At 39.3% G+C, this 72,089-nt stretch overlaps 1 protein-coding gene across 2 annotated transcripts; it reads right to left on the reverse strand.

The window, feature by feature from the left end:
• Positions 1 to 21,261: 21,261 nt before the first annotated feature.
• On the reverse strand, positions 21,262 to 46,307 carry LOC129726966 (alpha-tocopherol transfer protein-like). Of its 2 annotated transcripts, XM_055684290.1 has the most exons (4): positions 46,007 to 46,307; positions 44,997 to 45,135; positions 22,094 to 22,398; positions 21,262 to 22,028 (listed from the first exon to the last, which is right to left on the reverse strand). In XM_055684290.1, exons 2-4 carry the CDS (start codon positions 45,051 to 45,053, stop codon positions 21,407 to 21,409), a joined length of 984 nt encoding a protein of 327 aa, XP_055540265.1. In that variant the 5' UTR covers positions 45,054 to 45,135; positions 46,007 to 46,307; the 3' UTR covers positions 21,262 to 21,406. The 2 variants fall into 2 exon arrangements, with proteins under 2 accessions (XP_055540265.1, XP_055540266.1); XM_055684291.1 differs by lacking the exon at positions 44,997 to 45,135.
• Positions 46,308 to 72,089: the final 25,782 nt, after the last annotated feature.

Genomic DNA, 72,089 nt, shown 5'->3' on the forward strand with positions numbered 1-72,089 from the left:
AATAATATGGATGGGCAAAAATCTATATGTGGTGAAATGATTGACTTATAAAGACTAGTTTTACTACTAACAGTCAATTCATTTTTCAAACGGCACAGAATACCGTATTTTTTGCCATTTTCTTGATGACATTGTCAATGTGAGCCTTAAAAGTTAATTTGTCATCAATAATCACTCCAAGATACTTTATTTCGTTTACGCGATCAATCGTCTCACCATCAATTGCAATATTTACGTCTGGTCTGGGGTTGGCAGAAGAAATGATCAAGTACTTTGTTTGCTGATATTTAATTTAAGCTGTTTAAATTTCAACCAATTCGCCAGATAATGTAAATCTTGATTTAAAAGTGCCACAACGTCATTAGGATTCTTAGCCGCAATGAACAGAACAGTATCATCAGCAAATAAGTTGATATCGCAAAACCGTAAAACTCGCTTCATGTCATTAATATAAATAATGAACAAAATGGGCCCTAAAACACTTCCTTGCGGTACACCAAGTGTATTAGCAATGGAATCCGATTCAGAATCATCAAAACGAGTCTTCTGAGTTCTAGCACACAAATAGCTCTCAAACCATTTGTATGCTGTCCCTACGATACCAAAGCGCTCTAATGTTTGTAACAATAAGGGCCTAGAAATTGTTTCAAAAGCGCGTTATAGATCCAAAAACACCGCAAAAATAGTTTCTTTAGCCTCGATTTTTTCTTTCCATTTTGCTAACACCAGATTTAAAGAAGACTCACAAGAGTGACCCTCTCGATAACCTGATTGCTCTGGGATTAGCAAATCATTACTATTTAAATAATCCATCAGCTGGCCTTTCACAACTAGTTCTAAAATTTTCTCTAATGTGTGCAACATATTAATGGGGCGGAACTCTTCGGCTTTATCCGTCCCATTAATCTTGGGGATAGGAACCACAAGTGATTCCTTCCAAACCTGAGGCACGTGCCCTGTTTGCAGTGATTCATTGATAAGTTCCAGCAGATCGTGTCCAATGACATGGAAGCAATCTTGTATTACTTTTGCGTTGACAGTTGACAGCCGATCTCTCAAGAGAAAAACAAATATCTTTCAACTGTGCAAAAGTAATAGGATGAAAACCAGAAAAATTACAGTTATTATGGACCGGCTGTATTATTTCGAGAGGTTCGTTGACCAATTCAATACTCTGATTGATCGATTGAACACTATCAACGAAATAACTGTTGAATTTACTTGCAATCACTCGCGCCGAATGTTCTTATAAGCCATTAAAAGTTATGGTTTGCGGGCGACTATCTTTACTTTTTATTAATGATTTTAAAATTTTCCATAACTCTTTGCTATTATTTTGATGTTGATCAATCTTCCGTTGTATATATTCACATCGTGCCTTTTTCAAGGTGCGTGAGTATATATTCCGCGCAGCGGTGTACCTATTCCAATCATTGCTATCATTACTTCTGCAAAATTTTTTGTACTTTTTATCTCTTTTACGTTTTAAACGCAAAAGTTCTAAAGAGTACCAGCTGTTCGAATTATGCAATTCAACACACTTTTCGGAAACTAGGCTATTGGTACACTCTTTTAGCGTGTTAGTTAGAACAGCTGCTTTATTGTCGAAATTCCCTGTTATTGGCTGAAAATTCAGGCTTCTCGAAACAAGCTGAGACATTGCTTGCTTCGAGTATCTATTCCAACACTTAATTTTTACTATATTATCACGGTTTTGATCATTCTCAAGTACAACACAAATTGTCTCATGATCTGTGATTTTATAATCGGCCTCAGTGAAAGAATGAACATTATCAAAATTTGAAAACACGTGATCAATTAATGTACGAGAGTGTCTGGAAATTCTTGTAACTTGAAAAACCGTTTGTTGTAAATTGAAAAAATCTGCTAATTGCCTCAATTGGTTCGAATTTGGTATATTAAGCCAATCGATATTAAAATCGCCAGCAATAACATTTAATTTACTCAAGTCAATAAAATTATCCCACCACTTTTCTAAAGTTTCTAAAAAACGCTGGTTACTTGTACTGGGGGAGTGGTACACAATTCCAAAATTTCCTACTGTCATGCCTCTTTCAACTGATATTCCTAGGAACCAATTATTTTCAAAAGATTCGTTTAATCGAATATTTAATTTGATTGATTCCTTGGCGTAAATAGCAACCCCACCAGTATGTCTGGAATGTGAAAGGCAAAAAGCAACTTTGTAACCCGGAATGCTATACTGATCAAATGCATCAGCTTCCACTATATGAGTTTCCGCTAGCAATACTAACATTGGACGTGTTGTTTCCACAAGATGCCGTAAAGCAACATAATTTGGTAGATAAACCAGCAATATTCAAATAAATCATTTCTAATTTCCTTTCACATTGCGTTTTCTTCAGCTGCTATTTACTTAACAACATGTTGCTCTTTCTTTTCTCAAACAGTCTCCGAAATACTGGACACTGTGTACTATATGCTGGATGTTTAGCGTCCAAATTTAAATTGAAGTCTTTATTAGATTTTAAATAATTTACGCAGTTAAAATCAATTGATGAGCATTCCGATGTCTTGTGCTGTGCACTACACTTAGAGCATGTTTCGGAAATAACACTCTCTGTGCTTTTATGACCAAATTCTCCACATTTGAAGCAACGTAGAACATTAATGGCCTCTTGAACAGAACACCTATCCCACCCAATGCTTACTTTACCAGCAGACATCAGGCGGTCGAATGTGTCCCTATCAACTTCAACAATTGTATTATATTTATCGATTTGAAGCGTAAATTTTCAAATTGCGCAATAACTTTGACTTCATTGATTCCGATGCCATCATTTTGACTTTTCAATAAGTCAATGAAGACTTCGGGGGAATATTGATCACTCATTCCCACAATTTTCAATTTTGGCTTAGCGTTTGTAGGAATAGCAGCATTGTACCTTTCACCTAAATTGCTTTCAATGTTTTTTTTCACGTCTTCAATATTATCCCCTATTGCACACTCAGCAATTATCGAGCCAGCTTTCCCGTTCCTAAAGTTTCTAATTTTGTGTACTTTCGGATCCAAATTTTCTTTCAAAAAAATTCTAGTGTCTTCACTAGATTGAGAAGACTCGACTGGTTTAATCACAATGACCGGCCGAGTCTTACGGCTTTCAGCGCGCTTTAATTTATTTACCGTATTCCCAATCGATCCCGCTAAAACATTCGCGTATGTCGGAGATTTTTGAGAAAAAACCTCGTTATCTTGCATAATCGCGTCTTCAATCGGTTCATCATATTTATTCGAAATAATTTTTTTCTAATTGGGAATAGAGTCCAGTTTAGAGTGAACCGTTCTCTCAGTTCTAGATCTCTTTCTATTCATTGGCACACTTTTCTCTCGATTAACATTTTCGATTACTTCTATTTTGAAATCTTCAAGCTTTTTGGCAACATTGCCTTCAATGCATGCCATGCTCTCACGAAGAGAATTACTGATCGATTTCAAAATACAACGGTGGCGAACTAGACCGACGAAAATAAGCGAGAATGAAAAAAAAAACAAAAATAATTTCGATATTAATTAAGATATATCATTTATATCACTGACATGATTATTGACTGATAATTGACACGGGTGACACTCGATATTAGTTTGAAGAAAGTGAGAGTGAAACTGCTGTTGTATCACCTTCATTTTTCTGTGTCGAAATTTCGCAACACTGCTACATACCCACAAAGTTTCATCAAGTTTTTAAAGAGTAATGCCAACTTTCTTTTCAAAGTTGCGTGGCATTGAGTATTCGTAATATGAAAGTCAACGAAAAGGACTCTCTTTCCAATGCACTGTAAGATTCATTAAATCAAAAAGCGAGTGGTCAGAAGTTCGAATCTTGCTAGAAGCAGACCGTTATGTCAGAGGGATTGTTTATGTATGGGTTTATTCTCAGGCTTCTTAATATCTCCCTACTTAACCTTTTCTTCACTCCTAATTCCAGAAAAACTACCACACAGTTGAATGGATACCTTTTAAGGAAGTTACAATTACCGATGCTTGGCAAGGTAACTAGCGAGACTCGGTAAATAAGAGCAGGAGAGGCTATATACCAGATAATACTAAGGATCTGAGCGGATGTACAAATGCCGAACGACTGGTTGGAAGACCTCATATGCCCTATCTATGAGAAGGGTCATCGACTGGATTGTTGCAACTATCGAGGCATTACGTTGCTCAAATCCGCATATAAAGTGCTCTCCCGTATCCTGTTCTACAGATTGAGACCGTTAACGTTGTTGGTGAATACCAGGCTGGTTTTCGACAGCGGCGTTCAACGACGAATCAAATCTTCACCCTGCAACAGATTCTAGATAAGTTTCAACTTACCGACTCACCATCTGTTTGTCAAGGCGTTAGTTGTTGGGGCTGAGATGGAGATAGATGGGAAACGATTTGAAGTGGTTGACGAAATCGTTTTTCTGGGTACGCTTGTGACATGTGACAACGATATGAGCCGTGAAGTGAAACGACGAATTGCAGCTGCAAACAGGGCCTTCTACGGACTACGTAACCGGACGGACATGAATCATGGACGCTGAAAGAAGCTGATCGACGAGTGTTCCGAGTTTTTGAGCGCAAAGTTATGCGATCGATACTTGGCGGTAAATTGGAAGATGGAGTGTGGCGCAGACGCATGAATCACGAGTTGTACCAGGTATACAAACATGCTAATATAGTAAAGGTAATACAGCGGGGCAAGCTTCAGTGGGCTGGACATGTAGCCAGAATGCTTGACGAGAGAGCCGTCAAAACTATCTTCAGTAGAGAACCAGGAGGAGGCCGTCGACTCCATGGTAGGCCTCGCACGCGGTGGAAGAAGATGCACGATCTGCTGGTGTACGAGGAGACTGGAGAACGGCTGCCAAAGACAAAAGAAGCTGGACATTTATGATTCGTGCGGCCCTAGAACGGTCTGTTAGCCAACAAAGTAAATAAGTAAGTAAGCAAGCAAGCAAGCAAGTAAGTAAGTAAGTAAGTAAGTAAGTAAGTAAGTAAGTAAGTAAGTAAGTAAGTAAGTAAGTAAGTAAGTAAGTAAGTAAGTAAGTAAGTAAGTAAGTAAGTAAGTAAGTAAGTAAGTAAGTAAGTAAGTAAGTAAGTAAGTAAGTAAGTAAGTAAGTAAGTAAGTAAGTAAGTAAGTAAGTAAGTAAGTAAGTAAGTAAGTAAGTAAGTAAGTAAGTAAGTAAGTAAGTAAGTAAGTAAGTAAGTAAGTAAGTAAGTAAGTAAGTAAGTAAGTAAGTAAGTAAGTAAGTAAGTAAGTAAGTAAGTAAGTAAGTAAGTAAGTAAGTAAGTAAGTAAGTAAGTAAGTAAGTAAGTAAGTAAGTAAGTAAGTAAGTAAGTAAGTAAGTAAGTAAGTAAGTAAGTAAGTAAGTAAGTAAGTAAGTAAGTAAGTAAGTAAGTAAGTAAGTAAGTAAGTAAGTAAGTAAGTAAGTAGTAAGTAAGTAAGTAAGTAAGTAAGTAAGTAAGTAAGTAAGTAAGTAAGTAAGCAAGTAAGTAAGTAAGTAAGTTAGTAAGTAAGTAAGTAAGTAAGTAACTAAGTAAGTAAGTAAGTAACTAAGTAAGTAAGTAAGCAATTAAGTAAGTAAGTAAGTAAGTTAATAAGTAAGTGAGTAAGTGAGTAAGTAAGTAAGTTAGTAAGTAAGTAAGTAAGTAAGTAAGTAAGCAAGTATCCTTCCTATGAACGCAAAAACCGGACGGGAGGAATTCTTTCGTTACGTTCTTGATAGAGAAAGCCTTTACTCTAGCATCAATGACAATGGTTTGAGGCTAGTAAACTTTGTCGAAGCTAGAAAAATGACCATTTGCACGTTTAAACATTTGAAAGCACACCTAGAGGCATCCTAATGAAAAAACCTATTCATAGATCGACCGCATGCTGATCGACCGACGGCTCTTTTGATCTTATACGGCAACAACATAGGAGAGACATAGAAGAGTTGTTGTGGGGAAAATGAGGGAAATTGGGGAGGATACCCAAGCCGTGGAACCGCCAAACTAGTACGAGGCGAAGAAAACTTGCAAATGGCTACCAAGCCAAAGAGGGGGAGGGCGCGGATGTGTTAACTAGATTATCCTGAGGGTATGGTCTGAAGAAAAACTACCTACGGACTGGTTTGAAGGATTTATTTGTCTTTTTTATTAGAAGACATATAGACTTGATTGTAGCATCCTCAATTCCGCATATAGTTTTCTCTCCCGCATCCTGTTTCACAGATTAAGGCTTTTGCATGAAGCCTTTGTTGGTAAATACCAGTGAGATATAAGAGCGGGACGATCAACATCGGACCAGATGATCACCTGGAGACAGATCCTCGATAAGCTTCGAGAATACAACTTGCAAATACATCATCTGTCTATTTGTCAAATAAATGTTGTCTTCAAGGTGGCGTACGATTCAGAAAAACGCAACGAGCTGGGGTAGATTATGTTGAACATGGTTTCCCAACAAAACCGGTTAAGCTGAGTCGTGCGATTTTTGACGGTTCCACATCATGCGTCTGAATAGCGGGTGAGCTTTTGGACGATGGTCTGATGTAAGGGGACGGGCTCTCGAACTTGCTGTTCGACCTTGCATTGAAGGTGTTATACGGAATGCAGGTGTAGAGAGGAGCGGCACCATCATCAAGAATTCTCACATCCATCTAGGCTTCAGTGGTAATCGTAAATCCTTTTAAAAGCTTCTCTTTGAACTCATCATAATTGAATTGGACTTATCATAAACATTGGCTAAACGAAGTACAGGGTGGCATCAAAAAGCGTGATAGTCTTACTAGAGTTGCTTTCGAAGTGGTTGAAGAACTTGTTTATCATGGTATACTCGTAACATGTGACATTTTGGTGAAGAGACGTAGACGCGGCAGTGAAAAGGACTTAATACGGATTGCGTAGCCAGTTCAACTCGTAGCTTACAGATCTGTACGAAATTTGCGTTCTCCAGAACGTTGATCATCCCGACGACGCGCACCTGTACGAAGTATTCGTACACGCTGATATTGTCAAGCTGATGAAACACGGCAGGTTACTAGGTAGCGACTAGCAAAAATAGCACTGATAAACACAAGGTTTCACTATAGCTTAAACTGGAAAAAATGAAAGATCATAGAAAACTATTTAACCATTTCTGTGAATTTTGGCGCCTTTATCAAGGGTAACTTTTCTAATAACTTGAATGAGTTTTCACGTAAGCCAACGAAGAAGCGACGAACCCGTCGAGCACTTACTTTAAGGCACTTTCACGCACTCCGGCATATACTAGGGCAGCGGTTCCTAGATCGTTTGCTCGGCGGAGCACTCTTTGCGTTCAATACTTGGCAACAAACTGTAGACCAAGATGCTTGAACCACGAGGTGTATCAAGCATACCAATACGCGGATATCATCAAGCTGATAAAATACGGCAAGCTCCAGTGAGCATAGGTAACATTCACCAAAGAGCTCGACAGAGGTTGGCGGCTCCGTGGTGGACTCCGTACTCGTTGAATATGTGGTGTGGATGAGGACGCCCAATCAACGGGTCTTGGGGACGATTGGAGAAGACTAACACAAGAACGAGCAATGTATTTTGAATTTGACAGTGGGTCGTTAACGACCTGTTATCATAAAAATAAAGTAAAATTTTTTTCCATCAGAAACGCCTCGGAGCACGATTTGGGAGCCCCTGCACTGCGGGCGCTAAGCTTCAAAGGGATTGTTGAAAATCTATAATCATTATAGGGCAACTATTTTAAGCTTTAGGGTAACATTTTTTTTTCGGTGTTGTAGACTAATGTAATATTCAGTAGAGAGCCGGATAAAGGACGATGACTCCGAGGTAGACCCCGCACGCGATGGATGAGTGCTGCCGACGAAGATGCCAGTGCTGTGGGTCTAAAGGGCGATCCGCAGAAACCCGAAACCGGATTCGGCATAGGATCTCTACGATCTGCTGCTATAAGCGTAAGTAAATGTTATTAATTGTCTACCACCACTGCAAGTTTAAAACAAACGTTGTTTAATAGAGCTTTTGGATTGTTTCTGTCGTTCCAAATCATGTGTTTTCGGTTAAAATATTGAAACAGCAAGAACTCTTCCAGAGATTTACTATTTTTTTTAAATAGTTTCCAAAATTCTTTGTGTTCAATGTTCCAAAAAAAAGCCCGCAGAAAAATTTTATACAAAACCCGTTCGTACAAGTTCGATTGATTTCAATTTTCACTTCCAATGATCGCAGCACTCTTTCAGATACACTAGATTTTCGTCCTAGTAACGTGCTGTTATACTCAGATGAAATACATCGTGCGCATCGTTCACGGTTACGAAATAAAATTTAACGACAAATCCAACCAAATGATCTTCACTTCAAAGCGAAAAATAAATAGTAGGAGGGTGGTATTCAAGACACGACCGCATGACGTTGACTACCGTATTCTTATATTCCATTAAAATAAATAGTAGAGGGAATTGCAACGCTTCCATTACAAAACTTCGAGGCACCAAAAGGCACCAGTTGCCGATTATTCTTGTTTACTGGTTAGTCCGTCCAGAATTCCAGACATTTCAGTATTTTGCAGTAGCCATGTACTACTAACAGCCACCAGCATTACGGGTGAAATCGGCCCGAGATGACCGGTACTATTTGTCTTTCCTCCTTTCAGTTGCAACAGTAACACCTAGCGTCCGTATTGAACCGGTACGGTTTAGTAATTAAACTGATGGGGTTTGATTGATTGATTTCTTTTGAAGGGACTTTGACCCCAAACGGTCATTCGTCCCTCTGCTTTGCTTGAGGAGAAACAGTCTCTTTTATAGCCCAAAGACATACGCTGGATGATGGTGGCTTCTCCACACGCCACACGCAGTGATGCCACATTTTCATCTGTATTTTGGAGCTCAAAAAATCTTATCACCTTGGTCAAATTTGAAAAAATCTGTAAATCTGTAAAACAAAATCTGCATATGTACTGGACATATGCTTCTCGAAAAAAAAAAACGCAATATAGCTTGTTTAACATTTTTTCCGAGATTCATTCATGCACACGTATAGGCGTAGCATATGAATATAATAAAACCTCCGACACGCTCCACCGCATTTGAGTTAATTTATGTTTTGACGTGGGACTACGTCTTTGTTTTCTATACTGAGATGCATTCTGTAAAATTGGAAATGTAACTGGCAAAAGTTGCGTCAGATTTGAAACGATAATAACAGCATAACCATATGATGGATGACGATAATCAATATGTTGTTGGATAGATAAAATGTTGAACAATTTACTAATCCGCTAGTTATCATCATTATTTCATTGCTATGCGATAAAAATTAATAAAAAGTTTCAGGGACAAATTTCCGTGAACAACGAACCAATCACATGCAAGCATTCCTAGCACAGACGACGTGAATGGACACCAACCATTCTCTGTGATATTCTCTGTATCAATATCAAAAAAAAAAAAAAAGTTGACAAGTCTCCCCGCCCCAATAGGTCAATTTATGTTTGCTTCTATGAACTTAGACTAATTTGATGTTTTGAAAGTAAGGGTTTTTCGAAAAGTTTGAAACAAACCTTCTTGTTGAACAATTTCTAAACCTGCTGACACAGCGTAATAAAAACTGATGTCTTGAGAGGAAACATGCTGGTAAGAGCATCAATACCGTACAGTAAAGAGCAGAGCAGAGCGCCGCAGGTTTCTCATCATCTAGTGTTGCTGCGGTACACTTCTTTTCGTACATATCAGCGGTACGCTTCTATTCGTACAGCCGCGGTACTATTCGTATCGCAACGGTACTATTCGCATTGCAGCGGTACACTTATGTTTGTACATTCCTTTTAGTATGCAATCAAGAAAAAAAAGTAGGAGGGTGGTATTCAAGACACGACCGCATGACGTTGGACTACGGTATTCTTATATTCCATTAAAACAAATAATAGAGAGAATTGCAACTCTAGTATTTGCTGCAATTTTATCTAACAGTGCATTTCTGGTTGCTGAGACGTTAAAACGTTATACATAATAATATATACTAAAAGAATGGATATCTTTTATTTAATCGCTGTCATTTCATACATATTCGAATCAACCCTTTGTTTGCTGCACTACCAAGACAATCATTTAATTGAGCGAATTGGTAAAATTTTCCTATCTAAGCAAAAAGCAAACTTTACGAAACTATCTGAAATTGCAGCCCAGAACGATTCAACCGAAAATTTTAAATTTGAAAATTGTTTGACATATAATCGATAAAACTCATGCTAGGTTAGTTCCAGCCCAGCATATAACTTCATGTATTTGAAAAAAAAAAACGTTTGGTTCAATAACTTAATATAGCAAGAGCTCCATCACACGTTTTTCGGTAGTTGTTATCAAGGTTTGGGCGAGTGACAGGAAAATATCTTAACTTCTTCAGTTGTGATTTAGAGCATTTCTAATTGTTTTGTTATTTTTCACGATAGCGACAAGTTTGCTTCTTTCTCTGTGTGCGAGAAACAAAATCAAAACCGCGCACCGAGAAACAAAAACGAAAATTTAATGAATGCTCATTGAGAAAACTTGCAACTCTTTTTACCAATAACTTATGATACTCAAAAGAACCCGTTTTGATCTAAATCAAATTTCTAGTAAATAAGTGTTGATCATTCATAGGTAGTAATTTTTCCTCGATGAATAAAGACTGGCTGAAGAAGTTAAAATCGCTGCTGTAAAATCAAATTCACAACTGTGTTCGTTAAGACGTTTTAATATTTTCAATGACAATAATAATCTTCGATAAACACCCGCTATAGTTATTAACACACATGCTATAACTATCTAAACACGCGTTAAAACTATTCATACACACGCTGTAGCTATAGCTATCCATACACACGCTATTCCTTTCCATACATCCGATACAACTATCTATACACACGCATAAGCTATCCAACCATGTGCTATTACTATCCATACATACGCTATAACTAATCATTACACACGCAGCAGCTATCCAAACACAAGCTATAACTATCCGTACACACGCTGAAGATATACACGCAATAGCCATAATATGCTACACATGCTAGTGTCTTACACACGCTATAGCTAGCCATATACACGCAACAGCACCATCCCTATCATCGCAAATGTCATAGCAATACAGATGCACATACGCTATATGTGCACACTGCACACACACCCAACGTTTTCACCCAACGATATCTGAATTGGATTACCGCTGGTGGGGTCCAACTCAGATCGAAGGAGCACCGAACTGAATGAAGAAATGCAGCTTCCCACTACCTCCGCCGCTGCTGCCTGATACCACCGCTCTGGTTCTGCTGCAGCTCAGTTTGGCCGCTGGAATCAGCCACCGCTGCTGATTATACAAGACCGGCCTGGTGGCCTTTCACTTGTTAACTGATGACTGCTATGAGACGACACAGGCTATTATATAGCCCAAAGCAAAAATCCATCCGCGAGCAAACAAGAAGCGAGCTTGTGATTGGTTGAATGTGCACGACTTTTAACACAACTTTTAACTAGTTTAGTATCGAAAACATATTTAAATTATTATATGACAATCTTGCGCAATATTTCCCCTATCAATCAAGCCATTGGTGTTTAGAATCTGTTTAGTGGTAATGATAAAAGAAGCATTTTAAAACGGTGTTGAAACACCTGTTGCAGCTACCGAAAGCGAGCTCGTTATTGGTTGAAAGCTGTGAGACTATTTACAAAGTCAGATCGGTTGTATCCGTTAGTGTCGACTGTGCTTGTGAAGAGAGGTGGTGATTGGTTGCTCGGTATGATTTAGACAATCGATGTGATTTAACAATTTTTCAATAGTGTATCTCGAACAATAGGTTATTTTTGTTACATAAATTCAACCGTAAAAGAATTTCTGATCGGTTGATGCCAAAACCTCGAAATTCTGAAAAGAAATGACTGATATATAAGCGCTCAAAACCTGACCACTTTTCCCTGGTTTTCCCCGGTTGAATTACTAGATTTTCAAATTCAGGTGCCTAACTTCGATATAGACGTTAGTCCAACGTCAAAAATGCAATGCTGCTAATGATGGTGATCATAAGTTTATCTCATGTATATGATTACCATAAATAACTCAACAAGTATTGCACATTTTTGCTACGGTTCTGAGTAACGTTATTTTTATTTCATTTTATCTTCGACACTCACTGAATAATCGTGACCGGCATAATATCGAAAGAGTAAATTCCGAGTGGAACTGTCGATTGCCAAGTGTCAACGATATCCTTTCGAGGGTTTGGTAAAGGTATTTCCGAGAAAAAATGGAAGGCTGAGAATGAAAATACGTAAGTCTCTGTACAAATGAAATGAACATGTCTGCGGATTTTGAAGCCTTTGTAACAAAACATCTCTCTAATTACAGTGTTCAGTCCCACGTCACTGTTTCATACAACCCTAGGGTTGTATACCTTGTAGTATTTCAACTATATAAAGAAGTTTAATTTACGACCCCATGAAAACCAAAAAAATCTGTATAAATCTGTATTATTTCCAGAAAATCTATAATCTGTACATGCAGATATCCGTATGAAAATACGCAAAAAATCTGTATAAATGCAGATAAAGCTGTCTATGTGGCATCACTGGCTACACGCGCTATAAACATGCACACACGCGCTACAGACATGCATACACGCCATAAACATACACACACGCTATATAGCAAGCCACACACCTTATATGTTAGGGACACACGCTACAGATATTCACATACGTTATGTGCACACACCCTATATATACATACGCTGGATGATGGTAGCATCTCAAACCACCTGGCGGTGCGAGTCTCTTTCAGTTTCGGGTTGTATTCACCCAACGATATCTGAACCGGATCACCGCTGGTGGGGTCCAACTCAGATCGGAGGGAAGCCGAACTGAAAGAGGTTAGAGCTGCAGCTAACCACTACCACCGCCGCTGTTGCCCGCTGCTGATCCACTTCGCCTACTGCCATCGGTGTTGATGTCCGCTGCTGCTGCCTGCTGCTAGTAAACTGATGGGGTGAAATGTTCTAACGGTACCTTTATACCAAGGCTTCGTCAATTAGTTAGAAAGAAGGAGGGGCTAAGTGACAAGGAACGTAAATAAGCATCGGAAACAGAAAGTGACAACAACAATAACAACAAAGTCAGATCGATTGTATCCGTTAGTGTCGACTGTGCTTGGGAAGAGAAGTAGTAATTGGCTGCGCGGTATGATTTAGACAATCGATATTAATTACCAATTTTTCAATAGTGTATCTCAAACAATAGTTTGTTTTTGTTACATAAATTAAACCGTCAAAGAATTTCTGATCGATTGATGCCAAACCTCGAAAACCTGATTATAAATCACTGTAAAATAAGCGCTCAAAACCTGACCACTTTTCCCTAGTTTTCCCTGGTTGAATTACTAGATTTTCAAATTCAGGTGCCTAACTTCGATATAGACGTTAGTCAACGTCAAAACAAACAGTCCACTCAACCAAAATGAACCTCACCGAAACATTTTTTCACTGACACTGACCGATGCCTTGACAATCTTCGTTAACTGATAAACTGATTTTGTTGTCTTGCTTCCATCGCATGAAATATAATGAGGTGTTTTGACAGTTCACTTCCATGCAAAAAGCGGGAAAGGAGAACTCTGAAAGGATTGTAAAAAAATAACGTATATGGATGGTTTTTTTCACCTTCACTCAAAAGTGTCAACAAATATCAACCCTGGTTCTAATAAAAAATGATCGATAATGTGTACTGTTTTTTTTTTTATATAGTAAAAAACTCTTGACTTCCACAAATAGTCCTTCTTAAACAAAGTAACAGGATAACGAATCAAAAATAAAACAAAAAACACTTTTCAATCGTTGAGTCCAAAATACAACAAGATACCTTGTACAGTTACGATCGCAGAGTAACGCATCTAAGATAGTCTAAATTTAGGCAATTTTCACATATGCTACCCAAACTAGTGTGACAAAGGGATAAAACAGAAAAAAAAATAATTTTGAAATAAGCTATGATGATGAATAGCGTTGGAGCTGATCGATTTATGAGCATTAGATAACATTAACCCATTCCCGGTGGGTGATGCCACATGGCATCACCTGATATTCAAACTTTAATTTAAGTTTCACAATTATACTTGAAAATTTACACCATGAAACTTTTGAGTATCGTCAGAGAACAGATTGATCTTCAATATTCAATGCAGTTTGTGTCAATTTTACATATAGTTGATTAGTAGAAAGACATTAGAGTTCATTTTCAGAGGTAAAAACAGATTTCTCTTCGCCGGGAATGGGTTAAGACATACAGTGAGTGGCAGCTATCTTACAAACAAACGATCTGATAGCTGACATTCGAAATTGTAGGTTCCGATTAGTAATACAATATTAAATACGATCCGTAAATATGTACAGAACTTTTGTAACCTGAAAATTATCTGAAATTGGTTATGAATTAAAGTTAAAGGTTTGAGAGCTCTTGAATTAGCTTCAGATAACAATCTAGAACTATGAATGATTGTACAGTTCTATCGTCCACAAAGAGATCCACATAACGAAGTCCACTATCAAACCCATGCCTTTCAGCCTCAACTTTTTAAATTAGATCGTAAATAGTACAAGGGTGGTAACCAAGACACGACCGCATAGTTGACGTAGGACTACAATAATTTCATAATTTTATTTTGAAGCCATGTTTGATTTGAGCTCGTTTTACTTTTGTAGTTTGCTTGATTAATTTCAACCAATTTAAGCTCAACATCTTCCAAAAGGAAGGTGTTTTGGTTCCGGTGGTAATATCAAGTATCTAGGTCGTCAGCCCAAATTCATCAAGCGACACCTCAAACGACTTGGAACTAAAACTAGTTCATTGGTGGCCATTTCTACTGTTAAGGTCGTCTTTGACCATTTAAAAAGTCAAAAAAGTCATGAAAAAAAACCGTTCATTATTGGCATGGTTCGATTTTGGCAACAGAAAAAATTCTGAGGTGTTGCCAAAATCGAACGGGGTCTGTATTTTGATTATTTTTTTGCAGCACTCTATCTTAGAAGAAAAAATATGCTCCATCCAGAAACCAAATTTAGGAGAAAATTTGGGTCTAGAGCTCTATAGCAATGTTTTAGAAAAAAAACTTTATTTTACAAAGTTACTTCAAATTATTGGAGCTATAAAATTGTAAAACAATTGTTCTATCTACAACAGTAAAAAAGTTAGATACTTGATTTTCCCCTAAATTTGGTTTCTGGACCATTGATGAATACCTTTCATTCTAATACAGCGAATTTTCTTTAATGCGCGAAAAGGCAACCTTCTATAAAATATTTAATTGAGTACGATTTAGTAGCAAATAAACTTCCTTCTATATCTATTTGTCTTGTTGAAGTTGGCTCACTCACCGATCATAAAGCGGCAAAGATGTCACATAAATTTTTTTCCTGTAATTACTAGCTCGTGGAAAAAATATCGATAACGAATTACAGTTTTAGTAGAAAATGTATATTCACAGAAAATTCGAAATTGACATAGAATTTTATGAACATGTTAACATTCAATTCAGGTCAATTTAAACATTTTATCAGTATACAGAATCAATCAGAAAAAAATTTGATCAGTTTCAAGATACCAAAGAACAACGAAGATACCATATTTGAAAGTTATATGTCCGTTATCTTCGAAAATAAACTGGGCTAGAGTGATGCACAACATTAGCCTCAGCAATTAATGTTTGCATAGCGTTGTTCAATTACAAGTAAGGTTATGGAAAGTAATATTTTCTTGCAAATGCTAATTCAAAAAAATTTCAATTGAAAAATATAAACACTAACGTCGGAACTCTAATATCAAGATGAAATGAATTTGGTTTTTCTCTAAACCGCCACCGCGTGATGCAACTAGTATTGTCATATTGGACTAAATTCATTTGGCTAGTAAAATATAATCATCAGTACAGCTCGTTTAACTACATATTCAAAGATCTGTACGGAGCATTTTGGTTTTCTATTGTCTTTTAAATACCTTATATTTAGTTATTTAAATAAATCTAAAAAAAGGCAGAGTGTAGAGTTCAAAAATAAACAACGCATTATGTTGTCCCCGGCGACGCAGCCTATTTTGCGACATCCGAAAAATCATATTGAATTCTGATATTTGCTGCTATACGAAACAAGAAGAAGAAGAAAACAATTCAAACGGCAATTCGATTGTGTTCCACGCCCCACTGTGCGTCAACAGTGGCAATGTAGTTTTCACTTGGCTTGACTGCACAAAAATGAATATCAAGTTTTCCTGTACTGATAGACGACGAGTAACCAGCGCTCTGTTCATACATTACTTGGTGCAGTACTGTTGCCTGTGCCATCATATTCTCCTTCAAGGCATCAGTTTTATTAACATTAACATATTTGTTAACAGCAGAACGTAAAACTGTCTGGTAGTGGAGGTGGTTACGAACTTTCCGAAAAAGCTTTACCTTCAAGACATCAATTTAGTCTAGGCTGATGGAAGCTAACATTAGTTGACCTATTGGGACGGGGAGATTCTGTCAAATTTTTTTTTGCCACTGCTATACAGGATATCACTGCAGGCAGTTGGTGTCTATTCATGAAGTCTGTGCTAGGCGTGCTCGCATATGATTGGTACATTGTTGGTGAACATTCGACCTTGAAACTTTTATTCAATTTTCACTGTTTAACAATGAAGTGATAATGAAAATTGAAGAATCACAAAATTGTCCATCATTTTATCAATCCAACGACATATCGATTATTGTGGTCCATCATGTGGTTACATCAGTATAACCGTTTGAAATCTTTCATTCCGTCGTTACATCTTGGTTTTAGTTTTCGCGGAATGTATCTCGGTATAGTGCGGTTAGACGTAGTCCTACGTCAAAACTGATAAATATCGAAAACCTTTAATACTTAGAAAATATTGCATAATAATTCCAGAGAAGATCCAATAAAAAAAAAATGCACTTGATATAGGAAATCACACCAAAAACCTGCCAAACCTGGTATTTACCAAAATATTAATTGTGAATCCATGTATTAAAAAAAGTAGGAGGTTGTATCCAAGACACGACCTCATAAATGACGTAGAACTACGTACACTATTAACAAATGCATTGAGTGTTTCATTACCCTAGTAACAAAACTGGTTTTATCAAAGGTTTATAGCGCTTTTTTGGCTGTATTGAGCGGCATAAAACTTTGATAAAACCAATATTTTTACTTGGGTAATGAGTTATAATGTCTACTAATGAAGGGTTGTGAATTTCGTGAACCGGATTCAGCAGTTAGCAGAACGTGCCGAGTTAAAAACCATACACAGCACAAACACACAAATCATACCATATCATAGACACACACACATCATACCATATCATACAAACACATACACATCATACCATATCATACAGACACACACACACACATTATATCATATCATACACACACACACACACACATACCCACACACATACACATCATACCATATCATCATACCATACACACATCATATCATATCATACACACATACACACATCATACCATATCATACACACATCATACCGTATCATACACACACAGCAAGCAAGCGACCAATCAGAGGACGTTATTTTTATTTCAACAAGGCTTGACAATTTTCAATAGTGCAATAGTTCTTAGATTCAAACAACATTTTTCTGCATTTGGGCAGATGCGTGTATAACTTTCCAATCGATTGCTGCAAGCATGAAGAAAATCGGTTGAAAACCAACCGACCTATAACCATTTGAAAAGGGACAAATTTCGTTCCAGTTTTTCAGATTCCATCCCTGTGTGGTATGCTAAAATAAAACGTAGTTCTACGTCAAAAAGGCATTTTACTGTTCAGAATCGGTTGCTGATCGCAACCTTTGTACCCCAACAGTGGGGGAGTTAAGATACACGGACAACATGCACTGTGGAAACTATTTCACCTTCTGTAAATTAGACGGCCGCGACAGATGTAACTGCTAGAATCCGCACAGAATGCTTGCTTACGTTGTCAAAAATTATTAACTTTCAATTACTTGTTTATTTGCCTTTTTTTTTTTTTATTCTCGCTTATTTTCCGTCGGTCTATTTCCGCCACTGTTGTGGCCAATTACCGACGCCCAGGGAGGCGACTCCACACCCAGGTCCCTAACTCACGACCCGTTTATTAACGGACCGGCGCCAACGGCTTTACTTCCTCATGCGATGGAAGGCGTGATCCCAGAGATTTTTCGCCTAAGAAAATCTCCCGGTGTCGGCTAGGATTGAATCTAGACCAGTTGGGTTGGTTGTGAGTGGATCACGCCACCCCACAACCATCGACACCTATGTCGGCGGTGGGATTCGAACCCAGGCGTCGAGCGTGCTTGGCGGAGACGTTACCAACCACACTAGGCCCCCGCTTGTTTATTTGCCTTGAAGAAAGGCATTTTGCTGTTCAAAATTGGATTTGGTGATGACGATCTTTATGCTGCCCCAACAGTGGGGGAATAATGGCAGTCTGGCGAGGCACGCTGAGAAGAACCGCGCTGCTACTGAGACATGGTGACCAACCACAGCGCATGTGGTTTATTTAATTTGACGGCAGCCACAGGCGCAACACGCTGTTACTTCTGAGTGCTGTATCTGCTTCTACTGCTGTCAACGTTGTGGACGGTCCATCCAGCTCACCTTCCGACTAATGAATGTAGCTAGTTTTCCCAGAAACACTCTTTTATAGCCGAAGGGTGCTACGTAATAGGCCACGCCCTTCTGTTCAGTTGTCTAATTCTCTAATATTGTTTAGACGAATTATTCCACAATTCGCATTCGATATTTGTTTCCGGCGAATAAACACCGATGGTGCTCTCACACACGCAACGGTTTTAACTCGTATTTTATTGCGGTTTGTAACATCAAGCGATTTCGTTTGCTCGTTGTTGCGTGTTGCATTATGTTACAACTTGGCAGCTGGGAGACGACGAAATTCTGTTCATGCTGATTGATTGAATCGACTTCATATCAGTACTGCATATTCGAGTTCACTGCCTTTGTGAATGCGTTCTAACAGGGCAGTTTGTTATTCAAAATCGGTTATGTTGATCGCAGCCTTTGTGCTGTTCCAACAGTGGGAGTATTAACTAAATAAACTACAACAGAATTTGATTGCTAGGATCCCGCGAAGAATGTTTATTGTTTATTTGCCTTGAAAAAAGGCATTTTACTGTTCAAAATCGGTTGCTGATCGCAACCTTTGTGCTGCCCCAACGGTGGGGGAGTTTAGATACACGGACAACATGCACTGTGGAAGCTATTTCACCTTCTGTAAATTAGACGGCCGCGACAGATGTAACTGCTAGAATCCGCACAGAATGCTTGCTTACTTTATCAAAAATTATTAACTTTCAATGACTTGTCTATTTGCCTTGAAAAAAGGCATTTTGCTGTTCAAAATTGGATTTGGTGATGACGATCTTCATGCTGCCCTAACACGGGGGAATAATGGCAGTCTGGCGAGGCACGCTGAGAAGAACCGCGCTGCTCCTGAGACGTGGTGACCAACCAGAGGGCTAGTGCTGCTGCTGCGGGAGGACGACTGCTGTTGTCGCTGTCTAGAACTATTATGAGCGGCTTCGGCAGAAATAGGCTCTTATATAGGCCAAATAGTATGTTTTCAATTGCAAGGTATATGATTCTGTCGACCGTGCTTGGGAAGCAAGCATATAACGACCAATCAGAGGACGTAATTTTTGTTTAAACAAGGCTTGACAATTATCAATAGTACAATAGTTTGCATAATCAATCAACAATTTTCTACATTTGGGTGGATGCGTGTATAATTTTCCAAACAATTGCTGCAAAAATGAAGGAAATCGGTTGAGAACAAACCGATTTATAAGCATTTTCAAAAGGGACACATTTCGTCCCCTTTTCGGTAATAGTTTTCCTATTTGCATCCCTATGTGGTAGGCTAAAGAAAAACGTAGTTCTACGTCAAAAATCAAAAGTTAAAAAGCTTCGACGAAAATCGTTGAACTTCTGAATTACAACGATTATTTCACTTTATAGTCAGTAAGATTGTCCATAAGTTTCAGTAATTATCTTTTTTCTTTTGTGTTTCACTTAACAAATAGGTTTTGAATTTTTCTACATTTACAATTACCTAACAGTGAATCTGTTAATATAAAAAAAATATTAGATGTATAGAAAACTGTTGATTTGTTAATGAACGTTTTACTTGTCTAGGCCTCAACTTGAAAAAGTGAAGTTTTATTATCATTATTTGATCAATCCAATTTGGTTAAGTCAATCAATCTAAAAACTCAAAGGTTTCCCATCAAGTATCTGACGTCTCTGAAAACGTTGGTTAGTTAGTTAGTCTGAAATTTCTAATCGAATTGCCCTTTTCAACTGAAAATCCCCGGAACTAATTATTTTCCACAGTGCACATTAATCAGAACCTAAAAAGTTTTACTCGTCTTTTATTTGTGAACAGCCGAACCAAAAATGTGGTTGTTGTATCGACGGTCCTGAACCCTCATTAGTGGTTTGCAATTCATTCCCGTTGCGGGTAGTAATGACGGTACATTTTTGTTTCAACTTCCAACAACTGAAACTGTAGAACGATTGAGGATCTTTTCAGTTGCTTGTATTGATTTATCGTACGAGGACTGTTTCTTTCTACTAAGCCACACATAATAAATAAAACTCCAGATTTTTAGTTCCTTTTAAACAAGAAAGTCTTTAATAGCAAATACGTTCAAAATATAAAACGAACAAAAAATATTACAACAAAAACTGACTGCTCTTAGTGATTTTTTTCTTTCTCTGTTTCCGATGAATCTAAAATCTCATTTCTGAATATCGAACCGGAATTTTGTTCTCATGACAATTTTCCGAACCTTGGGATGCTGTCGATGGTGACACGGAATGGTTGTTGGGTGGTAAGAAAAGCAGTTGAACTGGGCACACTACACAACAAGTAAACAGATCAAAATAAGCACTATGAGCTACATTCAGTTGATATCCGCGACCACAGGGGGATATACGTTCCCGGGTGAAGTTGAAATCTAGTGTCCTGAAATCTGCCGTGTTCGCACTAAATGGATGGGAATTATGTTCATTATTCTGTACTAACTATTCTGAACAACAGTTCCGTAATAATAAATGACAAGAATTTCGATTCCAATAAAAGGAATTTTCCGGTGTTCTTTTATATGTTGAGCAATTCGGCTATTTGGACAGATGAAGAATGGTAAAATATTGATAGATGAGATTGATTATTATTTGGATATTCGCTAATAATGGTTACTGGATTGTTTCTTTTTTTTGGGGTTGAATGGGAATCTTGGGAGTGGGAATAAGCGGCGTTCGGTGGATGAACTTGATGGACAGCATGACCTTATTTAGTCGATGGTTAGTTGCTTGAAGGTACCGTCCATACCAAACAGCTCATCGGCGGTCTTCGGGGCACCCGGGCGGAGCGATTCATTGGCCTTGCTGGCCTCCTGTTCCTTGAACCAGCCGGTGTACTCTCCCAGCTTGGAACGCCACTGCTCGTTCAGGTCTTTGATCGATCCACAATCACCGCCGTATTCGGATGGCAGCATCGACTTCGGTACGAACTTGTACAGATCGTCCATGCTGCTGTGAATGTGGATACGTTCGCGAATCTTTTCCTTCAAGAAGGGCTTGACAAAGTTGACGATGGTATCGACGATCGGAGAAACGTTAACCACGTGAACTTCCTTCAGTTTAACTGGATAGGCCTCCTGAACGCAGATGAGGAACTTCTTAACCAGTGTGGGAGTGAATTTTGCGAAATGCGTTGGGGTTGCCACGCTTGCGTCCAAAATATAAACGTCACCAGCAACACCGACTGCTTCTTCAGCCAATCGAACATCACCGATCATCAAGGTTAGCTTCATAGATTCGATCACGTTTGGGGTGGTAATGTCCTTATCGGTTCCGCGCAGCATCACCACACGGCAACCGGCTGGGGTCAGTCCTGGTAGTGGCGGCATGTGGCTGTAAAAAAGATTGGTAACTCAATTCGATTTGTCAAGGGATGATAAGATTCTAAGACTACTCACACCACGTTCAAGATCTCTGCCATTTCTGGGCGGTTGACGTCGCGATTGGTGAAGAACTCCGGCACGGCATTACGCATGGTGTAGTACATATCCAACTTCTGCTTGACGCGTTCGATGCTGAACTTGCAGCCACGCAGGAAGGTGCGCAGACGGGCATCGTCCATGTCCTTTGGCAGATGGGGCTGGGTGTCAAGCCACTGGCGGATGATTCCGATGTCGCGTTCAATGTCGGCGGGGTTTGCTGGCTCGCGCAACTCCTCCTTGATCTTAGCGCTAAGCTCTCCGGATGGCTGGACGAGAGTCATCTGTGCGAAAAGAAGTTACAGTTTGATGAATTTTTTTACTCATAAATAACATAATGATTAGTTTTGATTGTTAAAGTTGCTACCATGCTATTAACGAACTACTAAACGCACCCTACCGAAACCGCAAGCCATCCGAATGCTACCTAACCTAACGGCTCTAGCTGTGCATGAGCGAATTGGCTGGTTGATGTGAATCGAAAGTCTAACAGCACCGGCCGCGGACTCGGTGTTACTTGATTCAATGAAACATTTCGTAACAGTACTTCTCGCTTTGTGGCGGCATCGCGGTGTGTCGAAATGTTTTGCTCTTCTGGTGTTTCTTACCAGCGCAGCGCAGTGGCGTCCTTCATCAATCGTGAAATCTTAGCTATTCGGAGGGGCAACAACCACAGCGGTGCTAGTGGAGGAGCGATGCCAACGAGAAAGAGAAGATCTTTATCGACCGAGTGCTGCTGCAAGTCCTTGGAATCATTTGGCGTTGTTCATGCTGTATGAGAATTTGCCTTCAAATGTATAGTGCCATTTAAGTTTTGATTCAAGCTATTGTGGCAGAAAGGCGGGAAACCATGAATGATTTAATTTTTACTGTATAGTCAAAATGAATTCTAAGCCATGATTTTCAAAAAATTGTAAAGTTACTCGAGTTGGCATAATTTAGCATCGCCAAACAAGTTATTTTTTCAGGTTTCTCAGGTCCGATAATTCTATCTGAACTGTTTGCATATTCTAATATTCACTCATTTGTGTTGGGTGCGTATGATTTTGTCATCGCAAGACAAGAGGCAAAAAACGTTCAAAGCAAAGCTGATGCTCGCACCAGAATCTAATGAATCTATTATTTTAGTATTCTCATCTTCATTATTTAGTGTTTCGTCAGCACAAAACAGTGTGGATTTGTTGTTAACGAACAGTGAAGTTGGCGCAAGTGCTGATTAGGGTTGGAACCCGGATAACGAATGTATCTTAGCTATGACGTAGCTCTTGTCAAACATATCGTCGAGTTTTTTTCCTATTTACCGATGTTCTGGCCAACAAACACGAATACAATAGAGATTTCTACGCCAGATCACACCAATATAGGCATGGTCGTGTTTGTTCCAGAGGAAAAACAGATGAAATAAAACTCAAACCTGGCTAACATCTTGAATAAAAGTTCGCAAGAAGTCATTCTTTGTTACCCACCAGCGTCTTGTTTATTTGCAACCAACAAAAAACATGTATTAGTGAAACCATTGTCCATTGTACATTGTCTCATACTTGTTTAAACTTATATTGATAAGAAATTTCGAGGAACTGTCTTACCTGCTTCAAGCTAGAGAAATGTATCAGCTTTAACTATTAAGTTTAGCTTTTCGTACAGTTCTTGTATGAGATCAGATCATAACGAGTACGAATTGTGCATTCTCCCAATCCTATTGATTAATTAATAGTTGATGAAAGGTTGATATTTGCGTGTTGCCACGACCTTCGTGTGTGGCAAAAACTAATAGTTCGAATCAACAAAATTGTATCTGAGAACAAGTTATGATCATTTTCAAAATAATGATCGCCATAAATGGAGCATTATGACTGAAAAAGCATAAAAAATTTGGTAATAAAAATTTACAATCGTTAAATTTTGCTTAGGTGAATTTTAATAATCGAAAATAAATGCATTTGGGAAGTATATTTGACGAATATATTTAAAGAGCTGTCAGAATTAAAAGGTAAGGCTTTTTTAATTTTTTTTTAATTGCGGTGTTTACTAGTTTTGACATTCGGTAGTAATTTCTGCATCAAAAGAAAATGAAAATTTTGCAACTTTTGAGCAACTTTTTATTATTTTTTCGTCTTATGATCGCGCATTAGACAATTACGCGTACAGGGTGTTCAACAAACAATATCGCACGCTAGCCTGGGAGCTAATGCGGTCTCGATCAACTAGATTAGTTGAGAAAATTCGTTATCGATATTGTTTTTGGCACATTTTCCATGTGTAGGATAAGTACAACGATACACCGTGCCCCAGTGCTGAGTCGAGAAAATTTCCAGCTCGAAAAGATCCTCGACTCGATCGGGAATCGAACCCGATATCACAACTGTGTGGGAGAGCTAGCCGACCGACATCGCTAACCACAGAGCCACGGGGACCACGTAAAACACGTAAGAGTATGGAATTGATATCACCTAAAAAGCTATCAACTCACCAAGTTGCCCAGATTATTGTCAAATTGAAAAATATTGGGCGATATTCAAGAGCAAGTTGAAAAAAAATGGCAGAACGGTAAAAAAACTAGCGTCGAGTAAACAGTTCCACTGGGCAGAAAATGATGAGCGGTATTAAACGAATAGTGCGTGAATTCATCCGAAGCTCAGACGAATAATTCTGAATTTTTTCTTTAAGGTGAAACCTCATTGAATCCAAAAATTACCGATTTCGAGTCACCACTTCGAATTTTCGAAAGCACAAGACTCGGAAATAGTTAATGCGTTCCCTGTGAAAATGCTATTTTATATTTGCTGTGGTGAAGCAAACATAAAATATAATTTTCATAGGGAACGCAATGAGTATTTCCGAATCTTGTGCTTTTGAAAATTTGAAATGATGACTCGAAGTTGGCCATTTTTGGATTCAATGAGGTTTCACCTTAAAGGTATATTGGTTGCTGCTGCTGAGATTCTTCTACATGTTCTACATGGATCAAGCTTCAAACCAATTAAACAAGCTCCAAGATCAGGGATGGACCAGGTACGTGCCACGTACGTTTCTTTTGAGTAACGTTTCAAGCTCGTCATACAGCACAACAACGAGGGTGCTCTCAGCCGCGACAAGGCGCGACAGCTGATCATCGTCACATGCAACCATTTGCGACCAGGCTGCTGATTGGCTGAATCCGATAACGCAATCGTCACGTAGAAAATACAGCGAGGTTACTTTTCACTTTAACGCAGTGTTGCTGTAGAGTCATAGTTTAGGCATTATAATTGTTCATAAATGATGATGCAAAAGTATGCAAGGTACATGATATCATCGAGTAATGTATTTCACTGTTCTAACTTTAAAAATGCATTGATTAATTGTTTTTTACTTTTTCGGTTGAAGTCAGGGGGTACCAAGAAACTTAGGAAGAAAAAAATTGATAATAGAACTATGCTTTATTGAACATAAAATAATAAATAAAAATTGCGTATTATTCGCCGATGTATATTACATTTTGAATTTGTTTTATTTTAATTGACCTGAAAAGTTGTTAAATATAATCATTCTGGCATCAACGGTGTATAACGTTAAAAAAAATTCCAACGGGGATGACGGCCGTTACGAAAAGAAAAATAAGAAGCCAGCTGTCACGTCTTGTCTTAGCTCTCAGCTAGTATGTGTAAAAGTTCTCAATAAAAATAGGCACAGAAACGAATATCTTGATTTTTTTTAACACATTTTTCAAGTGTATTCGAACTTATTGAGCACCCTGTATGTGTTCCTGCGGGGGAACATACAATCAAGCGTTGCAATAAATGTGTTAGCCAGACGACACCCGGTGCATTTGAATTGGTGCAACGTCAGGTTCATTTCAGTACCCTTCACACACTTCATACACAGAATCTCTTCCGTAGCATTCCAGTCTAGAATGTCTATTTTGGAACCGCTAGTATTTTGGTCATTAGCCTACCTCACTGAATACTGATTGACATAAGCGCTAACTTAGGAAGAGGAGAAGCAAGGGGAAAGGGCCCTTGAAAAAGGCCACCAAAACGGCCGAAACGTCGAGCAATTTTGCTAGATTGTCGTGTATTTTCTTCATAAAGACTGAGAATGCCAAAAAACAGACTAACCTTTGCAAATGATTTTCAATTGAAATCGAAGTTTAACAGCGCCTTCACAGAGAACAGACGTTTATCTTATTTTCAAAAAAAACATGTAAAACATGCAATGGGACACCCGAAACAATGTTCAATTCTAAGAGATGGCGCTGCAGTGGTAGTGGTAGTAAAATCGAAATTTCAACGAGCATTTTGCTTAATGATCAGAAAAACTGCTATTAGTTACTCTGTTTTTATATTACAGTAAGGTCGCTTTTTACGCGGTTTTTTTACGCGGATTGCTTTCCTCCATTACTCAAAAACGGTACAAGATATCGACCTCATTTTAATCACGTTTTCCGTTTCAGGCCATGAGTGATCATATATCAGTTTTCAAAAAGCTTTACAATTTTTGGTGTAAGTACTCAAAATTTGAAATACAGGTCGGACTCGATTATCCGGAGTTTTGAAAAACATTTCGCTCCGGATAATCGAATCCTCCGGATAATCGAGCCATTTTTAATTTTTTAATATCTCTCATTTAGAACAGTGAGTTTTCTATTATAGTATGTTGTACACAATACTTGTGCCGACGAAATAAATTAAAAATTGTCTTTAGACTGTTTGTCGGCGTTTGTTATACATATATACGTAATAATAAATTATGTTATATTGATTATCTCGAAGATGTAAAAACCAAATAAAATAAAGCAAAACTACCATTAGAAAGACAGCTTTTGCTTCGAGAGATTAAAGAAAATATTTTTCAGAAAATATAATAGAATTTGATTTGATTTAGGTATTTATCTGTTTTATTATCTTAAATATCGAGAATAATTTAGGTGTTACATATACCGACCCTGTTTTATTTTCACAACACTCATGATTTTTCATTCTGTTTCCTAAGTAACCTATAACGACCTAGACGCTCGACATGACCATTACTGGGCCACTTTGCGGATTTCAAATCGTTATTGATTTCGCTTGATGAGTTTTGGCTCAATAATCCAGGAGTATCCGGAACACCACCGAGACAGGCCACTTTGTGGTTCTAAGTACTGCATTGATCGTGGCCTTTATATTACAGAAATATGTTCCGGCCATAAATTGGAAACCGGTTGACCAATAGTGGTTGTCCTCATCGGCAACTAAAAACCATAAAACCTTGCTTTTGGAGGTTGTTGAGTAAGAATTGGTTGAAGGAACGAAAAGAAAACTGCCTAAAACGAACTACCTAAACAGAACGGGGCATTGTTGATACAATTTTGTACAACCCCGAAACTCCCAATGATCCGAAAGGCAAAAGTACATTATAGAAATACAGAAGAAAAAAAATACTCCGGATAATCGAGCCATTTTCTCCGGATAATCGAGCCCCGGATAATCGGGCCCCCGGATAATCGAGTCTCCGGATAATCGAGTCCGACCTGTATTGATTTTTGAATTCTAGATTGGCCACCATCATATTCAAACGAGGTTTTAACGTTTTAGGACGGTTTTCTTTGTTATATTTGCAACTAGAAAAAGTCTTTTTTTTACGCGGGCCCATACAAATTTGGAACACATCCCCCGCGTAAAAAACGACCTTAGTGTATTTTAACTTTCTAGTACTTACTTTTACTATATTCAATCTATTTTTATCAAACAACTTAATTTTGCTGTACTACTATATTGAGTCAACGGAGTTGTATGAAAAAATGGATGGCATATAGTAAAAGTAACTACTAGAAAGTTAGAATTATATAGAAACAAGGTAACTAATAGCAGTTTTTCCGGTCAATAAGCAAAATGCTCGTGGAAATTTCGATTTTACTACCACTACCACTACAGCGCCATCTCTTAGAATTTAACATTGTTTCGGGTGCCCCATTGTCATTTCACCGTAAGTGGTAATGGTCCTGCTGTGCGGCGCTCGCGTCAATGATAAACCAAGCAGTGATACTGGGCACCACAAGACAGATGTCGTTAGTGAATTTTCGTATTTTAATTGAAGTTTTTACACACAATTTCCAAATTTTTTTATATGAACATAAATGTCTGTTCTCTGTGGCGCCACTATCGACTGACGATTTTAAATTGAAAATAAAGTGACACTAAAAAACACTACGTAAGCGCTCGGAAGGTGTCATCCAATGGAGTGATTGGGTGAAAGTAATGATTCATACATTGCGTTAATCATTTCGTCAAATGAAACAGCAATCAGAATCAAACAAACCGATGAACACCAGACAGATAAAACTCGCAATAAAACTTGACGTTTGATAACGAAAATATTCATCGTGATTGGATGATAGAAAGAAATGAATAGAAAATTTTAATTGATTGCGCGAAATGTTCAGTTTTTTTCTACGCTTAAAAACGTGACGCAAGGGATGTGTGGTTTACATTAATTGATATTGATCAAGCTGATAACTAATTGATCATGAATATTTCAAGTTTAAATATATAATATCTACAGTACCTAACTCCAAGTTTGAAGGACGTTGTTGTTTAAGTACAGCTAAAAATATTCGTATCCCAACCCAGAAATCAGATTAAGTTTCAATCTTTATGAACTTTGTTACCAACATTCATGACCTCAGTTCCAGTCAGTTTGGTGCTATCGTTCGGTAATTTTAAAACCATGTTCAAAGAGCAGAAATCCGATGCTAATAGTGACCTAAACCGAACCCAGTGTTGCTCTTCGACCGTCAAACTAGCAAGGTGCAGGTAATTAAACTAGCATGAGCTTTACTTCCAAGCGAGAGCGGAATCAAGTCATTCCGGCAGCCGGAATAGTCTGGTATGGAGTGGCTTACCATAGAAACTAGGGTACATAATGCATTTCTGCTCGGCTTGGGAATATGTTAGACTGCACCGTAAACGTACACTCGATGAAATGATGAAAACCAATCGCTGTAGTTATTATGTTCGAACGTGGCTGCACGCCTCTTGATCGGCCTAAAACACCTGCCTTTACCTTGTGGAAATAGATATACCGAGCGTCGAAAGCAATCATGGTCCAATTATTTGAGCTATCGTGCTGTGTACGGACCGTCAAAAGTAGTGGCAAAAATTGTGGCAACCAGACAGGGATCAGCTACAACAGTACTGTGCTCATTCTCAGTTTGGAAGGGCGCATTTCTGCGCGATTGCCGTTGATGCTTTTTTTTAATGATAGAGTGCGGTGATTGCTTGGGAGTCATTATAGACCACCGCCGTCAGCTAGTGCGCGATCGATCGGTGGAAAGCCTGGAGCAGTGATTGATGGAATGGAGGTAGAAGAGGAGAGTAAGCTTGAGCGCAAATCGGTGAGGAACAGGTGAAGGCCAGTAGGCCAAATCAGCCGCGCTGTCTCTACCAATTGTTAAATCCATTTGAAGTTGCGTAACTTGGTCATTGTTTTTGATGTCAGATTTAAGTGAGACGTGATGGATTACTTCTGATATAAGTTCTGCGAGCAATATTTCAACCACGTTCCAACGTCTCCTGACAAGCGTGTATATTCTAAAGGGTTTAGCTTCACATCGAACGTAAGCTCAATCTACCTGTGGGTATGTTTCCTCGCATTAAAAAGCGTCAGGTCGTAATATTTTAACGATGCGTTTTAACGACTTTGCTGAATCGTGACACTCGACATAGCTCAGTGGGATGGAAACAGTTAACAGATATTGCAATCGCACTACCTTTAATTTCGTTTTTGAAACGAAAGAAGTAACAACCGAAATGTCTCTTCAACAAGTTGAGTGCTGTGCTAGAAAACAATCATCAACGTGCAAAAACATAAAAAACTCTACACTCATTAAGCAAATTATAAAAACAAAAACTTTCAACTTTACGATGTTCAAATTGCTGTTGACTTTTGAGCAACAATACAAAAATTAGCACGAGCACGTTTGTACATCGTTTTTGTTATTGCAGCATTTAAATTTTTGTCGGCGGTCTCACTAACCTAGTGTTCCGGTGACTAGTCTTTTATATAGAGTAAGTCAACACCCGAGGACTAACTCATTTGAACCGCTGGACCTAGCATATGCTTGAAGTTTCCGAAATGTATGGAAGTGATGATACTTCTGTGGTCTTTGTTTTTTTTTTTGCACAACGAGGAAGAAAGGAAAACACCGAAAAAAATGAGCCAAATAAAAAGGTTCGTCTGCTTCGCGGATGAGCATTTCATGAATAATTGATGAGCTCCGGTCGGTCGGAGTGATGAAAGCCAACAAGCCAACCGGAGAGCATGAAAGATGTTTTTCTTCGAAAAGCTCAACGGCAGAAAGGAATTTTCCCTGGCGGAAATGCTGCACATCCGATGCTCAGCCACCTTTTAGGTTGAAAATGGTCATGAATAGTGCTTGCGAGCTCTTTTTTGTTTTTTTTTTTCTTATGAACATTGAATCCAAATTGCAAAGTTTTCTATCGATTCAACTTGGTGGAAGTTTTTACCATCCATATTGACATTCAGATAGAATTCATTAATAAATCACGGACACTTGTTAAGCTCATTGAAAAGAAAATGTAAAATATTCTTACAAACTTCAGAACCGACTGATTTTTCTTTCAAAAGATTTTCTTGAAAGAAGACGAAACTTCCGCTATTTAATACCGTTTTTCACTGGAATGCAGTATGTTAAAACCACTTCTGCCTATTTTACCTTTCTGACACTCAATGCAAAAACGATTTTTCTCCTTTTCATGTCTAGAGTATTATCCGACGTATCAGTACAAAGAACATAGCGTTATGCCATTGAAGGTGCGAAAGTTTCGCAGACATTGTGTGCAGTTAGAATAGGAAAAGTTTCGACAGTGTGGCATTGATAGTGTTTACCAGCTCGGCGCACACGTGAAAAACTCGATTGTGTGCGAATAATATTTACCAACCAACCGTGCAGTTGCAGTTCGGCTGGCTTGGGAGCTACAATATGAACATATAATCTGGAGCAAGCATCCGGTCTGTTATGGTCATAGACTGACTAGCCCCCCGAAGCAATCCTGGTGGCCGGAACAGTTTGGCTTGCTGTCAGAAAATGTCGGAACTCAGCAGTTTCTTCTGTGCTAACTTTTGCTGCTTATGATTCCGTTCATCATTTCAAAGAAAGTTTTGACGTCTTTTTGATCATATTGCTGATGCTTTTAAAGTGGCACTTCATAATCTGTTTTTAAATTACTTTGCCAATTTCACAATTTTATGCTCAATGTGCTTACAGCATATTGTTGAGAGCGTTCAACTGGAATTGAGTGGAATAATTGGTTCGAGAGATAGTGCTTCGAAGATAGATACTATAAATCCATGGTTACAAGATATGGCTCCTTTTTTGAAATAAGAATTTTTACAGCTCGAATTTAACAATGAGAAACATCAAAGTTGGATTGCTAAAGTTAAATGTAGCAAAAAGGATGAAGCGATTTTTAAAATGTTTAACCTCACTTTACAAATGCATGTATGTTGATTTTGATGAATATAGAAGGGTATTGGGTGTCACAGCTTAGTGACACTGAGTGTTACTAACGACGTTTGAATGATTGTTCGAACTCAAACTTGTAATTTTTAAGTTGTGAGTGGAGAAAACTCACAGACCCTTGGATTCGCAGAGTCGAGTCAGAGGTCGGGTCGATGATCTACAGTATATTTGTACCCAGAGCCGGATTTGCGGGAGGTCCAGGGGTCCGGGCCTCCACGTTCGGGAGGCCTACCTTGTAAAATGATGTTTTCAAAATTTCTGTCCAAAATTCCTGCCGAATGTTCTTAAATTCCCAATGATAAATAAAGGTTTTGAGTACGTACGGCCAAAAAAAAAACCTTTTTTTACTTGGGTTCCCACACAAGACTCGGGCCCCGGGCCCCGGGCCCTAGGGCCGTAAATTCGTCTTTTTTTGTACCCGTGGAGGGATATCCTCTGAGGATTAGGATTAGTGAACACCCGACTGGAATCGGCTTTTCAGCAGCAAACACCCCCTCTGGATCACTACCTAAACGCACACCGAGTGCATATCGGTGTACCGACAGAGACAGTCCCAATTACAGAATTAAATACCAACTCAAAGACACTTACATCCACCCACACAGCGTTGTAGAAATTTAGGGATATTAAATATTAATATTTTAACCAATAGCTTGTCAACCAAGCAAACTACCCGAGAGCCGACCTTGAGAGAAAGAATCTCACGCCCAAATCGGTCTCCAGTGAAGCAACCAGGGACCGGAGGTTTAAAAAAGTAGACTCTTCTGCTCTAATAGTAACATTTTAGAAACCGGAATTCGTCATTTGGAATTTCAAAATGGCATGTGGAGTCAATTCCTGGCCCCAGGGCGAAATTCTGGCTCCGGCAATTCGGCCATCTTGTCTGTTTATCAGGAACCGGAAGTCACCACTTAGAATTCAAGAGTAGCCAAACTATCATAGAACATATCGTCGGTTTCGTGCAACACTGGCACAACTCAAAAAACATAGTTTCGAGAAAAACGCGTTTGAAAATTTACGTCGAAAATTTAATTTTTAATTTTCAAGAAAAATTTAAAGTTTAAGATTTCCAATCTTTATCTAACACTTTTGGGTCTCTTATGCAGATATTTTGAACACGTTGTTAAAGTTAAAATTTTATTTTTACTAACTTTATAGAGAAATTTCGTTTTGTGCAGCAAAGGCACTTTTTCTCATAACTCTGGATTTTTTGAGAATTTTCAAACGGGATTTCGTGGGAAGAAACTTAACAATATTTTGCATCGTTTGCCATCAAAAACTCAAAAATGCAAAATTTTCAGTGCAAAATTTTGAGTTGTGCCAGTGTTGCACGAAACCGACGATATCTTGCCCTCAAAAACCTCTACATGCCAAATTTGGTTCCATTTGCAGAAATTAATGTTTTGTAGAAATAAATGTTTCGTTTGTATGAGAGCCGTCTCGTCCAAAAGAGGGAGGGTGGCGATTTATTTTAATCACCTTTTTTTTATTCTCGCTTATTTTCCGTCGGTCTAGCTCCGCCATTGTTGTTGTGCCAATCACCGACGCCCAGGGAGGCGACTCCACCCAGGACCCTAACTCACGACCCGTTAATTAACGGACCAGCGCCAACGGCTTTACTTCCTCATGCGATGGAAGGCGTGATCCCAAAGATTTTTCGCCTCAGAAAATCTCCCGGCGTCGGCTAGGATTGAATCTAGACCAGTCACCTTTCACCTTCAATCACCTTTCTCGGCCCTAGAAACCCACACATACAAATTTTCACGCCGATCGGCTCAGTAGTTTCCAAGTGAACCAGCGGGACAGACAGACAGAACTGCATTTTCATATGTTCAGATTGTTGGGGTCTTCTCGTAGCCTTCAAACCACAATAATTCCAGCAAAAGAAAATAAAGATAAGGCATGACTGTTTGGAGTTTTCAGTGCCATATTTCACTACTCATTTAGAAATTTTGGATTTCAAAATGGCGTCTGCGATCGAATTTCGACCTCTACGTACCACCTCGGTTTTGGAAGTATTTACGTTGGAAGTTGTTTGACCATTTTAGATGGTATTTAGACACCGGAAATCGCCTTCTTGGATACCAGAATTGCATCTGGAGATGAGTTTCGGATTCTGTGAATCATGTTGATTCCGGAAAGATTATTTTTCGTTATTTAGGATTTCAAATGGCCGATTTTCAGTCTTTTGATAACGAAAATGGGCATATTCATAAGTGTTCGGCCACTTTAAGTTTGTTTTCAGAAACCAGTTGCCACCTTTTTTTAATCCTAAATAGTATCGGAGATAACATCCGACAGCCGGGATCCATCTCGAATCCTAGGCTGAGCTCTACAAACCATAAGTCGCCATCTTAGATTTAAAATGTCGTCTGTAGTCATAATATTATCCCGTGTTTGATCATTATAGGCTGTTTCCCGGAATTCGCCATTTTGGATTTCAAATTATCGCCTGGAGTTGATTTTCGGCCTTTGGGCACTATCCCGATTCCGAAACTGGAAGTACTGCATTCTGCTACAGTCAAATACATCTCAAAAACGGAGAGAATAACTTCAGTACGATCAACTGCGAATTCGGCATTTATGTACAGGGTGTTCAAAAAGTTCGAATACAACTTTTCTTCGTATATGAAAATACGAATGTGCAACTATGTGCTTTGGCGTTGTACTCAAACTACGTAACGCTTAAAATCCAGATTTTAGACCCCCTCTTCGCCTATGTAACGATAAGTAACGTTCAATATGACTCCCCCCCTAAAATTACGTAACGCCAAGCTTTAAACAAATTTCGATTTTGGAGGAAAATCACAGTTACGTAACTGTTCCAACTACCCCTAATAACAATAACAATAAGTGACGCAAACTAAACGCAAATCTCATACAAAATGTTCATTTCTTCAAGTGCGTGAAAAATGCAACCTGTAAAGATTTCACTTCACTTGAAACTGTAAACAAATTCGATCTAAGATCTTTTTCACTTATGCTTACTTTTTTCACGCATGCACTCACTCGTGAAAAAAAAGCCTCTAGTGAAAACTTGACATTTCAGTACGTTTATATTCTGTCAGTTCCTGCCAATTTTCACTTCACTCGTAGTGTAAACTCGTGAATTTCGCTTCGTGTGAACTGTAAACTGCAGGTTTGTAAAATATTTGTGTGTTCTACAACTGGATTTCCACGACAGATTTCGCTAGCGAAAAAGTAAGCTTTTTCACTTATCAAATTTTTCACTTTGCTTGGAACTGTAAACTATGCTTTAAGCCCTAAATTTCATTTAAATTTCATTTCACTTGGAACTGTGAACAAATTCGATCCAGCGAAATTGAAGGTTGTGGATCTTATCTTTTTCACTTGGGTTTACTATTTTCACGCATGCAAACGCTAGTGAAAAATGCAGCAGCGAGCAAAAACTTGCGTGCGTTTATATTCTGTCAGTTGCAGCCAATTTCCGCTTCGCTCGGAGTGTAAACTTATGACTTTCGCTTCACTTAAATTGTAAACTGCAGGCTGGTGAAATACCTGCGTGTTCCACAAATGGGTTTTGACGACAGATTTCGCTATCGAAAATTTACGCCTTCTCACTTGTCAAATTTTTCACTTCGCTTGGAACTGTAAACTTTGCTTTAGGCGTTTTGATTCTGGAATTTATACCTATTTTCTGTTCATTTGTTCTGCCTACTCTAATCAAATCATAGTAAACATTTTCGCTGGGAAACGAGTTTTAAAACTTACTTTCTATCCTGTCTGGAGTTCATCGGTTTCTTTCAAATAAACCTGATGCCTGTTTCAATTGACGCAATAAATGACGAAAAATATGATCCAGTACAAGCCACAACAACGATAAACCGGAGACGGAGCGTCCAAAGTCATTTTTAACAGGAAATCGTCTGGCGATAGCGGTACTGTTAAGGTTAACCTTCGCTTTGAAAATCATTTCGTTCGTTTCCGAGCACTTCAGCTGTCAAAATCGAAACACACATGAAAATTACTCGAATGATCTTGCATTGTTTCGGACAGCAGAAGTGCTCGAAAAAGAAACAAACAATTTTCAATAGATTTCTCTATCTGTGCTAATATCAGTTGTTGATTTCACTCATACAAGTTCTTTAGTGGTTGTAAATAAACAACACGCTGCTGGGTAACAAAAAAATCCACCGAACTTGTATTCAGGTTAAAAGCCAATTTTAAGTTTTAATTCAAATGTTTTCCCACTGAAACAAAGTTCGTAATACAGGTAGCAGTAATGAACTAGGATACATAAGTGATATTTTTTTCGAAACCGAGTATCAACTGATTTCTTGGTTGAAAACAAATTGTTTTTATACGCTTGCACGACCGAGCTTGTATGGGTGAGATCTGGCGTAGGAAGCTTGATTGACGATTAAACGCAAAGCTTATGACTACTGTGCGACTTCAGCATTTTAACATTTTCAAACAAGCCTGATGTACACATCAGACTGAATTACTGTGGAGAAAATGCACTTGAAATACAAAATATATGAGATCCGGTTTTTGTTTATAATTTGAGGTTATGTTCTTACAGAGGCTGGAAGGCTTTATGACGTGTTTTTTTTTAGTTTAAAATGATTATCGAATGAAAAAAATCATAAAATTTCAATCTTCGAACAATGCAACTATATGATAACTAACTACAATAAGACAATCCACGGGTGACGTTCCACTGCTTGTTATTGTAGCTGTTCTTCAAGCTGAAAAACCAAAATACGACCATAATCGAAACTTTTTAATGTCGGCAATAATATCAAAAGTGATTTTTCATTGTTGTATTTAGGATTGGCACTCGCGATACCAGAGCTACCGATCAGATAACATTTGTTTTTCACGCTTCTGGATACGGATTGCATCCAAGTTGCGACAGACCGAGCATACATAAACTGCCTATAATTGCATACCAGTCCCACCTGCATTTTGTCGTTCTTCTAGAGAAGTTATGGTAAATGTCTATCTCATTATATTTTGTCGAAAAAGCGGGAACAAACCACGCTGAACAGCTGAAATAACTTAAGAAAGAAAAATACCTTTACGCGCTGTTTTGTCAACTTGATGAAAATGAAGCTGGGGCTGATATGCGATTATGGGCAGTAAAGCTGTGATAAGTTTAAACAGACTGGAATCAGCTGATAAGGGTTGATATTTGTTGACACTCTTGAGTGAAAGTGAAAAAAAGCATCCATAAACGTTATTTTTTTACATCCCTCAGAGTTCTCCCTCCCCGCTTTTTGCATGGAAGTGAACTATCAAAACACCTCATTATATTTCATGCGATGGAAGCAAGACAACAAAATCAGTTTATCAGTTAACGAAGATTGTCAAGGCATCGGTCAGTGTCAGTGAAAGTGTTTCGGTGAGGTTCATTTTGGTTGAGTGGACTGTTTGTTTTTCTTTCTCGCTTTGAAGTGAAGATCATTTGGTTGGATTTGTCGTCAAATTTTATTCCGTAACCGTGAACGATGCGCGCGATCTATTTCATCTGAGTATAACAGCACGTTACTAAGACGAAAATCTAGTGTATCTGAAAGAGTGCTGCGATCATTGGAAGAGAAAATTGAAAATGATTGGCTGTAATTTTCGAAGAATTTTGCTGGGCAAAATGACTTTTATCAGCACTGACTGTAATATGTAAAATACTGCTCGCAAGTTGTAACATAATTTTTACTGCACCGCCAACTGTCAGTAAAACAGTAATTTATCTTGCTTATTGAAAGCGAAGGTTAACAAAGTCATCATCCTCGAGCGATTTTCAGTTGAAAGTGGTACATATTATCAAACCCAAGATTTTATTCAATGAGTTAAACAGTTAAATTGTAATGAGCACTGTGTTAATTGTACTGAAACCAATCTCATAAGGCTGAATTTACGAAAAGCATCCATTACGTACAAAAAGCGCTACATATTTTGCGGAACGAGCTTGAAATCGTCCACATTCTCCAGCCAACTGCCGAAAGGGGAAAACTTCTGCTCCAGTCCTATCATCTTGAGAATCATAACCGAAGCTTCGTTAGCTGCCGTTCCAATTTGTAGCACTTTTGCCACGCTGGCGAAACTTTCGCCAGATGCAACAAAAAACTATCGAACGAACACCCCGAAAATCACTACTGGCGGAACTCGCTGAAACTCCCAGCCCCAGCGACGCAGGAATTATGCAACATCGTCCGTACGGTTCAGCAAAATATATTTTCCCACTTTGCGGCGAAAATGCGATTATGCTGGCTGGCGTCGTCGTCGTCGTCGATTGCATGCCCCGCACTCGTCGCAGATCATCGCTGGTGTTGTCATCGAGTTACAACGCTGACCACGAATGCAACAGGGGAAAAAAAATCCAGCTACCCATGGCACGGACCTCGACCCACACGACACACGAGTATTACGAAATTAAATCCATTTCGCGGCGGGTCTCTAAAGAAGGGTGGCTGGAGCTGAAAACAAAGTTTTTAATTGTAACATGTGTTTACCGCAGTAGTAATAGCGAACTGAATTTGGGCTTCGTTAGGGATTAAATTTCGGGAATTATGCTGCTCGGAACTGCGTTGCTGGAAAAGTGCTCTATTCAGGGAAACTCCATGCCATGAGTTGAATAAACGTTCTAAACTTTTCACTTGTTCTAGTGTAAAACCTGGTAAAAATAAATCTTTTCGAGCTCATGGCGAAAATTGCCGAAACTAAATCTTATATTAGAGTACCTATATTTTTGGAGCTCAAATTAAATTGGCTTCAATCCAAATTCACTCGTTCGTCTCGTCGGCTGTTGGGCTAAGTCTCGAATCTATGGAATAAGCCAATGCATAAAACAGACAAGCCATAGTTTCATAGCGAGAATATAAAGCAACAGTAGGACACCGCACTTTCCAATCCTCGAAAGGATTAAAAAGGGGAAACCGCAGCAGCTCAGACTGTGAGAGCAAGGAAAAATCATTCCATTTTCCGATGCATGTTCACACAACTACTATCGGGAAGATAAATGATTCAACCGGAACCGCTTTCAGATGGCCAACAAGACGCCAACCGGTCGATTCGATTTGTGACCATCGGTGGCAGCGTTGCCAGGTCATTTTTTTTTAAATCTGGAAAAGATAAAATAAAAATCTGGAAAAAATCTGGCAGTCATTTCGTGGGTTGAAAGATTAATTTTTCGGATGAAAGTCTTGGGGTACGCAAAATTTGAGGTGACAATACTGCAAAATTTCGCGCCAAAATTGAAGTGATGACCTTTTTGCGGAACAGAGAAAATAAAATCTGGATCATCCATGAAAAATCTGGATAACTGGACATCAAAGCTGTCAACCTGGATACATGTTCAAAAATCTGGATAATCAAGCTAAATCTGGATACCTGGCAACGCTGATCGGTGGGCTTCCATCACTTGGGATTGTGTTTGTTTTTACGCTACTTTTCCGGCGGGTTGGCCACCATTCGACTGTTGTTAATGGAATCTATGATTTGTGGGAAAACCGATGTCTGTGACAGAACGTTTGTGCCATGTTTGAAAGCACACAGAAGCACTGAGACTTTTGTAGCTATCAAGCTGTGTGGGGAAGTGATTCCAACAGTTCAATCGGCGCTCAACGTTCGAGAAATAACGAGTATTTATTGTTGTGTGAAAGATTAACACTGGTGAATACACATTTCATAAATTTCGTATGATAACTGTCAGCTTCAACAATTATCCGCTATTTTAAAATGCAATCATCCATTGTGATGCACTGCAATGAGTCATATAGGGTAAGCTTTCTCGATTCCCCAACATCATTCGACTTCTGTCTAGCGCGTGTGTGTGTGGATTGGCTTACTGACATGCTGCCACAGATGGATGCGAACGTTGAGAATAACCGACACGTGCTGAATTAAATTTTCGGCTGCTTTTTGGAAGAGAATGCCGCCAAAGCGCCGCTCCATCACGAGTCATATTAGTTTGGCCGGTCACGGATGCTACTTCAAATGCACTTCATTAATATTGCAACCTATAGTGGAGTCCAAAAGTTCTGCGAACATCATCATCATCGGTAGAGTGTTTATTGCTGTGATGTCGAATTTTTCTTTCCACACGTTTCAATTAGTGGCATGGAGAAATGTTACTCTCTAATTGGCGCAAATAAATAATTCATTTGTAAGTTCGAAATCGTTACGGTATTTCTTATCCAATGAAACCGCACTGTTTTGGATCACTCCGTCGACTAGCGACCCCAATATGGCTACAATGGTACTGTTAAACTTTTGGAGAATATTTCCTGTCATTCCAAAGCGAACGGTTCTACTATCGTCGTTGTTGGGATTGCCGCTGCGATGAAACCGACGGAATCGATTCCATTAGTAGCGGTGTGAAACCGAACACTGAACACACGGTTGCAAATTGATTTCCGTTCTAGACTAGGTTGCGGCTCCACACTCAGACCGTTGGAAGCTTGTTGTATGTCCATTGGCACGCTGCAAGTCTCTATACAAGTAGTGCAAAAAGTAATGCAACAGGACTTGCGGCGCATGCAATTTAATCATAAAATGGAAACAGAACCGGGAAAACCTTGTTTTAGTGAACGGTTTTAGGTTAGGTTGTTTTCGACACAATTAGATAATCTGAGAGCTCAAAATTGTGAACTTTTTTTTACTCTCCAAATACTGGTTTCATTGACTTACTATCCTCAAAAGAAATTTAGTATAGAAAAAAAGCAAGGCGTTTTGCTTTTGGTTTTGGTTTTCTTGGTACTGCATTCCGATACGGAACTCGACCTTCAGTTTAGTTATTCACAGACTTCGCAGCCAACTGTTTAGTGTACAGAACAATTGCGGGGCTATGATTCTACCGACACTAACAGTCTCTCCCGAGCCGAGACTCGAACCTACGACGACTGGCTTATTAGGCCAGCATCAAGAAGATTGATATCAAGTTTTAGCTCGAAACTTCGCTGCTAGTGGCGCTGCGAAATCTAACTGTTCAGTATTGCACTTTGGAAACTTATTTTTCCGGCAAAGTTGTAGATAATGCTGTCTTAGAGAACTTTGCCGAAGACATTTTTCTTCAAACTTTTCTTGTTTCGGAGATATACTGTTTCATATCAGACCAGTCCTTAAAATTCGAGTTTTTAAATATCTAAAAACTGTAGTTGTATATCATTGATACACAAAACTTTACAGAAGACAGAAAAAAGATAGCTTTCACACAGAAATCAACTCAAAATAGTGAACTTTTTTCATTTACTCTCCAAATACTGGTTTTATTGACATACTATCTTCAGAAGAAAGTATCTGAAGAAATGACAACAGGTTTAAGTTAGTAATTCTGCAGCTAGTGGCGTTGCTAAATCCAACTTTCCAGTCTTGTACTTTGGAGAAATAATGGCTTAACTTATTTCATTTACTTGAACTTATTTCATTTACTCTTCAAATACTGTTTTTTTTTCGACATGCTATCCACAGAAGAAATTTTTAAATGAAAATCCTTACAAAATGAAAATAAGTTTTAGTTCGGAACTCCACCGCTAGTGGCGCTGCAAACTCTAATTCTCCAGTCTTACACTTTAGAAAAATGTCTGTTTTTGGCAAAGTTTCAGACAATGTTGTCATTAACATTTTTTCCAAGACCCTTTCCTTCTAACGCTTTTTGTTTTGGAAACATAACGTTTTATTTTAGACTTGTTCTTTAAATATCACACAAACACACGACTTCGAAGAAGACACCAAAACATTTCTTCTGCACTGATCGAGTTGTTGCCAAAAATGTAAAAAATGTGAAGAAATATAATTCTCACATCACAGTTAAGCAAAAACTACCAGACGAAATCTGCTTGATGATTTTTATCAAAATTACTCTACGAAACTGATTGGCCCTTCCAGTTTCTTGCCTTATATGCAATTAGAAAAGGATATGTTTTTTTAAACTTCTTTGCTTTTTGTGTCTTCTACAAAGTTGTTCGTTTCATTCGTATTCTCAAAACATGCTGAACATTGCCACAGTTTTTGAGTTTCCAAAAAAGTTGAAGGACTAGTCCAATTTAAAACCGTATGACTCCAAAATAAGAAGAGCTAGAAGAAAAACGTCTTCAGCAAAGTTTTTTGAAACAAAATTATCTACAACTTTGCTGAAAACATCATTTCTCCAAAGTTCAAGACTGAAAACTTCGATTTTGCTGCGTCATTAGCGGCAATTATTGTAATTTTTTGCGGTTTTTCAATGCACTAAATTTTCTGTACTGTGTTGCGTAAAGACATTCTGGCTTCCTTTTCACTATTGCTGATACACGAGCCTTCAAATTTCGATGAAAAATCAGACAAAGGTAGGCACATGCAAAACGTGTGTCGGAGTATAGCCACTGCGACTTTAGCTAGATTGCTAAGTTGAAGCGCGAAACGTTTCCGAAAAGAATTACTGGTATCCAAGACACGACCGCATGACGTAGGGCTACGGTATTTTTCCATATTTCGATGCTTCGGAGAAATCGTCTTCTGCCGATCCTCCGAACGGTTCTGGGAATTGCGCTTGTACATCATATTCATATTGAGATGTTGATACAAATTCTCAATATATTCGTTTATCCTCAAAAACTGCTATCGCGGTAAAATTGTAATACAAAAAACTGGCGTCCGTATATCACCGGTTTGGTCTTGGAATGTAAATAGTCGTAAAATGATTGAATGGTACCTTTTATATCAAGGTTTCGTCAGTTACTTGGAAAGAGGGCGGAGCGCAGCAGAATAAGAAATGGCAAGGAAGGTAAAACATTTTGAAAAGCTGCACCGGCCGCGAACAAAAATTGAACACTAATGAAAAAACGAGAATTCGATTATAAGCTTATTTGCGTGGCTTTTATCGCTTTCAGCAACGTTATGTATAGGAAAAAATCTAAAAAGTGCCAGTTGCCGATGATTCTAGTTCTCTGGTTATTTCGGGCCGAATTTCCAGCCACTTTCGGCACTCTTGCAGCCACCATGTTCTCTTTAACAGCCATCAGATATACGGGTAAAATCCGACACGAGATGACCGGTACTAGGAGGAGGGGGGACATCATCGCTTTGTGACAAGCTGTGACAAGGATGGGGGGAGGTGTTGGATTAAAATTGACGTAGCATTTATTTTTAAAGACCGTTTTTTTGCAGAAAATATGTATAGAGCCGTCGAGATCTGTTTATCTGTGGAATTCTAAAATGTTCTGAAGATTATACGAAGTTGTATGAACATCTTTCCTCCTGGTACCAAAACACAAACCCTTCGAAGCAGAAGACATTAATTCATTAATTCAGAGTGGATTTAAGCTGTCACAAGTGTATGAGTGATAAATAAATTGAATTAGACACGGTGATTTTTGTTCAAGTATTTTTTAGTGTATATGTTAGCGAGATCCCGTCGGGATGCGGTATATTTTTCCAAATCTGTATCATATTTCCAGTTCGCTTAATTTTGTATTCTCTCTACTTCACATACTGTCTGCTTAATTAACTATATGTTAGCACTCGTATCTTTGTGCGTTTTTCTCAGAACCTTTTAATCAAATGCTACATTTTGCTACGAGAAGGGAGGGTGGGTTTAAAAATCATGAGTGATTGGTTGCTCGGAATGATTTGAATAATCCATGTTATTTACCATTTTTCTCAATAGTTTCTCAATCAATTGGTTGTTTTTGAAACAACAACCAAATCGAAAACAAAATTCTGATCGATTGATGCAAAAAACTCGATAAACTGATAAAAAATGATTGAAATATAAGCACTCAAACCCTGACCACTTTTTCCATGATTCAATTTCTTGATTTTCGAATTCAGGCATCTAACATCCAAGAAAGACGTAGTCCTACGTCAAAAAGAAAAGTTTAGTTTTTTGTTTGTTTGATATGTAAATGACGAGAAACCCATTCTACATTTTTGCCGTTTTTGGGCAAAAAAAAATGCATGAAAGCAAGGTTCTGTATTCAATATTGTCCCCCCAGTAGAAAGTCGAGTTTTTCGACTAGCGACATTCAATTTTTCTCTCATACCGTATATTATACTTAACGTCGGAAGTAATGCGCTATACATCAAACCAGATCCGCTATACAGCGCACTACTTCCGACGTTAAGTATAATGTACGGTATGAGTGTAAAATCGAATGTCGCTAGTCGATAACCCCAATTTTCAACTAAATGCATAATATATAAGGTTCGTCGTTAGCTATACTCTTCTGGTTGGGGTCGTCAAATGATGCTAATGGTTGACATTATGGTAGCAATTGGCGAAATTCAATTATGTTATTGTTACCTTTCATTCCGACAACTTGTATACAAAAACTGTTCCAATACTCTTGCATACAAGTTGTCGATTGAAATCTGTCATCTCAAGCAAAACATAGCTTGAAACGGTAAATCTGATAAACAATCACACAAGCTGAATTTTCATGCAACAGGCCTTAAATATTCAAGAGCTTTTCAACAATGGCTAACATATTAAAGCGTTTCGTAGTATCAAGACCGAAATCACAGAAAACAATTGAACAATCAAATACGATGCAATTGAGTAACGTAGACTAAACATTCTTACAATTTGTTAAAATAACTGTCTTGAACAGAGTATGTTTAATGAATTTTGTAGAAAGTCTTGCTTTTTTAAACAAAAGGTATTGTTTTCAAATTCAGAACAAAATTTAATTTTAGTTAGAGAAGCCAGAACAGCACTCACTTTTCTGTAACAATCATTGAAGAAAAATAAAAACCAATAAATCAGCAACCAATCTTCTTCCGACGATTTATCTAATATTTCCGTGTTACGGAGCATCTTCCTCCAACCGGCACTCGAATCTTATCATCACCCAGATTGACTCGCAATCAACCTCCCACCCATGACTTTTCGATCGACCTATTTAGTGGCAATTTTCTCCCCATCGCACCGTGCCTCGCTGAAAACTGCTAATTGAGAAGAAATTGCAAAAATAATGATCTCTCCTAGCTCGGCTGGCTCCGTTGCACAACCACGGTGAATCATCCGGCGAGTGATGATTATTAAGGTGAATTCTCTCGAGCCAAGCTTTCCACGAGTACTGAGATGACCGTTAGTTAGACTTTCCACTGGCTCTGCGTTTGCAATTGTCAGAGATTGATTGTTGTCTTATTATAACATTGAATTGAATTAGTGTTACTAGCAATAATTGCAGCTGTTTCCAAGCTCTTCGATTACGATGAATGTGGTTGGTTAGAGAAGGTTAAAATCAATACTTTGTTAGCCATACTTTATGGTGTTTAATGAAGCAGTTAATGACAACAACGAGTACCCTCTAGTGGTAACGATCCGGGGGGAAACGGGAGCTGGGATTGGAATAGGCCAGTAGGTTAACAGAACCCGATTTTAGTCGGTCACATCGGATTGTTAGGCTTAGTAGCGAAAAAAATCGCAAACTCACGTACCTTCCACTTGAGATTTGTGGTGGAGAAATTCTCCTCCTTGTGGATAGTGGGAGCCATGGCGTTCTTGATATTGTGTTTTTTTCGATCGAACAAGCAAGAAAACACCCGGAAGTCAGTCGGACCACCGGCAAAAACCGCACTGAAGGATGGAAGAGAAGTAGAGAAAATCATGAAGCGAGGGCGCTTGATGTTGATTTGAGCGTATTAGGTTTTGCTTTTCTTCGTGATTACGAGCAGAACAAATTGTTTTCGCCTGTGGTTGATTGCTAATGATGAAATAACATTTCGTAAAGTCTATGGCTGATTTGAAAACGGTTCGTCGCTTGAAGTTTTAGAAGTTTGTTGGGCGATTCGAGAAAATTTACATAAATCATGTAGTTTATGATCATAAAATTGCAGAACAAATAGTATCAAATCTATTATGAAAATAAAGTCGGTTGAAAAAAAAAAGATATTTGACGGTATTTGCCATTTATTCCAGATTCGAAAAACTGTTCTTCATAGCGACGAACCCTCAATGATCACTAGTTGATAGAAATTTGAATCCACACGTGTTTGCACATACGGTAACTTTACTCCAACAGACACCCACTTAAGAAAACCTAACAGCAATAACTCTGCTAAAACTTGGAAATTCTACTTTTGCTTTCCCGTTGTTCAACATTTACAGCAGCTGCAAAACTAAAGATCGTGACTTTCGTAACACACAGTACATTGATTGCTGTAGCTGCTTACAACGGTTGCGCACAAGTAACCGGTTCGAGCAATGGACTTTTTTCGTGTCGCTCAAAGGGTAAACAGTTCTTCAGTACTCAAGCAATTCACTCTACGCTCGTTATGCAATGGTCACTACTGTGTAATTGGTATTTCCATATGGTCGGTGATTTTATCGTTCTATCCGTAGGAATCCAAACATCACTAGTCTAATTCTTCCCTTAAAAAGTCACTCCAGTCCTAAACTTTTTTTTGAATTCAGTTTAAAACACAAACACTCAAAAAATTATCCGTACCTTGATTTGGTTTTGGTTGTTCTAACAAACGGGAACAAAAATATCACTTGTTTTGGGTTTGGTTTTTTGTTTTTTCCTACAACAAAGGCTGTGCCCCTTTGGAACTGCTCCGAGTTTCCGGCTGACTTTGGCTATATCACAGAACGAAGAGATGTCTGATGCTGGAGAAGATCCAAACTGGTTCGCTTGGCAGTTGTCGCTTAGGATGAGATGTTAAGGTTGATCGTCGAAAAATGGATCGCCGCACTGGTAGACCACTTAAACTGAACTGAACGATGCCGACCGTGGAACTGGTGGTAATATTTAAAGAACACACCACTATATACGCGATCGGGCCCGGCCCCGATCGAGAGCGAGCGAGAGCGACTGCTGCGCAAGACGTGAAAAGGTACGAGCCGCGTGCACATAAGCACATCTCGTGAGGCACCTCCAGTACATAAGATGCCAACAGCAAACGATCATAATTTTCCTGCTCGGTTGCGCGGTAGCTTTTCCGTCAATACACGTGGAACTAAAGCACAACTAAATAAGGCTACGTTTTCTCCTTGAATTGCACACCAGTAAACCTGCACGCAGCTTGGATGAAGAAAAACTTCCTTGGGCGGCTTGGTTTGGCCACCGGGGTGCAACAATCGGCGCTGCAAGTACGCACACGCAAAAGTGTAAACCATGCTCATGCAGCTTATGCACGATCCACCGCCCGCCGGTAATACTGAATGGGATGACCTAAGCTAACAGCAAAGTGGCATGACAGAATGCGAAATTCATGTGCTCCTTCAGTGTTGCATATAGGTACGTACGTACGCTTTGAGAAGTCCAGTTTGGCGATGCGTTGTTGACCGTCAACCGGCCGCTGCTGAACAGAGGCACGCGACGGTGCGTCGAGGTGAAACCATTGGGTTTAAAAGTTCACCGTATTTTCTATTTCGAAGCAAATGAACAATTAAACGAACTTACTAACTGAAGGTTATTTATATTTTATTGATATTCTATTGGATTTTGGATCGCAAATCGAATGTGAACTTATAAAACCACGATTGGACAAGTTGGCTGGAAAACTTATGTCATCTTATTGGTTCTATCGCTTCCATCTCTGCTTTTCGGCGAAAATTACTTTGAAGTAGAGTAGGTGTCTTTTACAAGTATTATTGGATGTGGTGCCTCGAAACAGTTACAATGGGTTTGAAAATAAATTCTCAAGCAATCTCTTCTATAATCTCAACCCTCTAGTGCCCAAGTTAATTTTAAGACGGACTTCGGTAAAATCACATTGAATCTTTATAAACATTATTAAAGTGTTTATTGAAGCTTTTTAGAGGTTCGGCTGAAACCCGTCTAAAGGCGGCACTGGGCACTAGAGGGTTAATGAAAGAGAAGTCTTTCGATAAGTAAACGGGGATTCAACTATGATACAAAATTTGATTTCGTTTCAACTTAGCATTTTCAATAAAAACAGCAACGAAACGCCAGCGGGGGCCTAGTGTGGTTGGTAACGTCTCCGCCAACCACGCTCGACGCCTGGGTTCGAATCCCACCGCCGACATAGGTGTCGATGGTTGTGAGGTGGCGTGATCCACTCACAACCAACCAAACTGGTCTAGATTCAATCCTAGCCGACACCGGGAGATTTTCTGAGGCAAAAAATCTCTGGGATCACGCCTTCCATCGCATGAGGAAGTAATAAACGGGTCGTGAGTTAGGGTCCTGGGTGTGGAGTCGCCTCCCTGGGCGTCGGTGATTGGCCACAACAGTGGCGGAACAAGACCGACGGAAAATAAGCGAGAATAAAAAAAAAAAAAAAGCAACGAAACGCCAACGTTTCGATCAGTTGTTTGGGATCTTCATCAGGGCCTATTTTGAATTTCTTTCGTACATTGAACCATAGAAAATCTTCCGATAAGATCTTATTTTTTATGCTGTAACATTTTTAAGAAAAGTCATCACGAATGAAAATCAATTATTCAATTTTACCGTTTTGGGACAGAGCTGAATTCAACTGAAATGTACGAGATAATACCGAAATAACGAGGGTAATCTTAAAACGCCAACATCCTCTTACGTTATGCACAGTAAATTTTCTGGAGTTGGTTTGACGGCCTTGGACGGCACGCTTCGAATTTGGGTTGAGGTTACGCTAAGCATGTGACGTGATCAGAACGTTCGAATTTTTTTTCGATTCTATTGGGGGTTCCGCAAGGCAGTAATCTAGAACCACTGCTCTTTGCGGTGTTCATTAATTGCGAATCCATATTACTGCCAGACCAAAGCCATATGTTTTCTGCGGATAACGTCAACTAACTACCGATGCATCCATAAATCACGTAACTCCCCTCGGGAGGCGGTTCTGGGGGTAGGTGGTATTATATAACGTTAAAAATTGATTTATAGAGGAGAAGGATGTATTGCCTTGCTTCCCGAGCACGGATAACAATAACATGGATGGAATAAATTCCACTGCCTACATATTCTGACTCAACAAAGTGTTTTGTTTCGTTTCTCTTTCTCGAGACTGCGTGGTCAGGCTTTCAACGCAAAAATCTACGCTCAACTCGATATAAAAAACTGCGTGTAGAAAATACAGTTTCATTCTTGTTCGTTACACGGTAGCGAGTGAAGTATGGCTGTAAGAGATACACGGCATTAGGAAATGAGAGCTGCGCACGAGTCAACTTTCAGGCACTGCGGAACACCTTACCTTCATTTTGCATACGACAGCAACAGGTACCATCGTATGCAGCTACCGGAGGACAGAGCGGAGAGCAAATTAATTATGTGCGGCCAAGCAAAATATTCGATGCTACCAGTGGTGTGATCATCACCGTTCTGTAGCACATATTTCTAGTTGAAAAATATGGAATCGGTTCTTTTCAGAACTATGAATGCTTGAAGATAAGAGTTATGAACGGTAGTGTTGCCTACAGGGCCGGATTTAGACGCCAGGGGGCCCGGGGAAAATTTGTTTGTGAGGCCCTGTTTTCTTTAAACATTTAGAGGTAACGTATTTCAGTATTCGTAAAATCTAATAAGGTTTTTCTGATTTTTTGGAATACGTTTTGAATTTTTCAATCCAAATTCATTCAATTTTGAGGGGGTTAAAAATAGGATTTTTTGCAATACGTAATGATAGATATCGCCTGAGGGTACTACGAAATATAGCAAACTGACATTTTCAATAAGGTGCCCCAGTAACCTATTGACAATTAGTATTCAGAATTGCTGTGTGATTTTTTTCCGTAGAAGTAAAGATCCGGTAATGTTCAGGTATACCACGTTTGGTTCATATTGACCAGAGTCAACCATGTTCGTTACTTTAGATGTAGCGCTAACACTCAGGGCGCACTGCAATGAGATTATTCCAAGGGCGAATGAACAACTTGGATGGAATTCCATGATCAAACTGCGCCTGCGATCATTGTTCGTTTCTGTCGTGCGCTCTGTTCTTGAAATGAAGTGTATGATGTCCATTCATCGCAAATTGGATAACAAAAATCGAAGCCGTGCAACGAAAGTTTATACGATATAGGTACCTTACGTTTTCTTCTGTGGCGAGATCCCCAGCTATGACCTTCTTTTAAGCCTTTCCCTTTTATTTACTTGGTTTTCGTCGCCATAATTTCTAAGCCAACTCTCCTAGTCTCCGCTTTTAAATTGGCGTAGATTACTTCCGCCGTCACAAAGTTTCTCGTAATAACGTCCAGGTCCTCTACGAAGCCTATGAGTTGACTATCTTTGCTGGACATCGTGCCTTTCGTTTTGATAGCCACTCGTCGAATTACACCCCAAAGAGCAATGTTGAAAAACGTGCAAGATAGTCCATCTTGTTGTGTCCTAGATGTGCAGACGTAACAGATCACTTGAATCAAGATAGTTTTGATAAGTCGTGTCAGTTTATCTGGAATACCGTAGTCGTGCATTATTTGTCATAGCTGTTTGACTGTATAGACCACGAGGACGTGATAATGTGAGTACGTTATACTCCCGGAATTTTCGAAGGATCTGCCGGAGAGTGAAGGTTTGATCTGTAGTCGCACGTGCTTGCGTGAAGCTCGGTAGTACCAAGGTCCTACGAATCATTTTGCTAGAGAAGAAAGACGGTGGAGCTAAGGTGGTTTACCGGTAAAACAAAAACCGGTAAAACCGATATTTTTTTCAATACCGAAATACCGGTATTGGAGAAGCGAAAAAAACGGTATTTTCGGTATTTTTCTTGAAATTAAAAAAAAACTTGTCACAATATTCATAAATAATTTTAAGGCTAATCAATACTACCCACTTAGGTCACATGACACACACATGACGGTGTATATAATAAATACATTTAGACAGGAGCAACATTGAATATTATTTTCCCTTATCTATTTATCAATTTTTGTGTTTTTCTTGTTTGTTTTGCTTGGATTCAGACGATGTGTTTGTGTGTACCGATAATATGTCAAAAAACTTTATATCAATAAAGCAAAACATTTATTTTTTAAGTAGAACGGTCAATTTTGTTTTACACTCATACTTACAGAGACAGCTCGTGGGTTATGAACCTACCAGTTCAACTACAAATTCTGAAAATCATAGTTTGAGCAGTAATCACAATCATGTCCGCGAAAAAACACATGTCACATTATTCGTTTTGTGCTATTTAAAAGATAAACTAAAAAATAATGTATGAATATCAATTTGAATTTTGTTTTTGTTTACCGTCTCCGTGTGCATTGCCCAGGTTGCACCTAGTTATGGGCAAGTTGCTCCTAATGTGTTTACAGGATGAAATAATCATTCAATAAAAATGTTCATTCTAAACATAATTTCTTCTTATTCAAGATAAAGCGAAATTTAAATAGCTATATCATGGCCAAAGCTTCTTCGCCCAAACCGCGGCGGATTTTATTAGCAATACTTCTAGCTGAGAAAAATGCTGAATTTGAACGAACTGTTTAAAAAGCATCGAAACCCCTATGTGCCAGTTCGTGATATCCTCGCTCAGCGAAACTTGCCATACATGCTACATGTTTAGAACTATTTGAAGAGCATCAAGGTGCCTATTTAACAGCGAGACGAATCTCTGATAAAAAAAACCATGTTAGTTTTAGTATTAGATTTAGTTTCAGCTCGTAGTCGGTAGCGAGGATACAAAATTTGCCTTTAGCTTATAAAATATTTTAGACCATTAGATATAATTGGCTCCGTGAAACATTAATTTGTATTGTGCCGTGTCAAATAAATGTTTTGTGAACAAAAAAAAAAAGCATCGAACAGAATAGAGAAGTATTTAACTTCGGATTTATAAAATGAAAATTCTTGTCTGATCGTCATTTCATTTTCTTCTTCATTCATTTACTCTTCTCAACAGTTTCAAATATTGTTTCTCTAAGAATTTTAAAGTTATTCACTAGCTTGAAACTAGGTTTTGTGGTGTGAAAGAAATTTGTAATAAAAACCTGCATGATATTTCGTTAATATGAGTTTCGAAATTATGTTCTGTAATTATTATTTCTCAGTTATATTTTTCAAGAGTACAGAGAGACTGATTTGTATTTTTCGCGAACATGATTGACATTACTTCCCCAAACCTTGATTTTAAAAATGTTGTAGTTGAACAAATAGGTTCAAAGACCACGAGTCGGCCCTGGTTTGTATTAATCCGAAAAACAAATTTGAAAATACCGGTTTTTTACCGGTTTTACCGGTTTTGATTTCTATGAATACCGGAATACCGGTTTTCCGAAAAGCCGGTAATATCGACCACCCTAGGCGAAGCAGAATCTGGGAGAAGCCTTTTAGGCGGCGTTGATCAACGTTATGGCTCAGTGTGTAGTCCTTACGGGATTGGTTAACTTCTTGTCAAACTCTGTCCTTCAACTGGCTTTTCTTTCTCCTCAGCAGAGTTGCCAATAAAATATTCGATTTAACTGGAAAAAGGCTGGTGAAAAACTGGAAAAATCTGGATTCCAAATAAATTTAAAAAAAGCAAAAATATGAGTCAGAGAGAGCTTTTCTGTTACGGGCAGCCATGTCCAAACCACGCTCTACACTGAGTGGCATATCTGAAACACGGCACGACGTGTATTGCAACTGCAACTGAGTGTTAGTGTTGAATCGACAACACGCAGAGCGATAGCCGAACCACCGGTGGCAGTGGCTGTTTTTCCTTTTCGCCACGGGTGTTTCCAACTTCGGCAAACACCGGAATCGAGGGATTTGGCTTCGTAAAAACACCGGCCGCAGCCGAGAGTTTCAACTTCGAGAAAGCATCTCGACAACACGCTCGCCTGCTTGTCCTAGCGCGAGTTTTGATGTTTTCAATCAAACCTATCTCGCTTTGGGAAGGGAGTGCGAGGTCGCAAAAGCACTTGTTTACTTGTTAATTTAATGGTCATTTAGGATGAATCCTTTATTGTATTTTGCAAGTGCAAGAAATAATTCGTATGCTTTGTGCCGTCAGCGCCGTCAGCGATAAATCAACAACTATCGTTAGCGCTGAAATTAAACGATCATTCAAATTAACGATAAATATTGATAACATTTCCATCTGTAGATTTGGCCGTGGAATTTTAACAAATTAGTCGCTGACTGGACTATTTGGCATTAATCCTAGAACAGAATACTTTTTGTTTTGTATGGCGTCTGATCATAGAGAAATGCGGTTGAATTAGTTTACTATAGCGTTTGGCGGCATTTGCGGGAAGCCCCAAAGAGAGTAATGTTTAATATTGATAATTTGTGGAACATAAAAATATGCAAGAGTAGAAATTTTTCTGAATATATTTTTTAAATTTTTTTTTTCACTTGGTTAATTTTTCGAATGGACAAAATTATTGTTCAAAATATTGTCGAAGAAACCATACCGATCGAATGAACCGTTCCACAGTGTTTTATTTTGCCGTTTTCGTATGATTGGATAAATAGAGAATCAAATGTTGATTATAACCATAATGTATGATCGGAGATGTTTCAAGATATTCAAAAATGCATCTTTCGATGTAGGAAGATGAGTGATCAATCCACCTAAAAGTGAGATAGAAAATTTACTTTTTCATCAGATTGAGATAGATGCTTGATGTCTCCGGCAAAATTTTAGGTGATCTAAAAACAAGAAACATGGCCGTAGACATCATGTTTCTATCGCTTACATATTATGAGCAACATACAGTTTTCTATTAAGAGGTACTGAAAATCACAATTTTCATTATAACTTTTTTCTCAGATTTTCCCGAGTTTTCAAACCTTCTACAAAGTTATCAGTCATCCAAAAATGCATGTTTATGCAGAACTTTGTTATTTTATATCTCCCAAAATAAAAAGTTTTTTGACATATTTCGATATTTTTGGGGAGATTTTCACCTCAATCATCTTCAAATTACGCAATTTTACGCAAGTGGCAAATCCGTACGATAAAATAACTATCTTAAGACTTTCAATAAAAGGCACAAACTTTTGTATGTAACAGTATGTAAGTAGCCTTTCCGCCTGTTGTACAAAGCTATTTGATGCCGCTTTTTATATACAAAAATTTTAAAATGAAGAGTTTTGAGTTTCGAAGGTGGCACTAAATGATCTTTAGTTAAACTTGCATGCATGCTTACACGTTGTGCCGTGTTTCGATGCAAAAGTGGCAACCGGGCAGCACAGTTCGGTGTTTCGACCATGGCTGGTTACGGGGACTAAATCCAGTGTCGCAATTAAGAAAATAGAGCTGTTTCATTTACTTTTATCTTTAACAAAAGTATTGACGCAACATTTTCTTCCGTTACATCAGTGAATTTTAAATTTCAATTATCTATGATTTCGATATCTTTTGGTATCTCATTCTTCTAACGATTTTTTAAATGCTACGCAACAGAAAATAAATAGAAGATTTTTTTGCCTGGTCTGGTAAAATCTATTTGTTTTGTTTAATCTCAACCATATCATGCAGTCTTTAACTTGGCCGTGTTTCGTGCGAGAGGATAGAATACTGGAAATGCTGTTAAGAATTGTCAAAATAATTTATCAATCTACAAAATTTACGTTTTGAAAATATTTCCAAAAACCAAATGGAGATTAGGTGAATAAAAAACTGGATAAAACTGGCAAATATCTGAAAAAACTGGAAGATTTTGGGAATAAACTGTTTGACTGGATCACTTGAAAAAAAAACTGGAGGTTCAGTTCAGTTAAAACTGGAACATTGGCAACTCTGCTCCTCAGAATCTCGGTTGACTCGTTTCGAGCTCATCGTTACCTTACCAACTTACCCTATACATCCTCGAGAGTCGAAGCACAGAGTTCTTTTGTAGAAGGTACACGTAAAAGTTCCAGCGCCAATCAAGCAATGTGTCCTCTCGATTCGCTCATCAGTTGTGTGAAATGCATAATGCAATTTCAATCAAGAATTGTGCTAACTTCGTGCAATACTGATGTGGTCTCGTGCCATCCAACTTTGACGTGTAGTGCCTCGTCAAGTAAGCGAGTGTAATTCTATGCAGCCTGTGGGGTGTGCCACTGCCGAAGCCAAGGAGGACGGTTTTGTCTCCAGAATACGTCTTCACAAAGCTCGGTCTTGAGGTGATCCTCTCAAGTCGCTCCTTGCACCTGCCGCTCATCGACAGCACATATCCGACGCGTGTGGGGTGTGCCTTGAAGTCATCGGTCTCTATACGGGTCTCTAATTTCTTGCCGATCGCTTCTCTGAAATACGAGCTACATGGCCATCCCACTGTAACTTACCATGTTTCATCGGCATGACAAGCGTATACTTCGTACAAGTCGTGATCTAGCATCGGCACCACATCCCATTTTCTTGCTTGCTACCGAGTATCGATCCCAAGATTCTGCTTGAAGATTTCAACCGCTTGCCAATCGACTTCCTTTTACGTTCACGTTTCGTAGAGCACCGCCGATAGATCAGCGTCCTGTAGAGCGCAATTTTTGTGAGTAGCTGCAGGTAGGACAACTACGCTCTTTGCCAGCCACCACGTACTTCATTTTGGCAGTGTTTATGGTGTGTCGAATTGTCGCTGCTTTCCTTTCGAGAATATTAAAGGCCTACTCCACAGCTCTACGATTAACACCGATGATTTTGATGTTGTCCACGAGGTCTAGAAGCATGTGAGACTTCGTGATGATGGGGCCGCTGCTCTGCCCTTCGTATAGCACCTTTCAAGACTATGTTGAATAGCAAGTTCGAGAGCCCGTTCCCTTGCTTCAGACTTCCCAACATCACTAATGCATTTGAAACTTCACCCGCTTTCCTGACGCATGATATGAAACCGTCAAGAATCACACGTATCAACTTAATCTGCCACCGCAGTATATGTAAAAAAAATGATGTCACTGAAAGTTGTGTTCTCGAAACTTGTCGAAAACATCTGTTTTGTAGATGGTCTTGCTAGAAAACCGCATTATTCACTAACAAAAGCATCCTGCACTGGCTTCAATTTATGGAACGGGAAACACAAACGGAGCATTTTCTATGTGAAATCGGGGAGGGTTATGCCTAGTCTGTGCCCTTTCTTATGTCCAGTCTAGTCTGTGTCTTTTCTTATAGATCCAGTCCAGGCTTATGGCCAGTCTAGTCCGTATCCTTTCTTATATATGGCAGATGAGCCCTTCCAATCAGTTTATAGGTGGTGTCTTCTCAAACCATAGTCTCAGTATAATCTGGTGAATTGCAATGCCAAACCGCTTGCTCCCGACTTTGAAAAATTCGGTCGGTAAGCCATCCTTCCAGCGGTGTTGTGGTTCAATTACTCAAATTTATTTCCTGTTATCTTAATCTCATACCTTCCTACCTGTTCAACACCACTTTTAAATGTTGATCCTAACGTCTGACCACTTGCGACTAATTAGTAGTTAGATTCTTCTTCCAGACGTCAAACATAGCAGAAACTGGTACAGTCCGGTTCTTGATTCCATTAGTTGATCTATAGAAGATTCTTGTGTTTTGCCTGGTGCCTGGTCTCGCTCAGTCGTATTCAGAGAGTCGGCTACATTTAAAATTTTCAAAATCAAATTCCCAAATATTTATTTTAATTTATTTTTTCCTAATTTTTATCTTGATTTGCATCATAAATTCAGGAATTTCTTCTGATTTTTAGGGTTTTTCGAAAGTATTCTACAAACATTGTTGAAAAGTTTTGATAAAAGAATTTTTAACGTGTGATTTTGAAACGTAATTTTTTAACTTAGATTGCACATTAGGCGATTCTTTTTGTCCTAAATAAAATCGGTTGTTACTCGATATGTTTGATTGTTTTTACTTGTTTTAGATTATTGGTTAAACTTCCAGAATCAAATTTCAAAATGTTCTGCCTGATTTTTTTTCTGATTTCTATCTTTAATTCACTTCGAAAGAATTTTGCAGATATTAGTTTGGATGTATTAGATTATGCATCGACGAGTAAAAACAGAAAATACGGAGGAATTTCGATTTTATCACGGTCAAAAAAAAAACACTTTACGGTAAAACTAGCGACTTTGGATTCGAGGTTAGTATTTTTTGTTGCATAGCAGTAAAATCTAACGCAAAACACTAATTTTTATCATTTCACCATGTTGGCGATAGAGAAAAAAGCTTCCCGGTTTGTGAAGACTTTTATATGAAGAATTACAAATTCCAGAAAATTATTACAGCATTAAATTTAACTGAGAGCAAACAATGTTTTAATGCTACTTACTGTAGTAGCTTTTCGCTATCGTGCATCCTCGCTCAGCGAAACTTGCCATGCATGCTACTTGTTTATAGCTATTTGAAGATTATCAAGGTGCCCATTTAACAGCGAAACGAATCTCGAAACGAAAAAAAAACATGTTAGTTTTAGTATTAGATATAGTTTCAGCTCGTAGTCGGAAGCGAGGATATAAAAATTGCCTTTAGCTTATAAGATATTTTAGGCCATAAGGCATTAGATATAGTTGGCTTCGTAAAACATTAATTTGTATTGTGTCATAAATAAATGTAAAAAAAAGAATTTTAACTGTTAGCTTTAAGTTTCAACGTGAGTCCACTATTAACAATTGTCTAATGATTGTTTCTTTTTGACGCTTTTTTTTCTGTGTGCCTGAAGGGCACTGGGTACTGAAATCATTCTGAAACATTTTTGCTGATTGTCTTTTGTGGCGGGCCCCGATTGCTGTGCACAGGTTACGGATTGCTCGTACTCATTGATAGAGTAGAACTGTTTTATTGTAAACCTGTACCCCAATTAGGTACAACATAGTTGATGAAACTAATGACCTGCTTGGGATTAGAGCTCCATACTTGGTATGGAGTTGAAAGGTAGCTTCCTAAGAAGTTGTACCTAGTAGAAGAAGCAAGAGCTCCGCAAGAGCAAAGCAAATGCTCTGAACTCTCTGGTTCAGATTTGCAGAATCGGAAGGTGTCGTTCAAAACTACACCGATTTTCTTTAAATGATAAAAAGCGGGACAGTGTTCGGTAAGGAGTCCTGTGATTATCCGTAGTTCACTACGATTTAGACTAAGTAACTTTCTGGCGGTTCCAGGGTTCGGATAGATAAACTGTTTAGTGCCAATGAAAACAGTCGTTTTGAGAAACCCTATATAAAATGTTTATCTACCCAAAAAAACACCCCGTGCAAAATTTCAGCTCAATGAGACTTAAAATGGGGTGGCGCAAAGCGATTGAATTTTGGCCTTTAAAAGTCCAAAAATTAACCCAACGGAGTGGGGTGCATGAAATATCGGTCTTCGAGATTTTTTTTTTCTGGTCCCAGATGGCTCCAAAATGCATGAAACGTCCAGATCTGGTATCATCTGAAGAAGAAATTCTCGATTTTGGTGATTTTTCGAATTTGTCAAGGTCAAACTTCGATCGCTTTGCGCCACCCCGTTTTTAGTCCGGTCGAGCTAAAATTTTGCATAGGGTGTTTTTTCAGGTGGATGAACATTTTGTGTAGGGTTTTTTCTTTAAGTTTTCTGGTTACTTTTTTTCCCATATAAGTGATTGGCACCCCACTGTTTAGCTTGTCTACAACCCTGTACCTGTTGCATTGGGATGCTATTTCTAGCCTTTCCCAAGTTAGTCTGCAATGTCCGGGAACCCAAAAGAGAAAAACTGAGTTCTGTCGGGAAGATTCCCGTAGAGTTTCAATGCCTTTCCAAACAAGTTTGGAAGCGCATTTGATGGACTTAAGTGCTAGTAGTGCTGCTTGACTGTCCAAGAATATACCGATTTTCGCATGTCTGTAGTTGCGTTTCAGACATATTTTTGCGCAGATATATATGGCATGTACCTCTGCTTGAAAAACGGTGGGCCATTTGCCCAGGGAAAACGTTCCCCTGATACCGGGTCCGTATATACCAGATCCCGTTAGAGATCCCGTTTTCGAACCATCCGTATAAAAACTGACGATGCCAGGTGGAACATTAGGCCCACCATTGTTCCACATAGAGCGGTTTGTTTCCATCACTCTATACGGAATATCCATGTTGGCCCCAACGTCCATCCAGTCGGAGACTGTAGTTAATAGCGGAGTTAGTTTGAACTCCCTAAGTATGCGAAGGTGGCCGATTTGGTCCGCATCGAGTATAGTTTTCCTCCTTTGCAACCTTAGAGCGCCAAGCACTGCTTCCTTTATCACATGAAGATGTAGGAGGCAGTAGGCAGAGCATTGCTTCCATGGCTGCAGTTGTAGTTGTTCGCAAAGCGCTGGTAATCGAAAGACATGCAAGTCTTTGAACTTTTTTGAGTTTGGCTTGCGCAGTCACTTCGTTCACCCTAGACCACCACACAAGGGCAGCATAGGTGATTCTTGGTCGGGCAATGGTCTTGTAAGACCAAAGTGCCAAGTCTGGTTTCAGTGCCCAGGTCTTACCGAATAGAGTTCTGCAGGCCCAGATCGCCGAGGTCGCTTTCTTAGCAGCATGATCCCGTTGTGCAGACCAGTTCAGTTCCTTATCCAGAATAATTCCGGGGTATTTGACTTCATTGCTGAAGCCCAGTCTAACTCCATTCAGTGTTGGAGGAGTGATGGAGATCTTCCTTCGTCTACTGAATGGGATTAGGACTGTTTTAGACTCTCCTGTAGACACCATAACGTGGTGGCATTCAGAGCCGCTTGCATTCGGCTCGACAGAGTTGCGTCATCTTTACCTCTGACGATGAGGACGATGTCATCAGCGTATTTAACGACCTCGTCTCCAAGCTGCGAAAGCTTATTAAGAAGTGTGTCGACAACTAGTGACCATAACAAGGGCGAGAGAACTCCTCCTTGCGGGCATCCCTTGATCACTGACATTGTTACAGACGAATCCCCCAAGGTTTCTGTGATCACTCTGCTAGCATTGCGTGTATCCAGCTCCTTGAAGTGTGGTCGATTCCCTTATTGGAGAGAGCCGTATTAATTGATGCAAAGGACGTGTTATCAAAGACCCCTTAAATATCAAGAAAGGCACATAGCGCTGTCTCCTGATAACTCAGGGACTTTTCAATCAACGTCACTAAGCTGTGAAGAGCAGTTTCTGTTGATTTGCCGCTTTGATAGGCATGTTGGTTCCTATTCAGCGGGAAGTCTTTGGGGCCATCCACATACCACGTGGACAGATTTTTAACGTTTTAGACCCACCCCCCTCCTCCTCCGTGGACAACTGCCCATATAAATTCTAAAAAAATTGTATGGACCGTGGACCCCAAAGCTGTCCACGTGGTATGTGGATGGCCCCTTTAAGAAACTCATCACGGATATATTTATCCATTATTTTCTCCTTCAGCTTGAGAAGTGATGAAGTCAGACCTATGGGTCTGAAAGTCTTAGGTAGGGTTTTATCCTTAAGTAGGGTTTATGGTTAGTCCAATTCTCGCCGATTTTCTTATGAGATCAGTCAATAATACCGATACTATAGATATCGTCTGCGAAGTCTAGAAGCATTGTAGATGTCGTAATGATGGCGCTACTCCTGAGCCCTTCATATGTCACCTTGCGAGTCTAAGCTGAGCAGCAAGTGTGAGACCCGTCTCCTTGCTTCCGACCATCCGATGTCACAAACATGTTCGAGAATTCACTTTCTGTCGTGACGCATGACGTAAAAAGTTTTGGTGGGAACCCATGTTTAAGCATAGTTTCTCACTACTCGTTGCGTTTCAATGAATCGCACACCGTTCTTCCGTCACATCTAGATACTTCAGACACTTAGCATCAAACCACTCAGTACGCTTGATTCCTACTGTCATTCCTATCACCGCTCGTGTCACTGACCACTGCACGTTCAAGTCCTCCGAATGTACTCTGCAGCAACTCCTTCCGCTGAAAGCCTCTGGATGTCCAGACGTATCACATCGATGACGCCTGAAAGTGCCGGTCGTCGATCAGCATGTGGTCGATATGGGAGCAGGCCTCTCCATCGGGGTGTCTACTGGTGTGCTCCCAAATGTTCAGACGTGCAAAATAAGTATTCACTTTTCTCCATGGTAACCAAAATAATAGAAGTAGCATCACTCCGAGAGCAATAACATAAGAACGAGCCAATAATAGGGGAACTGTTCCATTATTCATCTCAGTCATATATTCATCTTATACTATATGAAAACACAATTAAAAACAGGAAAAACTCATGTTTTCTAATTAAATCAATCTTCTAATCCATGGAATGGGTTTTTCTTAGTTCACTTTAGATTTCTCATAAGGAGGAATCCTCAAAAACTTACTTAAAAGCTCTAAATTTCATATAATAGTCGGGCATTTGCACTCGAAAACTTATTTATTTCAATCACCTACCTCAGAAAACAAAATCCGTGCATTGCTCTATACGGCTACAACGGGACTTTTTATTTTAATCACTAAACAAAATCACTCACTACGCAAATAATACTTTAATCATTGAAATGTTCACCTCGAATTTTCAAAAATAAGCTTGAATTAGTAGAAATATAGGGGAACTGCTCCATTATTCACCTCAGCCCGTATATTCATCTCATTCAACATGTAAACACAATTGAAAACAGGAAAAAAGGCATATTTTCTTCTTAAACCAATCTGCTAATCGATGGAATGAATTCTTCTTAGTTCACTTAAGATTCCTCATGAAGCATAAACTCTCTTAAAAGCACTAAATTTGATATTATAGTCGGGCATCTGCACTCGAAAACTCATTTAATTCAATTACCTACCTCAGAAAACAAAATCCGCGCATCGTTCTATACGGCTACAACGGGACTCGTTCAGCAGCCAACCAAAGTTTTTTCATCACTAGCGGCCCAATTTTTATTTCAATCACTAAACAAAATCACTCACTACACTAAGAATACTTCAATCTTTGAAATGTTCACCTCAAATTTTCTAAAACAAGCTTGAATTAGCAGAAATATATGAGATGAATTTCTGCAATTCCTAAATTTCAACTGTATGTATTTTCATCTGTTTTCACTGCGTTGAAGAAAATCAAGAGCTGCCAAATCAGTTCCTGTTAATACGTAAAAATCATACAGAAAATATTGAATTATTGCGACATAATTGGCATAAATCGAAAGCACTGTAGTAGTTACCTAGGTTACCAGTTTTGCACGTAAACAACTGCAGCGGATATCTAGGTAACCTACTACGACGGGCTGCGGCTACGTTCATTCATAATAATGTGTTTCATTCATGATTAACAGTGTGATGAATATGGGGCGTCGTGAGATCAATAATTGAGCAGTGATTCAAGTTTTGAGATGGATACGGAAGCGTTGTGAAAAATGGTTTTGTTTTACAAAATTTAGGATAAATCTATCTAATTTTACTAAATATACAATGCTAAACGATTACATAAGAGTACTTAAGCATATTTAGTTCATTTGTTCAATGATTCCGTGAAAATTTGGTGTTTTATCCGTGCATTCTTCGTGAATATCGGCTTAATGAGATGAATAATGGAGCAGTTCCCCTATGAGGTGAATTTTCACAAATCCTAAATTTCATCGTTAGGTTCGTTGTAACGTAAAATTATTTCGACTAGGGTTTGCAATATTCCCGAGAATAGATTTCCCGGGAAACGGGAATGCAAAATCTCATTTCCCGGGAATTCCCGGGAACCGGGAAAGGAAAAAATCCTTAGCAAAAAGGAGATTTCAAATAAAGTTTATTAATAAAAAGTTTTAACAATCGTTTACAATTTAATTATCAATTGAAGAGCAATATTTATTCAAGTTCACTCCAAAAATTCATGAACAATCGTCTATCAAACGCCTCAGTTCCGCTGACAATTTTTCGTTAGGCCGAAATAATGTAGTTCCCTTCTGTAAAACTTTGCTTAAGATCGCTGAATCACCGCTGGTGTCTGATATCTAAAATACTTCTAAATCACCGATTCCAGCTATTGCTACATTTCATTAGAAACTGAAGAGTCCAATACTTTTAGTTTGTTGAAGATAAAGCTGAGTGTTCGGCAGCCAGATTTAAGAGCATTTGAATGCCTTCGTAATTATGTGAAATCGCGGCCACGACCCAAGTTACACTGAGTTTTATTATTTTTTTTATTTCTGGTCGCATTGATTTACGGGTTTATTATCAATTTACAGGTTTCAAAATTTTCTGTCAGTAATCAAAGAAAAAATCGAGCAACTATCCGCTTAGTAGTAAACTCACTAGCAAAAAAGAAATGAGACGAAGAAAATATTTTTTAATTCATCGTTCACTGAATAAAACAGCATATATTTTTGACAAATTGATTAAGCAAATAATTTGATATTACACGGCAAGCAAATATTGATCGTCGTTTCAAGCAAATATTTGCTTCGTATAATGCACACTATGAAGCCGCTCTACACTTCTACGACGTAAGTTTCGTGTTTCGATACGATATTTAGTTTTATTGCAATATTGTAAGGAAAATTTTCCGAGGAGCTCGGGAATCTCGAAATCCCGGGAATCAATATTCCTATTCCCGGGATCCGGGAATCCCGGGAAAAGGCAATTCCCGGGAAATCGTTCCCGGGATTGCAAACCCCAATTCCGACATAATTGACATGAATCGACAGCACTGCATTGGTTACCTAGGTTCCCAATTTTGCACGTAAACAACTACAGCGGATACCTATGGAGTCTACTATGACGGGCTGCGGCTACGTTCATTCATGATAATGTGGTTCATTCAGTTTTAACAGTGTGATGAATATGGGGGCGTGTTTAGATGAATAATTGAGCAGTGATTTAAGTTTTGAGATAGATATGGAAGCGTTGTGGAAAATGGTTTTTTCTACAAAATTCAGGATAAATCTTGCTAAGTTCACTAAGTATACAATGCTGGGCCATACCATAAGAGCACGTAAGCGTAATTTGTTTATTTGTTCAATGATTTCGTGAAAATTTGGTGTTCAATCCGTGCATTCTTCGTGAACATCGGCTTAATGAGATGAATAATGGAACAAATACCCTATGTCATAAAATTTTGACTTCATTCTAACCGGGCAACCCTAGAGATTTTCAATTTACAGCAACGTTTCTGTATCAGGACAAGGTATAATTATCATTTGTTTGGCATTTTGGGCGTCGTACACAAATTACGTAACGCTAGAACCTAGATTTCAGACCCCCTCCCTCGCGATGTAACGATGGGTAACGTTCGACATGACTCCCCCCCTCAAAAATTACGTAACGCTGATCAGCCAGACCCCCCTCCGAAATTTTTAATCTCGAGCAAACATCACAGTTACGTGACTGTCTCTACTACCCCCCCTCACCCTTACGTAACAATAAGTAACGCAGATTCAACCCCCTCCCCCCATTCATGCGTTACGTAATTTGTGTACGACGCCTTGACAGTTAATTTAGAATTTGAATTTCGGAATGTTATTTTGTTATTTTGATTTCGCTTTCGCTTTGCTCACAGAAGGTTTTTTTACGATATCACTTAATTACTTTTATGGCGACAGATCGTTGAGATCCTATGCCGAATCCAGAATACGTCTCCACAAAACTCGGTCTTGGGCTACTTCTCTCTAGTCTCCCCTTACACCCGCTACTCTGGCATCCTCGTCGACAGCACACTTCCAGCGCGTGCGAGGTTTGCCTCGAAGTCGTCGGCCTCCATCCGGTTTTCTGCTTAATATTATCTTTGCCGGTCGCTCATCCGCCATCCGTGCTTCGTGGCCAGTCCACCTGCCATGTTTCATCAGCTTGACAATATCAGCGTGTCTGTATACTTCATACAGCTCGTGGTTCGTGCGCCTGCACCACACCCAATTTTCTAGTTTGCCTGCGAGTATTGATCGCAGGTTCTACGCTCGAAGACCCCAAGCGCTCGTCGATCGGCCTCCTTCCATGTCCACGGTTCATGTTCGTAGAGCGCCACCGGGAGGATCAGAGTTCTATAGAGCACAAATTTCGTACGGATCTGTAGGATACGGGACCTAAGCTGACTACGCAATCCGTAATAAGCCCTATTCGCCGCCGCAATCCGCCTCTTCACCTCACGGTTCACCTCGTTGTCACATGTCACGAGAGTACCAAGATAAAAAAATTCGTCGACCACTTTAAAAGTATCCCCATCCATCTCCACCGCAGCACCAACACCCGTAGAACTACCACGCTCTCTGCCAGCCACCATGTACTTCGTTTTGGCAGTGTTTATGATGAGTCCAATTCTCGCAGCTTCCCTTTTGAGAGCCGTAAAGGCCTCCTCAACTGCTCTACGGTTAACACTAATTATATCAATGTCGTCCGCGAGGCCCAGAGGCATGTGAGACTTAGTGGTGATGGTGGGTAGCTGCGTAGCCGCAAGGTTATAGGGTCCGCTTTGTCAAGAAAATGGTCGTGGGTTCGAATCTTAGTAGAATCAGGCCATTCGAAGTCAAAAAAAGGACTTAAGCATGGGTTTATTCTCAGGGTCCTCCACCACTTACCCTTCCTTCACGCTAAAATCTATAATACCTTTGCGTGACTTCCTCGCGTCAAAATAAGTCCCTCTTATTAATAAAACTGGCCAGAAGGGCGCACGACGAAACTTCTCCAGGGAATTGTAATTGGTGATATTTGGCAAGAGGAACGAGGCACGGTGTAGTAGAACAGTAAGCGTGCAAAAGGAAGGGTAAAACCACTTACACACAAACACTGATAAAATTATAATGAGCATGCCACTAATAGAATAGAAGTGCAGGATACAGCAGATACCTGGGCATATTTCACAAAGGATCAATGATACTAATCTCAGTGGGGAAGTCCATAGAGAAAAAAAAGTGATGATGGTGTCGCTTCTCTGCACACCTGCCCTTCGTATCGCACTTTCCAAAGCTATGTTGAACAGCAAGTTCGAGAGCCCGTTACCTTGCTTCAGACCATCTAACGTCACAAACGCGTCCGACTTTTTAACGATAGTTATTTTTAAATCGTGTTCTTATAGTCAACTAAATTTTTAAATTTTCAAAATCAAATTTTTTTTTAAGAAATAATTTTTCTTGCGGAACTATGTTGTTAATCAATACGTGGACAGGTCACTGAAATTTGTATGAGTTTCTATTAGATAAATGCGATTCATAAGCCTTGAAAAGCTCTTTCAATTTTCTGTATGCCGATTCAAAAATCCAAATTTATGATACGGTTTAGATCTCCTGGTGACCGAATGCCCAGAAAACAATCTTGGTAGATCATGAGCTCAAACTTCTCACTAACACCATCTCCAGACGATTCTTATATCAGCAGTTATTGTCGAAGTAAAAACTACGTTTTTGATCGTTCATAATTTAGATTATCAAATGTTCGCTCAATAAATTTGGTAGTTAAAAAGCGATCAAATATGTTGGACTACGCCATAATAAGTACCGTTTTTCCAGATAATCAAGGTGCTATGGTATAATTAATGTAGGTACTATATTTGAATTTGTCAGCATGTCAAGTATGCATTAACGACATTACGCATCCAAAACGATACCTTTCATCTTGGTTCAATTAGTAACTAATGAGCCTTGAATCCATTTTTTCCAATATCGCATCAAAATCGAAACAACGATACTCGGAACATACGTGTGGTTTTCTGAAGTTTCACACATTAGAGAGTGTTTGCCGGCAACGTAAACAACGCACAAATTGCAATTGCATGCCGAACAAAAGCTTTGGGTTTGCGGCTACGTACATATGCGCTTATGTACGCGGTCTTTGTTGGAGCAGTGGTGTGATGGAAATTCTGTGTTCACCGGCAACGGCTACGAAGGAAAATATACATGAGTGCTAAAGTTTGCGCTTTTCCCGGTGCCAAAGGCTAAGCAGTGCATGCAAGCTGCACTGCACAGGTAAGAAAGATGACAGCGGTATCGCCGCATTGACATCGCACAATGCCGAGCGTGTTATTATGAAATGAATGACTTTCGGGCTTTGGATTTACAAATTACTATTGTTGGCAGATTTTACGGTGAAGCATTATTATGTGGACAAGTTTTATTATAACGTTCATACAGGCATTAATATAGACCATTAGTGAAACCGATCTTAGCCAACATTTTCAAGCCACGGTGAAACTGTTATGATTTAATTTCGAAAACCACGACAATAATTGTTGGTCGTTAGTTGGCGAACATAGGAATCAAACAATTTCCAATGATTTTTCGAAATGATCTGAGGAATGTCGAACCAGTAAAAGCCCAACTTAAATCAATTTAGTACCGCTTTCTAAATCCCATCATGAGTTTGATTCCCTTAGAAACTGTAGGTAATACATATAGAAGTCGAGAATTGTCGCATTCGATGTGGCAAAGAGTACCTAGTAAGCGTACCTAGTAAGCTTGCGAAATCTAAGATTGGAAATAATATTTTGTGGCATTTGAAGCAGAAGAAAAGAATCGTGTCGCTCGGTGCTGGACGCGTCCCAAATTCTTTCAATGTGCTTTCTCCCACCCACAGCTAGCTGCAATTGCTGCAATGTAACGGACGTCGCGTACCCTTCTGGAGGATTAAAATTCCGACAGCATTTCGGGGGACGGCGTGGAGAACTGAAATGAAACATAAATCCACTTCGAGCAAGCAGATCGAGCTGCAGTGAAAAAAAAATGGAAAAATCACTCCCCGTTTGTGGCTTCAATTTCACCAACGTGGTATCGACCGGAAGCTCTCTCCTTTGCTTCGCACTTTCCTCGTCCGCCTCATTGGTATACACACACTCTTCGCCGACAGGTAATAAATGGTTCGCTCTGATTGAACGATTTTTTCGCTTCGTGCTGTTTCGTGATGCACTTCGACCACAAATTGCACCTGGCTGTAATGGAGAGCAACAGGTTGTATCCACGCGGCCGGTTGAAATGACGAAAATCGGTCCAATATATAAGGTAGTATCTTCCAATATGGCTATGTACCGATGAACTATTTCGCGAAAAATAACTGTGAAATCGTTTTCATTGTCGAAGGAGAAAGTTGCAGTGTAAATACTACATTGTCTTATTGCAACGGTTGGTAAAGTAACGTAAGGATTTGCACTTGGATCAAACATTCTGGTCAAAGATCTTATCAAAAACCAAGAAACAGCATGGAGATCCATTGTGCCATTATTTGGGAAAAACTAAATTGGGTTGATACATAAAAAGTAAATGAGTTGGTTTTATCAGACGCGAAAAAAATTAACACAGTAAAGCCGCTGTCAGGCCTATCACACAATTATTTAACATAAATTTACGTCGCTGTGGGCCTGTTTCTGTCTTTCTCTTTTTATTACCCTCACCCGTCTTCTCGCCGCCAACTAATGGTGCGTTGCGTTCGCAAGATGGAAGCTCTACTGGAAAATTCGTTTCCATTGAACTACTCTGCCGGCGAATTGATTGATTATTGGTTCATGAAAAAATGGTTGCTGCATTGAAGTGGCGATGAAAATGCGTAACGGACAGACGGCTAGCTGACGGTGAATGCTGGTAGAGGTGTGGTGCAAATAATAGAGTACTGGAGAAAAAAATAGTCAAAACGACTGGAAACAGAAATTGGCGTGGGCCGATCGTGATGCTGTAAGCTAATGTGGGTTATGGAATGAAAATGGAACCACTTCCTTGCGAGCTAACCGATGCACTATTGCTTTGATGCATCAAGGCATGCAGCAATAATGAATAGATTTATATTTTGCCATGCAGTACAATTTTGAGCCCACCGGATGGCTTCGTGGTACGATATTGGTCCAACGAGTAGTCGAGAAGCCTGTTACAGATCGCATAAAATAGAATATTTCTCTGCAAAGGAATAACGTCCAAAATGCGAAAGATATCATGCTGTAAATTTTTCAACTGAATTGTATAGCAATGAGCACATGAAAATTATTTTTGGGTGTTTTTTTTAGGATGAATTTTCAAACTATTCTTGTACCTTACACCTTTTTAATAATTGTCTAATATTTTTTACTTACCTTACCAGTTAGCTCCAGGACGATGTGTCCCTTGCTGTTAGAAGAAGTCCTTGGCTACAACTCGTTAGCTACTCCGTCTGCAGAGGACCCGCAGGTTGTCTTCCACTTCATCGAACCATCTTTGATACAGGCTTTACTCGTTGCGCGCCTCGCCGACTCGTTTCTGCCGAGTCGTTATCGAAAATCATTTTCACAGAGCTTTCATCCTCGGCCTCCCAACTCTCGTCTAGAATAAGGTGTCGACGAATTACTCTGCTGGTGTCGTTGTCAACTGTCACCAGTACGCAATTCTTCCGGTTTCAACCTTCAGTCTGATGTACGTCTCCGTCGTCTTCTCAAGGGTGTACAGCGATATCGATGTCATCGGCGAAGCCAAAGAGCTGAACGGACTTCTTGAATACAATGAACCTCGTATAGATATCAACCCTTCGTATTACAGCTTCCGAAGCGAAATTAAATAACGAGCACGATAATCCATCACCTCACTGTAATGCCTTGTTCACACTATAATAGCGGATTGTCATGTGATATCGGGTATCTTGATATCAGAATCCATACATTGTTACCGATGACTTCCAAGTCAACTGGCCCAATTGAAGATTATGTTTAATTTGTAGAATGTAAGTTGTAAATATTGGGTTTGTTTGTGGTTGGCTCTTCGATATTGTTGTTAGCTGTTAATTTACATTATTTCCCAAATATTGTTACTTCTTGTTTAACATAGATTTAAGCTTTACCAAACAGACTAACATAAAAACACCAAATTACTCTATAATTAAGCAACGATAATTTGTGAAAAAAGAAAGCTATGTATTGTTTTCGTTTACAAGTCCGTGGGACCCTCGCCGGGTGACAACCTGTAACGTGACAACCCGGAACGTGCAGACCAGACGTTGGGGCTTAAGTCGTGGTTCCCAAGGCGCCACCGGAATTACAGGAATTCCGCCACAACGACGGCAAAATAGTCCGCACTAAAATTAGTTCAACAAATTAATAACCGCTAACCCAACACAACCCTGAATAAACGTCACCGTATATGTAAAAGCAAGAAAATGTTTCATCAAGATCGCTGCGAAAGCAAGACAGACGATGGAGCTCGTTACAAGGGGACAGTCGTGGGAGAAGAGTCATTAACGTTCGTACAATTAGTAAAGTAAAGACGGAATATAAAAGTGAGCAAAAAGGTAGAATTTGTGATTACGAAGAAGAAGGAGTTGAAACAGTCCGCCGGAGTGGAACAACGGCCAGGGTTAGTTTGACGGCTTCCAGGGAGTACGACAACGGCCAGCTAGGAGATTCGACGGCCCGACCGTACACGAAAGAACTCGCCGTTTAGCTTGGACCAAGAGCTTCAACTGAGAAAGACACGCCGGAGGACAAGCCTGAACGTCCACGTGCCTTACTGAGCTGTTTCGGAATCTGGTGGATTTGCGAGATGCTGACGAAACCCTAGTTTGCTGTAGTTTGCTTTCAAATAAGTAACAATCCCTTTTCTGCCAGAGTGTCGTTGGTCCACTTCGTTTGATCTAAATCGGTTCTCATTGCATAGTATAGAGTTTCGCCCGAACACGCTGCGACCCTGAGAACGTAAGCGTGAGTCTTCTGGGCAGTGTGAGGTAATTCATACTTTTAACATCTAGTTTTCACAGAAAATTTAGTGTATGACATTTGAAATCAAGATAGGCGATATAACATGATATCCGCTATAGAGTAAACGGGCTATAACGCTCTTCGAGATTCGAAGAGACTTTAAAGTGTCCACGGAAACTCAATCTACGCGCCTCACTCGATCCATCGATCTGCCATAACTGATCTCGATATCTAAGTCGTGATGGCGCGACCATCCATGAATCCCACCTGTGGTTGTCCTACGAACTCCCTCGCAAACGGTTTTACTCGACGGCATAGAGCTGAGAAAGTACTTTGTAGGCGGTGCTCAGTCACCCTTTCTGTAAATGGGGCACATGGTGTCCTTCATTCACTCCTCCGGTACTACCTCCTCCTCTTGGCAGTGTAGCGCCTTAGCCAGTGCTGCACCTCCGTGTTTCAAAAGCTCTCCATGGAGTTGCACAGCTCCAGCTGTTTTTTTTTTTTCAGTCGGCTGACCTCCTGTTCAACCTCCTGGAGGTTAGAGACTGCAATTCTGCCGTCATCAACGTGTACACCAAGATCTACTACCACTTCATCGTCTTCTTCTGCTTCATCGGTGTTAATGTGTTCGTCGAAGTACTGCCTCCAGCTTCCAATCGCGTCACACTTATTCGTGTGAAGAATGAAGTCCAGGTCCCTGCACATGCGTGCTTGTGGCACGTGACCTTTGCGGAAATTGTGTTGCACGTTACAGTTTCTCAATTGTTTCGCGATCTCGATCTTCCTGCTGGCGCTGCTTCTTTCGAAAGACCAAGTTTTGTGGGTTTGCCTGTTTGCGCGTCGGTAGCGCCATGCGTTCTCCCGCCTCATATATTTATGGGACGAAAATCAAAACACTTTGATGGATTGACTGTAGGTAATAGCAGCCTACAATGTAAAGCCGAGCATAAAGGCGTGATCGAATGAATGAGGAAATTCTCTTCTAAAAACATTCCTCATTGTAAACTTTTCCATCCCTTGTTACCAAGTGATAAAAACCTTTGTATAGTTTTGTCCACAACTGCCGATCCCTTGTCATCTCATTACGGGAAAATTTATCTGCATAAACAAACCTCAACCAACCCACAACATCACTTATACACCTGGTAAAACTTATTGAATTCGCCAAACTGTCATCGGGCACCTTTTTTAATTGTTGTGGACTCATAGATTCCGGTCATTTCCACCTCTACGCCTGATGCCAGATTCAACGTACAGGTCTCCCGGTTACGCTTGAGTACGATATGCCAATAACAACCAGTGAAGTCGATTTTAGAAATTTCGAAATTTGAGCAAAACAGACGAAAAGTGTTAAACTCTGGTTTGCTGCACAATTTTGGGCTGGGAGTTTTCATTTCCGCGTTTTTTGTCAGATAGAGTTTATTGGGTTGAGAAAAACACCTTCCATAAAAAAGTTCACAGTGAAGAAAAATTTTCCGAAAAAATAATAAATGCCTACCTAGAAAAACTTGCGCATTTTTGTAGTAAAAAGTCTATGACTGCCCAGAAAATTAATCATAGACCGTGCAACTTTTAACTAAAATTACCTTTAACTAAAATAACTAAAATTACTAAAATTATTACTTCCTTGTACGCCTATGGGCACAAAAATTCATGGGGCAAGTTTCTTTTAAATGGACTCATGAGTGCGAACTAAATTTCTATTTTAACAACGGCTTTTTCCCGTTAACACGCAAGTTCGTTAAGCAGACAGTATGTGAAGTAGGGAGAGCGAAAAATAAGCGAACTGGAAATATGATACAGATTTAGAAAAATATACCGCATCCCGACGGGACTCGAACCCGCAATCTCCCTGTCTCCGGCATGGTGTTTTGACACAATTAAATTACGGAGGACGGCGGTACTGTTCCACAATCTATATCGCATCACATTCCACTACCGATTTATTTTATTGCTCATCCCTAATTACACACACATCGCTGTGCAAGCGTTATTTATAGACTGAAAGGAATGTCTCATCACACACAAAAGAGTCAGCTGATGCTGACTCCCGTCGGGATGCGGTATATTTTTCCAAATCTGTATCATACTTTCAGTTCGCTTATTTTTCGCTCTCTCTACTTCACATACTGTCTGCTTAATGAACGATCATGACTGCGACCAGAAACATTTGATGTATTGTGATGACATCTACTCGTGATGTAACCCGGGTAA

The sequence above is a fragment of the Wyeomyia smithii genome, chromosome 3 (genome assembly GCF_029784165.1).
Source record: "Wyeomyia smithii strain HCP4-BCI-WySm-NY-G18 chromosome 3, ASM2978416v1, whole genome shotgun sequence".
Classification (NCBI taxonomy): domain Eukaryota; kingdom Metazoa; phylum Arthropoda; class Insecta; order Diptera; family Culicidae; genus Wyeomyia; species Wyeomyia smithii.

What these genes read in the sequence shown, in the direction of transcription:
- LOC129726966 (XM_055684290.1), bottom strand. Translation starts at nt 45,053, where the DNA reads ATGGCTCCCACTATCCACAAGGAGGAGAATTTCTCCACCACAAATCTC. An exon ending in CCACAAATCTCAAGTGGAAG is followed by an intron (nt 22,399 to 44,996) that starts GTACGTGAGTTT and finishes CTTTTCGCACAG; the next exon opens with ATGACTCTCGTCCAGCCATC. An exon ending in GCAGAGATCTTGAACGTGGT is followed by an intron (nt 22,029 to 22,093) that starts GTGAGTAGTCTT and finishes TCTTTTTTACAG; the next exon opens with CCACATGCCGCCACTACCAG.